Below are 70777 nucleotides of genomic sequence, written 5' to 3'. Positions count from 1 at the left end.
TTTGGAACCATTGCTCCGTGTCCGCTTCTCTGGAGCAGCAGAAAACAACCTTTCTCCCTCCTCTATGTGACATCCTTTTATATATTTGAACATGGCTATCATATCACCCCTTAACCTCCTCTTCTCCAGGCTAAACATGCCCAGCTCCCTTAGCCATTAAAAGAAAACTATATGAAAATGATGTGCTAGTGGTGTTTGATTCCCAATAGGTTAGCAAAAATGTATAATACAGGTACAAATATCCGCTGGAAATTTAAGAAAAAGAAGGCAGCTTTTATCATATGTGGTAGTCTTGTAAGGTAATACAAAAATTCCGGGAAATGATACATAATGTTGGAAAAAAGATGTTTAAATAAACTTATATATATATAAAAACCACCCCAGAGGCTTTTCTGTTAGGAATTGTAGGTCCTGATATTCCAAGAGGGCAGGAAAGACTTTTTATGTATGTGACGACAGCCGCAGGGATGCTATTAGTCCAGAAATAGAAGGAAGATAAAATCTCTACCAGAGAAGAATGGCAAATTAAACTGTTGGACTATGCCGAAATGGCAAAATTGACCAGAAAAGCTCAGGAACCAAGAAGACCAAAATTTCAACAAAGAATGGGGAAAATTTATAATTTATCTTGGAGACCACTGTAAGCAGATGAAAACATCAGCAGGATTGCAATAACACAAGTACTATGGGGACAATGATGTTATATAAAATGTAGATTATTGGGAAAGATGCAGTAGAAAAAGTTTAATAACAGGACCCACAGAGGTGAGGTGGAGGTATCTTTTAATTGCTGATGTGTACGGTTGTATTGTTATAATTCTATATTTGTAAAATCAAATAAAAAAAATTTCTCCCCAAAAAAGGTATTGCCACGGGCCACATTTCCAGACATCTTTGTAGCGCAGTTAAACTGCGGAACTCTCAGCCACAGTAGGCAGCGACTGTTGCCTACTTGAATGGCTCAAACACAGGATTAGACAAATTCATGGAGGTTGAGACTGACAGCGGCTACTGGTATAATGGGTACCTGGTTGGCCACTGTGAAAACAGGATGCTGGTGAAATAAAAAAATTTAAGGTCTTTTTTATATATATAATAAATGTTCATAAATGTACCAACCGAGCGCTTACATGTGTGGACCACATGTCTGGAGCAGCACAGGAGGACCGCCCTGAAACCATTTTTGCTTCCCAAACTGACCGAATGTTTTCACTGCAAGGTCAAAGGAAAATGGAAAAGCCTCCCCATTGTCTTTTCCTTCACAAATCCTATCTTAAGGGTATGTCTGTGTATGAATAGGGTGAGCCTGTGACCTGGCTCAGGAACTAAGTATTTGTCATTACAAAAGACTGGCCAGGCTCCCCAGGGTATCCAATCAAGTGAGCATTAACAGGCCACCTGCCAGACAGGAGGTAAACATGGCACTCAGATTTCTGTTGTAAACCGCCTTTTCTGTGATGTAGGTATGATGTATCTGGGGGTGGTCTTGGACTCCAGGGCGGGCAATTTAAAGTGTCTATATAAGGGCGGACACACCTTTGTTCTGGGTCCTCCTCCTTTCTTGCGTGTGAGGGGAGCACCCTGTTGCAACAGTTGAATAAAGATCAGGCTTACTAGCTGCATTGCTTCTCAATATTCTCTGGTTGGCCTCTGTTCTTTTCTCCGACCAATGGAGAACCTACAAAGGACTCTGCATAGCTGTCAACTTACAGATTTGAAAATAAGGGACCAGCAGCCTTGAAAATAAGGGACCAGCAGCCAAAATAAGGGACCTGCAGCCTTACCTGTTCCAGGCACTCCAGTCTTCTTCCTGTCCTCCTGCAGTCTGGTCAAACTCATGCTGGTAGCTTCGAGAACACTGTCCCACCAACTTTGTAACCAGAGGTTCAACGGAATAGAATCTGAATCACATGCACCACAAGGCCTATGCAGCCTCAACTTAAGATGGCTCCCCGGCCTGGCCTTGCACTGCAAAGTTTGCAGCAGCACATGCAACAAGATGGCGTCCAGCATTCAAAAACCTCCTCAGCTTGCATTAACTAGCCACACACAAGGCATGCAAGCTCCACCCCCCAGTCGTTCTTAGACTCCTTATTGGGTGAGCAACGCAGCCAAGCAACACAGTTGGAGCCTCCCTCCTCCCTGGCCGGCAGGGAGGGAGGGAGGGGGGGGAGAGGAGCTGCTTCCTTTGAAACCCGGGAAATTTAAGGGACATCATCAATAGGGGACAGCAGCGGGACACAGTGCTGGGATAAGGGACTTGCCCGCCAAATAAGGGACAGTTGACAGCTATGGACTCTGTAAGGGCTCTTGTGTCCCCCCAGAAGGGAATAAGGGCAGATTTATGTTTATTACACTGGACCTGATTTGTTCCTGGCCCAATCCTGCAGGCTTTTCTTAGTTTCTTAAGAAAACGATCAGTTCTGCAGTGCAATGTAATGTAATAAGGCTGTGGAATGGGAGTTGATGAAGCAACACGACACACTTTTCAAGAGAATGAAAGAACTTAGAGCAACAATTGAGAGTTGCAGGAACTGGAAGGGCCAGCTCTTTCCAAACCTCACGTGGCCAAGAAAAATCCCCCCCATTTTCTGCTTTTCATTTCTTCCTGGCATTAAGGACACCTTTACCTGTTTGTTCCACTGACTTTCCCCCAAATCTAGGTCAAATCTGAGCTTGAGAAAAACTGGGAAAAGGGACAGAGCAAAGGTCCGGCTTGCAGCCGGCCTCGCCATGTCCAATTTTGGTATGGAAAAAAAAAGGCAGTTTACAAGCCGAGAATCCAAAAGAGCTTCAAGAAACTGATAAATAAAGGAATTATTTTGGTCTCAGACTTGGCTCGGAGAGACTGACTGGAATAACCAGGAGGCCTGGGAACAGAGTGGGTGCATCCGGCGGGGAGGTCAGTTCGCTCTTTGGCGTTTGCTCAGCTGGTTGGGTCTGCCTAGAGGGCACCTCAGAGGTCCTCTAGTCTGACCCCGTGCAATGGCAGGCTGAGGAACGTGTCAGAAGTGCCGCCACCGGGTGAGGCAAAAGCAAATTTGTCTAGTTCGTGGCGGGGGGGGGGAGCGTCAGACCCAGTGGGCAAATGTGGCCCCATGACCCCTCTCTCTGGTCCTTGGAACACTCTCCAGGCCACACCCCTTCCAGAGCCACACCCCTCTCCCCAAGCCACACCCCTTCCAGAGCCACACCCCTCTCCCTAGGCCACACCCCTCTCCCAGGCCACACCCTCCCCAGGCCACACCCCTCTCCCCAGGCCACACCCCTCTCCCCAGGTCACACCCTTCAGCCCCTCTCCTCATTCTCCTTGTATGTTTTGACCCTGCTGGGATGTCTCCTTGAACCCGGATAAATGCCTCTTGCTTAGAAGTCGGATAGAGAGGGAGAGGCAGAAACTAGCCACCAACTCTGCCTAATGATTCTAAGCAGAGATTTCCCCCAGTCTGCATTGGTTTCAGATGTTTGGAGGTGCTCTTATTGCTGCATTGTTTATCCGTTGCCCAGGGATCCTTTGGGAGGTCGGGTGGGATAATAATGCAATAAATAAGAAATGAAAACATGATTATTTTCAGCTGCTTTGTTCCTAGTTCAAGGCTTTATTTCACGAACTTAAGCTGCAGAACAGTTTTAGAACGTCTTGGCATTTTTGAGGTCTCTTTTTGTTTTAGCGGCTCTTTGTTTTTGTTTTTGTGAGGAGCCCAGTTCTGCTACTGATGGATTGATTTTGTGACTGCAGTACATTGTTTATTGCTTTCATTTTATGGATCCATGGTCTCATTACATAATAAAATTCATGTTAAATTGCTGTTTGGGGGTTGTTTTTAAAAGTGTCTAGAACGGATTAATCCATTTTGCATTACTTTCTATGGGAAAGCGCGCCTTGGTTTTGGAACACTTTGGTTTTGGAACGGACTTTCGGAATGGATTAACCATGAGAACAAAGGTAACGTACTTGCTATGAGTTAGCTGTGATTCCTGCATTGCGCGGGGGGGGGGGTTGGACTAGATGATCCTTGGGGTCCCTCCCAGCTCTACATTTCTATGATTCTATGAGCTCTATTGATGGGGCTGCTTTTCCCCCAAAGGCAGCCTCTAAATAAGTTTACAAATAGTCAAACACACAGATAGGCGCTGGAAATGTGGTGTGGACAAAGAAAAATGAGGAGGGCATCTCTGTCATGCTCCCCTCTGAAATTTTGGGGTTCAGATGACGCCGTTTACCTTCGCGTCGGAACAGTATCTATTTGTCTAGTTGCACTTGACGTGCTTTTGAACTGCTAGGTTGGCAGGAGCAGGGACCAACGGGAGCTCACTCCGTCGCAGGGATTCGAACTGCCGACCTTCTGATCGGCAAGTCCTAGGCTCTGAGGTTTAACCTACAGTGCCACATATCTACATTAAAAGTAAAGGGACCCCTGACCATTAGGTCCAGTCGTGGCCGACTCTGGGGTTGCGGCGCTCATCTCAATTTATTGGCCGAGGGAGCCGGCGTACAGCTTCCGGGTCGTGTGGCCAGCATGACTAAGCCGCTTCTGGAGAACCAGAGCAGCGCACGGAAATGCCGTTTACCTTCCCGCCGGAGGGGTACCTATTGATCTACTTGCACTTTGACGTTCTTTCGAACTGCTAGGTTGGCAGAAGCAGGGACTGAGTAACGGGAGCTCACCCGGTCACGGGGATTCAGACTGCTTAGGGCCTCATCAAACCTCACTCTGGCCACAGAGAATCTTCTTCGCATGCAAGAGGTCCAAGCAGTGGCGTAGCGTGGGGGGTGCAGGGGGGGCCCGGCCGCACCGGGCGCAACATCTGGGGGTTAGGGTTAGGGGGCTTAAATCCACGGGTTAGGGGGCGCAAATTACTTGCCTTGCCCCGGGTGCTGACAAGTCCAGGTGGCGTTGACTGTGGAAAAAAGTGATTTCCTTTATTCTGTCGTTTTACGCAGACTCATCATCACTGAACAGTTTGAATTTCAAGTTGGGCTGAATTCAAAGGCTTCTTCATTTTTCGTTCTCTTCCGGTTCTCCCAGGCAGGTAACTTTCTCCTTGACCTAAAACTTTGCCTTTGGACTGATGACAGTGCCTGCAAACATTTAATCTGAAGGACTGGCGTGACCTCTAGCGGGGAGGGAAGAAAATTACATCCGACCCCCATATGGTGTGGGTTTTGAGCAGATGTATAACACAATTAAAGAACCTTTTACTGAGGGTGAAAGAGGAGAGCGCAAAATATGGTCTGAAGCCTAACATCGAAAAAACGAAGATCCTGGCCACTGGGCCCATCACCTCTCGGCAAATAAAAGGGGAAGAAATGGAGGCAGTGAGATATTTTACTTTCTTGGGCTCCATGATCACTGCAGATGGTGACAGCAGTCACGAAATTAAAAAACGCCTGCTTCTTGGGAGAAGAGCAATGACAAACCTAGACAGCATCTTAAAAAGCAGAGACATCACCTTGCCAACAAAGGTCCGTATAGTTAAAGCTATGGTTTTCCCAGTAGTGATGTATGGATTGATGCTTTTGAATTCTGGTGTTGGAGGAGACTCTTGAGAGTCTTGAGAGTCCCATGGACTGCAAGAAGATCCAACCTCTCCATTCTGAAGGAAATCAGCCCTGAGTGCTCACTGGAAGGACAGATCCTGAAGCTGAGGCTCCAAGACTTTGGCCACCTCCTGAGAAGAGAAGACTCCCTGGAAAAGACCCTGATGTTGGGAAAGATGGAGGGCCCAAGGAGAAGGGGACGGCAGAGGACGAGATGGTGAGACAGTGTTCTCAAAGATACCAGCATGAGTTTGACCAAACTGCAGGAGGCAGTGGAAGACAGGAGTGCCTGGCGTGCTCTGGTCCAGGGGGTCACAAAGAGGCGGACACCACTAAACGACTAAATAATAATACAGATTTGCTTTAACGGCGTTTGGCCCTTCTCTCCAAGAAACTGTAACTTTGTGGATGAGGCTAAGGAACTCCCTCAGACATTTCTTTGACCCATGGCCAAACTACAAATCCCCGGATTCTTTGGCGGAAGCCAGGGCACGAAGCCATGGTTTTGGGGGACTGAGCAAAACCAAAGTTTTCTCTGGCTTTGTTGTTGTTGAGTCGTGTCCGACTCTTCATGACCCCATGGACCAGAGCATGCCAGGACAATAATGATTTCAAGACAGATTGGGAACCTTTTATGATGTATATACAGAAACATTGCACTGAAATGGACTCGCAGGATTTGATCAAGACACTTACAATTAACTAACGTAAGCAGAAAATATAAATATGAGGGTAAACGGTTAAGACTATATTAATAAGGTATAATTTCAATTTCAATATATAAGGTATTTAAAATTATAGGCAGAAGAAATGAATATGTGATAAACCAGAAAGGGAAGTCAGGGGAAGTCGAAAGGGGTGGGGATAATAGAAAATGTAAAACGTAATTTGTGGTGTGTGTTTTTTTATTTAGTATTGATTACGTTAAAATTTTGTTGGGAAATCTTAATAAAAATAATTAAAAGAAAAGAGAGAGAGCGGGAGGCTGAACTAGGGCCATGATCCAGCTTGCTCATCTTATGTTCTAATGAAGCAAGCTTTTCTTATTTATTCTAGAATATATTTTAATTAATTGACTGTGTGATTTCATGTATACTGTGCTATTTTTACCTGTTGTTAGCCGCTCTGAGCCCGGCTTTGGCCGGGGAGGGCGGGATACAAATAAAATGTTGTTGTTACTGTTGTTGTTATTATTGTTGTTGTTGTTGTTAGCGCCCTTTTGGGACTTTCCTTCCAGAGATTGCAAAAACTCAGGTTCCCATTAAGTCAGGCAAGGCAAGACTCAGAGCCTCCCTTATCATGTTGCATTTCTCACAATCAGCAAACAGCGTTGCAGGTTTCTACACGATGCGCAGGGAAATAGCATGGATAATCCGATCTGCGTGAAAAACTGGCATTGCTCATCGCTTATTAGGAAATGAAGGCAAACTGCCACATCAGGACCAGCGAGGCAGCAGTTGGCGTAGGAGTTCTAGAAGGAAACCAAGCAGCTAGACCTCATTGTCAGAGAAGGAAATTTGTGCACAAGGGCCATTGTTTCCTGTTTATATGCACAGAGAGTGGAAGATTCACCCTTATTTAATATGGAGGCATGGTTGCTGATATAGCTGGGGGGGAAGCTGGCATGTTGAAAAACTATTGCTGACATTTATCAATATTGTTAAATGGGAGCCCCTTTCATTTTGTTTTGTTTTTGACCAAAGAATTAATCATAATGCAGCAGGAGGAGGCCCCATTAGCTAAAGTGGTGCTTCAGGTTAAGAACAGTTTCAGGTTAAGTACGGACCTCCGGAACGAATTAAGTGCTTAACCCGAGGTACCACTGTACTTGCACTTTGACGTGCTTTCGAACTGCTATAAGACCTTAATTTTTTTCTTTCACTAACATAGGGTTACCAGACGTCCCTGTTTCCCGGGGACAGTCCCCGAATTTGCAAATAAGTCCCGGACAAATTCCATCCCTTGAGTGTCCCCGGATTTCATCTAATGTCCCCGGGAAACGCAGCAGCGGCTATCTCAGCAGCTCGGAGCAGTTGGCTCTGGCTGCCTTCAGGAGCTGCTTGGAAGCCCCATATGATAGTGGCGCAGCTTCTGGCTCTACGACGCAGCTTCTGGGCTGCCTCCACCTTCCCTGAGCCCAGCAACTAAGCTGCGAAGGGAGGCATCGTGCTGCCTATCAGAGCAGCCTCCCAACTCCTACTCGCATGCAAACAGGAGCAGGGCAGGGATCTCTCAGTTAGGCAACGGGAAGCCTTCCTTCCCAGCTGAGGGATCCCCGCTCCCTCCTGCTTGCACACAAGTAGGAATGGGATTGGGGCTGCTCCGATGGGAAGGGAGGCATCGTGCTGCCTGAGCCTCGCCACCACCGCTCTCAGCCCTCCTTCTCCGCCTTCCATGCCTGACCCACAGCTTACCGCTTCCCCATGTTGTAAACAAGATTTGCCCTTCTTCCCTTATGGGGTATCCAAGAGCCCTTATAGAGTCCTTTGTAGGTTCTCTATCGGTCGGAGAAAATAACAGGCCAACCAGAGAATATTGAGAAGCAAAGCGGCTAGTAAACCTGATCTTTATTGATCTGTTGCAACAGGGTGCTCCCCTCACCCGCAGGAAAGGAGGAGGACCCAGAACAATGGCGCGCAAGGCCCTATATAGACTTTTTAAATTCCCTGCCCTGGAGCTCCAGACCACCCCTCCATACATCTTACATACATCACAGAAGGGGGTGTAACCTAAGACCACCCCCCAGATACCTACATCACAGAAAAGGTGGTCTACAGCAGAAATTTGAAGGTTGTTGTTTTTCCTATCTGCCAGGTTATCTGATAATGCCTTATCTGATTGTCTTTCCTGGCCCATTCCTTTGAGATGGTGATTACCCAATTCCTGAGACAATGGGAAGGTTCCCCCACCTCCTCCCTCCTTGCAGAGAAAACATTTGGTCAGTTTGGGAGTCAAAATGGTTTTCAGGGCGGTCTTCCTGTGCTGCTCCAGACATGTGGTCCACGCATCTATGTAGGTGCTTGGTTGGTACATTTATGAACATTTATTATATATATATATATAAGACCTTAAATTTGTTATTATACCCACCACCACCACTGAACAACCAATAACTCAGGGACTGCCCAGGCTCATGGAGAAAGGAGATAGAAGTTTCAGAGGAAGGGGAAATGTGGTGGTTGAGGTCAAGGCAGTGGTTGCCCTTCTGCCACCGCCATTGCTGCAGCATCAACGTCCCGAATGTGTAGTAAGTGTTTGTTTGTTTGTTTGTTTGTTTGTTTGAAGTGTCCCCAGATTCACTGTGAAAAATCTGGTAACCTTATGCTAACACAGCGCTTTAACGTCACCCCCGGAGGCACACTCCATTGTCTCTCGAGACAGACGTATGCCAGCCACAGCTATTCTTGTTTTGTAAACCACTTTGAGTTGTTTCCTAGTTTACAGTGGTCCCTTGGTTCTCAAACGCCTTGGTGCTCAAACAACATGGAACCCAAACACTGCAAATCCGGAAGTAAGTGTTCCGGTTTGCGAACTTTTTTCGGAAGCCGAACGTGCTCTGTCTTGAGTGTTACGCTTCCGATTTGAGTGTAATGCTGAGGTCTGTCTGTTTTTGCTCTTCATTTTGCGTTTTTTGGTTTTGTGACTCTGTGGAACCCGGTTCAGCTACCGATTGATTGATTGATTGATTGTGTGACTGCAGTACATTGTTTATTGCTTTCATTTTATGGATCCATGGTCTCGTTAGATAGCAAAATCCATGTTAAATTGCTCTTTTAGAGGTTGCTTTTAAAAGCCTGGAACGGATTAACCTGCTTTGCATTACTTCCTATGGGAAAGCACGCCTTGGTTTTGGAACGCTTTGGTTTTGGAACGGACTTCTGGAATGGATTAAGTTTGTGAACCAAGGGACCACTGCATTTTACAATCAAGCGGAGCTGCAAAAGTCGCCGAGTTTTAAAAATGAAATAAAGGGTATTAGGCAATAACTTGTTTGTCACCCTGTGATCTTGAGAAAGCTGAGCCCATGTTCTCTTGAAAGGGTTTCTCAAGCCTTTTCCATCTCATGAGGAGGGTGGGGATCATACTTCAGTCTGGCCTATTCGCAAGCAAACACTTTCGCCCCTCTCCGTCCAAACTTGACGCTCCTTGAAGGTTCAGACCAGAACATTTCCCTGTCGGCAGTACCTTGAATAAATGTCACCTGCAAGGAGGCTCTTCACTCAGCCTCGAGAGGCATCACCAGACCTAAAGGAAGAAGTGAGGGGGAGGGAATCTTCAAAGAGGCGGTGTGACATAGTGGTTAGGGTGTTCGACTAGGACAGGCATGTCCAAAGTCCCTTTCCGGGGCCTAATCCAGCCCTCTGGTTGGTTTAATCTGGCCCCTGTAGCAGTTTACTTCCTAGGGTATAGTCCTAAAAAAACCTCGACAACCTTAATCCTAAAAAAATCTCAACAGCTTCAACCCTAAAAAAAACTCAACAACAACTTTGGGGTAAAATCATAAAAGAAAAACTCAACCACTTCAACCGTAGAAAAGGTCTCGTAAAGTCAACAACTTTGTTCAGCCCTCACAGCCCTTAACTTCATCAAATCTGGCCCTCTTTGAAAAAGGTTTGGACACCACTGGAATAGGACCTTGGAGAGATCAGATTTCAAATCCATCCCACCTCACCCTCCCGGACCGGATTTAGGTTTGATGAGGCCCTAATCTACTGAAGGCAATGGGGCCCTTTCTATGTCCAGCTGTCCTTTGTCGACAACAAATTGTCGCTGTTTTTTGTGTTGAATATATGCTATATGGTCATTTATGGAACTCACAGGTACATAGCTGTCAACTGTCCCTTATTTGGCGGGAAAGTCCCTTATCCCAGCGCTGTGTCCCGCTGCTGTCCCTTATTGATGATGTCCCTTAAATTTCCCGGGTTTCTAAGGAAGCAGCTCCTCTCCCTCCCTCCCTCCCTCCCTGCCGGCCAGGGAGGAGGGAGGCTCCAACTGTGTTGCTTGGCTGCGTTGCTCACCCAATAAGGAGTCTCAGAACGACTGGTGGGTGGAGCTTGCATGCCTTGTGCCAATCAAATCAGCCGCCTTGCCTGGGGACTCACCTTTGCTCAGCGCTTCCCAGCGGAGAGGTGACAGTGGTTTTCCTTGCTGCGTCCCCTTTGCCGGGTTGCTGCGCTGTGGGAACCACCGCTTGAGGCTTCGTTTGGCTGCTGGCCGGGCTTTCTGCCTTTGGCTCAGAGGGGCTCAGAAGTTGATCATACCTGTGCTGGGAAGATCCCTTATTTTGGCTGCTGATCCCTTATTTTCGAGGCTGCTGGTCCCTTGTTTTCAAATCTGTAAATTGACAGCTATACACAGGTATCTCAAGCCATTTGCATATGTTTGCATGCAACCAGTCCTTGCAGAATGTCGGCACCCTATATATAGAAAGGAGCAAACCAGGGATATTTTAGGGAGCAGCCAAACACAAAATGTGTCAGGATTAGAGGAACAAGAGCAAAACAAAAATAATACGCTCCTCAAAAAAACCCACACATTTAAAAGGACATAATTGTGAATAGGCCACAGCTAATTAAGACGTTAAAAACCCATCTCTATGCAAACAAAAGTCAAGCGCACCAGGTTTGAGAAGCCTTGATCAAACAATTTATTAGCACAGGTGAGTTGTGCAACTTCCAAATACAACATTGCAGGGATTATACTAATCTGTATTGCAGAGATTAGGATTCCGCCCTGTCCTCGTTGCTTAATTTTGGAGGGAAAGATCAAAGAAGCAGGGAAAATTTTCCCCTTATATCTGTGGACTTAATCAAGGCACAACCAAGCGTTCTTGTTGGAACCCTGTTTCATCAGATAATTTTTAAAGAAATCCCAGTTCGCAGACATAAGGGAAAGTTCATTTATCATAACCATTGAATGCAGACTACTAAAAAGCAAGAGAAATATAGATACCGCAAAGAGGTAGATGGAAGTCAAAAGGAAATAAGTGAGGGACACAAACCGGTATAGAGGATTGGAAAGAATGAGGAAAGTAGTTTAAAGACGGAGGTCAATTCTTTCTAGGAATTTTGCATACAGATTATTTAAAATATGGTTTGTACTCCTGAAATGATTCTGTGTATTGGAAAAATGTGCGTTTTTGTGTTTCTTCTTTTTCAGTTTTCTGTTTTGTCTTTTTTTGGGGGGGGGGTCTTTTAAAATCTTTATTTTTCACGATTTCGATTTGTTTTAATAATGCACAGCCATTAAAGAATTTTGGAATAACATCTATAATGAATTTTTTTAAAAAATTTCAGTTTTCATTTAAGAAAAAACCTGAAACCTTCCTGCTGGGAATAATGTCACCAGAAATAAGAAATGAGACCACTTTTTATGTACACAGCACTAGCAGCCAGGATCTTAACTGCAAGAAACTGGAAAAGTGACAAAACACCTGTGATAAATGAGTGGCAGGTCCAAATGATAGAATATTTACAGGTGGCCATGATGACAGGGAGAATTAGAGGTTATCCCAAACAGAAAGTACAGAAAGAATAGAAAATCTTTAAAGAGTATCTGGGCAAACATTACAATAACAAATATATCCTGGCAGAAATAGAATGATCCTTGTAAAACAACAAATATAATGTATTTTGACATCTGACGAAAACAAAGAAAGCAATACAATAATTTGGAACTGTGTGTGAAAAAATAGTAGAAATAATAACAGAATGAGTCTAATTGGAAGTCAAATGTGTTTTTTTTGTTTTGTTTTGTTTCTATTTTTCTTTTCCTTTTTTTTCCTTTCTCTCTTATTCTTCCTCTTCTTTTTTCTTTTTTGTGCCTCCTTTCTTGGTCTTCCTCTCTTTGAGAAACAGAGAGAGAGATAAAAGTGTAATACGAAAACTTCAGTAACTTAAAAGTGATGCTGTGTAATTTTTCGATTACTATTTATATATTGTTAAAAGTGGTTAATTGGAATGAATTGATGTAGCAATTACTGTGGTTTTTTTTCCTTTGTTATTGTTGAATTCTAAATAAAGTTTATAATAAATAATAATAATAATAATAATAAAGGAGATGCCTGCATTGCATGGGGTCAGACTGGATGACCTTTGGGGTTCCCTTTGGGCGAAAGCTCCCCATTGGCGCGCAGCCCGCGCCCTCACCTGCCACTCCAAAGGTGGTGCCGGGCCAGGTACGGCGACGCGGGCGCGCCATGACGTCACGAGAGGGGCGCGGACCGCCCCTTAAAGGGCCCGCAGCGCGGCAGGTGAGAGGAGCTTCGCGAACAGCTGGGAGACGGAGGGGTGGCGGAGCCGGATCCCTGGAGCGCAGCCTGACACACCTGGGCTCAGGTGAGCAGCAGCAGCTGCAGCATCTGCGGGAGGTGTGTGTGCGCGCGGGGGGGCCAAATGGGCGGCAGACACGTGTGTGCCTGAGCTCGTGCGAATGCGAAGTTGCGTGTAGCGGGGAAAAGATGAGACCTGCAGCCGGGGGGGGGGAAGGGTATTTCCCGAAGGAAGGAAGGTGTGTGTGGTTTTTTTCTCACGGGAAGCAGGTTAGGGAAGGCAGGCAAGGCAGGGAAGCAGGTTAGGATAACAGAGCGAGCGTGCAAAAAATAAGAAAAAGAAGAAATTTAATGCAAATCCGCCCTCTTTGCACACCGGGCACAGAGGGCAGCAGCGGCTCCCTCCGAAAGCGAGGGGCAAGGGTTACTTTTTCTGTAGGAAGCAAGGAGCAAAAAGGCAGCTCTTGAGCGTGCAAAGGGAAGGCAGTGTGGTGTGGCGGTTAGAGAGCTGGCGTAAGACCTGGGAGGCTTAACGCGGGGGCGGACGACCTCATCTTACTCAGAGTAGACCCATAGGAATCAATGGTGTGGTGTAGCTGTTAGACCGAGACCTGGGAGAGAGCAGGTTTCAAATCCCACCAGGAAGCTCCTCTCAACCCGGGGTTGGGCTAGATGACCCTTGGAACCCCTTCTCACCCTGCAATTCAATTATTCTTTAAGAGAGGGAGAAGAACTTTTCCCTACCCGATTTCTCAATGCCGTGCATTCTTTTTAAAATTCATAACCTGTCGCCTCTTGCTTGTCTTAAGTCCCAAACGCTGCACTCTTTCTTCACAATCGATTCGCTCCGCCCCTCGATCATTTTAGTCGCCCTTTCCTGACCCCTTTCCAACTCTGCAATCTCCTTTCTGAGGTGAATTTCGTGTGTGCACTCGCACATTCACAAACAATTCCTCAACATAAGATCTCTGTGATCCCAGTTGATTAAAACAGCATCTTGCATGTTTTATAAGAACAAATGTAATTCCGAATCCGCCCTCTTTGCTAATCTTCTGCCCTCCAGATATTTTGGGCTGCAGCTGGAGCAAACCGTTTAGTTGCTTCCCGCCTCGGTTTTCCTCCTCTGTAAAATGGGGGCAAAAGTTCTGATCTGTTTTCTGGAGCCGTGTGGGTGGATAAATGCCAGGGCAGGCTGCTGTTCTAGCATTGATGCTTAAATAACATATTGCGTGTTCATTTAATTGAACTGGAGCCTTGAGCCAAAAACTTTATTTGGAAAGAGCAAACATTTCTTAGTGGTGGGATGCGAGCTTTGGAGCACATTTCTGAATGAGAAAGGATTATTATTGATTGATTTTTTAAATTTTTATTCTGCCCTTCATCCGAGGATCAAAGGACAGTTCACAACGTAAAAGTTCAAATTGGAAACACAAAATGCATAGTAAAGGAAAAGCAAAACAAATCCAATAACCCGCTTCCAATGATTTATTTCCATTTATTATTTGGTTATTACCTTATTTGTCTAGTTAAGGCAGCCTTTACTAACCTGATGCTCTCCAGATGTTTTCGATTAAGACTCCCATCAGCCCAGCTCCGAACATCTGGAGGGCAACAGTTTGACGAAGGCTGATTCAAGGCGTTTTTTTCCGTGCTCTTCACCCAAAAAGGTTTGCAACATGACTTTCCTGCGGGCAATCAAAAGAACACAGGCTCACATTCTGAAAGCTGCAGTCTGAAAGGAAACTGGGATGGGGAGGGAAGAGGAAAACCAGGAAACCTGGGCATCAATTTGCAAACTTACAAAGTAGCAACCAGTGGGAATGAAAACATTTCAGAGAGAGGATGTTTTGAATGGAGCTGGTCTCTCAAGCACTGAGCCACTGAAGTCGTCTTGCTTGCCTTCTTTCATTAAAGGTAAAGGTAAAGGGACCCCTGACCATTAGGTCCAGTCGTGGCTGACTCTGGGGTTGCGGCGCTCATCTCGCTTTACTGGCCAAGGGAGCCGGCATTTGTCCGCAGATGGCTTCCGGGTTGTGGGACGCGTTTGGCGCTGTGGGTTAAACCACAGAGCCTAGGACTAGCGATCAGAAGGTCGGCGGTTCGAATCCCCATGACGGGGTGAGCTCCTGTTGCTCAGTCCCTGCTCCTGCCAACCTAGCAGTTCGAAAGCACGTCAAAGTGCAAGTAGATCAATAGGTACCACTCTGGCGGGAAGGTAAACGGCGTTTCTGTGCGCTGCTCTGGTTCACCCGAAGCAGCTTAGTCCTGCTGGCCACATGACCTGGAAGCTAGTAAAAGGTAAAGGGACCCCTGACCATTAGGTCCAGTCATGGCCGACTCTGGGCTTGCGGCGCTCATCTCGCTTTGCTGGCCGAGGGAGCCGGCGTACAGCTTCCGAGTCATGTGGCCAGCAGGACTAAGCCGCTTCTGGCGAACCAGAGCAGTGCACGGAAACACCGTTTACCTTCCCGCCGGAGTGGTACCTATTTATCTACTTGCACTTTGACGTGCTTTTGAGCTGCTCAGTTGGCAGGAGCAGGGACTGAGCAATGGGAGCTCACCCCGTCGCGGGGATTCGAACCACCGACCTTCTGATCGGCAAGTCCTAAGCCCCATGTAGAGTGAGTTACAGTAATCAAGTCTGGAGGTGACCATCGCATGGATCACTGTGGCTAGGTCAGAGCGAGAAAGGTAAGCTAGCCTTTCCCACCTGGGAATCCCAGGTTGAAAGGTGCAGATCCGCGACCTGTGCTGTCCTCGGTCCTTGTCAGTCGCTGCTCCACCCTTCTTGGCAAATGTCCTTGGCCGCCCCATGGTCCTGTTGAGCAAGGAGCTGTGACGGCTCCTTGCAGGCTCCTCCTCTGTTGCAAGCCCAAAACTGCTCTCTCTTCACCTGAACAAAGTTGACAAACATCTCCTTTCTCCGGGACGAGTGGATCGGCCCACACACTTGACAATCAAGTCTTGCGTCCAAGCAGGAAAAAGGAGCACTGTTCACAGGCAAGCCTCCCGGCTCTCGTCGTCGTGTCTCCTGGGCCGGACACTTCCTGGCAGAGTTTCTGCAAAAACACACACACTCCGACCCCACAGTGAATGCCAAGACTCACTGTGGGCACCAGGTAAGTTGTATCAAGCACAATTTTTTTGGGTGAGCTGGGAAGCTGCCTGTGTTTTGGGGTAGGACTATCCCAGGACAGGTGAGTGGAAACGGCTGGAATGGCAGCCGTCGGTCGATTTGTCTTTGCCTGTGAGAAGCGCCTTGAATTTCAAGTTTCTGCATTTAGGCAGGAAGAACCAGGTGCCCAAATATGAGATGGGGGACAACTGGCTTGCCAGTAGCGCATGCGAAAAGGATTTGTTGGTCTTTGTGGACCACAAGTTGAACAGGTGTCAACAGTGTGATGTAGCAGCAAAAAAGAGCAATGCTATTCTAGGCTGGGGGGATGCGGATAACGCTGTGGGTTAAACCACAGAGCCTAGGACTTGCCGATCAGAAGGTCGGCGGTTCGAATCCCCGCGACGGGGTGAGCTCCCGTTGCTCGGTCCCTGCTCCTGCCCACCTAGCAGTTCAAAAGCACGTCAAAGTGCAAGTAGATAAATAGGTAACACTCTGGCAGGAAGGTAAACGGCGTTTCCGTGCACTGCTCTGGTTCGCCAGAAGCGGCTTAGTCCTGCTGGCCACATGATCCGGAAGCTGTATGCCGGCTCCCTCGGCCAATAAAACGAGATGAGCGCCGCAACCCCAGAGTCGGCCACGACTGGACCTAATGGTCAGGGGTCCCTTTACCTTTACCTTTTTATTCTAGGCTGCTTCAGAAGTATTATTATTATTATTAATTGGATTTATATACAGTGGTACCTCTGCTTAAGAACTTAATTCGTTCTGGAGGTCCGTTCTTAACCTGAAACTCTTCTTAACCTGAAGCACCACTTTAGCTAATGGGGCCTCCTGCTGCCGCTGCACGATTTCTGTTCTCATCCTGAAGCAAAGTTCTTAACCCGAGGTACTATTTCTGGGTTAGCAGAGTCTGTAACCTGAAGCGTCTGTAACCCGAGGTACCACTGTATTGCCCTATACCCGGATATCTCTGGGTGGTTCACAGGATAAGAAGTCATAGTCGTACTCTCTTCTAACTTGGTCAGACCACACTTGGGAGTCCCGTGTCCGGTTCTGGGCTCCCTGATTTAAAAAGGAAATTGACAAATTGGAATGTGTGCAGAGGAAGGCAACCAAGATGATCAAGGACAGGGGTCAGCAAACTTTTCCAGCCCTGGGCCGGTCCACCGTCCCTCAGACCTTGTGGGGGAGCTGAACTATATTTTGAAGGAAAAAATGAACAAATTATTGTGCCCCACAAATAACCCAGAGATGCATTTTAAATAAAAGGACACATTCTACTCATGTAAATGAGTAGAATCCATGGGCTGGATTGAGAAGGTGATTGGGCCGCATCCAGCCCACGGGCCTTAGGTTGCCTACCATTGATCAAGGTTCTGGAAACCAAGCCTTATAAGGAACAGTTGAGGGAGCTGGGTATGTTTATCCTGGAGAATCGGAGAGGGGAGATGATAGCCATCTTCAAATACTTTAAGGGCCGTCACATGGAAGGTGGAGCAAAGCTTGTTTTCTCCTGCTCCAGAGGGTAGGACTTGAACCCGTGGTTTCAAGTTACAGGGAAGGAGATTCTGACTCAACATCAGGAAGAACTTTCGGACAGCAAGAGCTGTTTGACAGAGTCTCCTTCGGGAGATGGTGGACTCTCCTTTTTAAAAAAATAATAATATTTATTAAGAGTTTAAAAAATACAAAAAGAAAAAAATGAGAATTAAACATAACAATATAATAAAATACAAAAACAAAAACACTACATGACACATTAAATTAATAAAGCAAAACAAAAACAATTAAAAACACTTCCAATGTTTTCAATCTTAACTTTCATTCACTTGTTTCATTGACTTCCTCACGCCTCCCTTTTTGTATTCCACTTCAATTAACTGTTTCGGCAATTCCTTTCCATCTTCATCTATTTTCTGTCCTATAATTAATCTTAACATATTCTAACCTGATTTTTCCCTTTAATACATTAACAATCTATCTGTACCTAGTTCCTTATAACATTTCTGCCAAAGCCATATTACTTCATTCCACCATTTTTCTTAAGCTCATTAATTTTACAATGTTTCTGTAAATAATCTTAAAATTTTTTCCAATCTTCTTCCACCGACTCTTCTCCCTGGTCTCGGATTCTGCCAGTCATTTCCGCCATTTCCATATAGTTCATCAACTTCATCTGCCATTCTTGGTGGACTCTCCTTCCTTGGTTTTTGAGCAGAGGCTGGATGTCCATCTGTCCTGGATTCTTTAGTTGAGATTCTCACATTGCAGGGGGTTGGACTAGATGACCCTCGGGGTCCCTTCCCACTCGAGAATTCTACGATTCTATGATCCACTGTCATAGATAAGCCTCCGCCGATCAATTAGCCATGTGGATCTACGGCCACGCTCTTCAGACCAACACCTGGAATTTTGCCTGGTCCTTGACCTCTAATAATGCCTCTTGCTGGTCTGGAACAGGTCTGGATTTAGGTTTAAGCTCCTGAAGGTAATGGGGCCCCCAATATGTCCAGCTGTCCTTTGCCAACAACAAATTGTCGCTGTTTTTTGTGTTGAATAGATGCTATATGGTAATTGATGGACCTCATAGGTATCTGACGCGGGTGGCACTGTGGGTTAAACCACAGAGCCTAGGACTTACCGATCAGAAGGTTGGCGGTTCGAATTCCCACGACGGGGTGAGCTCCCGTTGCTCGGTCCCTGCTCCTGCCAACCTAGCAGTTCAAATGCACGTCAAAGTGCAAGTAGATAAATAGGTACCGCTCCGGCGGGAATGTAAACGGCGTTTCCGTGTGCTGCTCTGGTTCGCCAGAAGCGGCTTAGTCATGCTGGCCACATGACCCGGAAGCTGTACGCCGGCTCCCTCGGCCAATAAAGCAAGATGAGCGCCGCAACCCCAGAGTTGTCCCTGACTGGACCTAATGGTCAGGGGTCCCTTTACCTTAATAGGTATCTAAAACCATTTGCCATGCAACCAGTCCATGCAGAATGCAGGTACCCTATATATAGAAAGGAGCAAACCCGTGATATTTGAGGGAGCAGGTGGGGCCCAGGACTTACATCATAGGAGCCTACACAACACCAAACACGGTTGCTGTATATAGGTTTTATTTTATTTGTTTTTACCTTATATTTTGGAAATGTACATCCAGTTTTTCCCCTTTACATTTTTTGGGGCCCCCAAGAGAGTGGGGCCCTAAGCTATAGCTTGTTTAGCTTAAACATAAATCCTGCACTGGTCTGGGAGGAGGGTGCAGATGTTTGTGTGAATGTGCCTCTGAATCCCAGTGCCTGGGAATCACCCGTGGGCAGAGTGATTCCTTCAGTCATCTGGCCTCCCATTGTGAGAGGGCCTGTCTAGGATTTGGCCTGAGGAATGGGTTTTTTTTGGGGGGGGGGAGCAGAGACAGAGGTAGTCAATCCGCTTAGCTGTCTGACTTCTAAGCAGTGGAGTCCTATCTGTGAGGGCGAAATGGGCAGCTGCAGCCCTCCGCCAGTCTCCACCTGCTTACTTACAACCAGTAGTGGTCTATTATTGCCATTGCCTCTAGCGCCCTCTACTGTTGGCCTCCCTGCCTTTCATCCTATCAGTCCCCTTCTCCCTTGCTTCTAAGGTGGCTTTCAGGTGGGCTGTGTATTCACACACAGAAATGGCTGTTGCCTTCACTTTCCTGGGCAATTATACCATCACTTTTCTAACTCCACGGTTTCCGGGCATTTATGCATGGAATGAAGGTCAACGGAGACTGTGTTGTCTTTGGGATGTATGATTTCATTTGCACATACAGTCATACCTCGGGTTACAGACCCGCCAAAACCCGGAAGTACCGGAACGGGTTACTTCCAGGTTTCAGGGGTCGTGCATGCGCAGAAGCACTGAATCGCAACTCGCGCGTGCACAGATGCGCCTCTGCGGATTGTGAATGTGCTTCCCGCATGGATCACGTTCGCAAACTGAGCATCCACTGTACAGTGGTACCTTGGTTCTCAAACTTAATGCGTTCCGGAAGTCCGTTCCAAAACCAAGGCGCGCTTTCCCCTAGAAAGCAATGCAAAACAGATCAATCCGTTCCAGACTTTTAAAAACAACCCCTAAAGCAGCAATTTAACATGCATTTTGCTATCCAACGAGACCACTGGAACACAAAATGAAAGCAATAAACGATGAACTGCAGTCACACAATCAATCAATTGGTAGCTGAACCGGGTTCCAGACAGTCACAAAAACAAAACAAAAAAGAGCCGCGTAAACAAAAACGCAAAATAAGTAGCAAAAACAGTGTAACACTCAAATTGGAAGCGTAACACTCAAAACGGAGCACATTCGGCTTCCAAAAAAAGTTTGCAAACCGGAACACTTACTTCCAGGTTTGAGGTGTTTGGGTTCCAAGTTGTTTGAGTACCAAGGCATTTGAGAACCAACGAACGACGGTACAGTCCTACCTCAGGTTACAGACACTTCAGTTTGCGTTTTTTCGGGTTACGGACCCGCCGAAACCCGGAAGTACTGGAACGGGTTACTTCCGGGTTTCGGCGGTCACGCATGCGCAAAAGTGCTAAATTGCGCTTTGCACATGCGCAGAAGACCAAATCGCAACCCGTGCGTGTGCAGACGCGCCGCTGCGGGTTGCGAACGCTGCAGGTTGCGAATGTGCATCCTGCACAGATCACGTTCGCAACGTGAGCATCCACTGTATATATATATAACCTGCACATAGTATGGAGGGCCTCACGGTATCGGATCCCAGAAGAACTTGCTTCTCCATTCAGATCCAACACAGAGCAAGGAGGTCTCTGTGTCTCCAGCTTCCAGCCAGCTCAGTACACAGACAACACTCTGACTGTTGTTCTCCTGCCTAGCAGATAGGTCAGGGGGTGGAAGGAAGGCCCACGCATCATTCTTGCAGCTTTTGCAAGAAGGGGATGCTGATGAAGACATTGAAATGGCCAACTTAGGTCAGTGTCTTGCAAAGAAACTTGTCTGGCCAGTTAGACAACTCCGTCTGTTAGACTCTAGCCCTTCCCGGGGGTACAGGACCTCAAGATTTGAATGGTGCTCTGGGAATCATCCAGCCTGGCCCTCCCCAAACCCACAATGATTTTTTAAAAAAAGAGGAATGCTTCAAAAGCACCGAATGGATAGAATATTTGAATATTTCCAGATTCCGTTTCCCATGGCTGCAATCTCTCCTGCGCAAAAGGGTTCAAGGGGAGGATAGCAACCACCGAACTAAATAGTTTTCCTCCTACCTGTTGGAACAGACCCAGCCGGTTTGCAACACTGAGCCAGAGCCCAAGGGGTGAAGCAACCTCCTTGCAAAGTTAAGAGAGCAGTCAAACTAAACTTGGCACAAAAGCACATGACAAATTTACTTTGTTTTCTTTTTAAAAGAAAAATGTAAAGCGGCCTTAGGCAGAGAATCCAGAGGGGCGGAGGAGGCGCTTAAGATCTTTCCGAACGGGTCCCCCCCCCACTAAAAATAACATACACACTTTATTTTTCCCATCGCCCGACACACACATTTTTATGGTGCTGGCTCCCGGTTTTGGTGAGCCTGTGGGCAAGACACCTTGACCGACTCGCTGAATTTCTATCCCTCCTTTCTCTCTTACGCTCAAGCTGGCGTAAATGGTTCTTCTTCCGCTTCTTATTTAATCCCTACAACAGTACTGCGAGGTAGGTTAGGCTGAGAGGCAGTGGCTTCTCGCCCTCAAGGTCACCCCAGGGAGTTTTGTGGGCATTTAGCAACACCCTAGAGGTCCCAGCCCTAAGGAAGTCAGATTAGCCTCAACCAGAGCCAGGGCCTTTTCAGTGATGGCTCCAGCCTGGTGGACCGCTCTGTCTCATGAGACCAGGGCCCTGCGGGATCTGATTTCTTTCCGCAGGGCCTGTAAGACAAGAGTTGTTCTGCCTGGCCTTTGGCTTGGAATAAACTTGATCCCCTTCCCCTCTTTCCTTTTTCCTTTCTCCTTCTGTGATGGAACTCCTATTTGAGGAATTCCCTGGCTTTTTTCTGGCCCACTTAGGACCAGTCTGGATAGTTGGCCTTGGTGAAGGTTTGACTTTTTCATCCCCAAAAAGTTTTTGATTGTAGTTTCTACTGAAATGAGGCTGCATTTTAATGTCGTATTTTAATCTTGTTTTTAAAGTTGTATTTCAACCAAATGTTTTTATACCTGGTGTTAGCCACCCTGAGCCTGGTCTTGGCTGGGGAGGGCAGGGTATAAATAAAATTTATTATATTCTTATTATTATTAGAACCCTGGTCTCCAAGGTCCTAGTCTAGCGCTCTAACCACTGAACCACACTGTTTCCTTGAGAAGGTAAAGATCAGGCCAGAGGGGGCCCATCTAGTCCAGCCTCCTGTTCTCACAGTGGCCGCCTAGATGCTTCAAAGGGAAACCGACAAGCAGAATTCGAACACAAGACCAACTCTCCCCTCCCACGTTTTCCAGCAGCTGGGATTCAGAACCACTGCTGCCTCCGACTGTGGAGGCAGAACAGATAAGTCCTGGCTGGTAGCCACCGGCAGCCCTCTCCTCCTCCACAAATTTCTCCAATCCTGTTTTAAAACCGTCCAAGTTGGCGGCCATCCATGTCTCTTGTGGGAGGGAGTTCCATAGTCTAACCCTGTGCTGCGTGAAAAAAGGCTTCCTTTTCTCTGTCCTGATAGGGCAGTGGGTAGTCCAGTTGGTTAGAGCATGGTGCTGAGAACGCCAAGGTTGCAGTTTCGATCCCGTATGGGACAGCTGCGTATTCTTGAATCGCAGCGGGGTTGGACTAGATGATGCCCAGGGGTCCTTTTCTGACTCTACAAAGTCTATGAAACTTCCAACACTCAGTGTCGCTGAATGCCCACCGCTTTCTCACTATGAATTTATAAAGTCCCAAACTCTGCAAACTACAGTGGTACCTCTGGATCTGTTCTGGAGGCCTGTTTGCAACATGAAAAGAATGCAACCCGCAGCGGCGCATCTGCGCACACGCGGATTGCGATTCGCCACTTCCGCGCATGCGCACGACGCCGTTTTGCGCATTTGCGCATGTGCAAGCGGCGAAACCCAGAAGTAACCCTTTCTGGTACTTCCGGGTCGCCGCGGGACAAAACCTGAAAGAACGTAATATGAAGCAGACGTAACGTGAGGTATGACTGTACTTGCTCATAAGGGAGTCACTCCATCCTAAGAATAACAATAACAATGACAATTTTATTATTTCTACCCTGCCCATCTGGCTAGGTTTCCCCAGCCACTCTGGGCGGCTCCCAACAGAATATTAAAAACACGAGAAAACATCAAACATTAAAAACTTCCCTAAACAGGGCTGCCTTCAGATGTCTTCTAAAAGTCAGATAGTTGTTTATTTGTACAGTATATTGATCACGTGGGCTGCCTGTTACGGAATCCTCTGTGGGCTTCACTAGGTCGCTGAACCTGCCCTTATCGCCAATGGCGTCTGCGACTTCGGTTCCTTATCATTCGCTACCACCTGCCTGTTTGCCAGGGAGAAAACGAAGGAGAAAACAGGCTTCGTTCCTTCTACCCCCCCCCCCCCGTTATTTTCATGAATAAAGCAACTGATAAATATATTAAGAACAATACCCCCAAAGTAATTTGCCCATCCCTATCCCGGATGATCAGGGACGCAGGTGGCGCTGTGGGTTAAACCACAGAGCCTAGGACTTGCTGATTAGAAGGTCGGCGGTTCAAATCCCCGTGACAGGGTGAGCTCCCGTTGCTCGGTCCCTGCTCCTGCCAACCTAGCAGTTCGAAAGCACCTCAAAGTGCAAGTAGATAAATAGGCACCGCTCCGGCAGGAAGGTAAACGGCATTTCTGTGCGCTGCTCTGGTTCGCCAGAAGCGGCTTAGTCCTGCTGGCCACATGACCCGGAAGCTGTACTTCGGCTCCCTCGGCCAGTAAAGCGAGATGAGCACCACAACCCCAGACTCATCCGCAACTGGACCTAATGGTCAGGGGTCCCTTTACCTTTACCTTTACCCCGGATGATCAGACGGGCAGCTGAATCTGACCTAAACCCTCATGATGGCGCAACAGCCCCCACTAAAACAGGGATAGCTCAGTCGGCAGAGACTCTTAAAATCAGGGTTGTGGGTTCAAGCCCCAGGTTGGGCAAAAGGGGGTTGGGATAGATGACCTTGGGGTCCCTTCCAGTTCTGGGATTCTGAGTTCCTACTCCTGAGGGCAGCTGCTAGGTCAGTTGAAACCAGCCCTGAAGGTATACATGCATCCTTGAGAAAGAGGTATTCACTAAGCTTTCTTCTTCTTCCTCTTCCTCCTCCTCCTCCTCCTCCTCCTCCTCCTCTTCTTCTTCTTCTTCTTCTTCTTCGTCTTCGTCTTCGTCTTCGTCTTCTTCTTCTTTGGCGATCCCTCATAGCTGAGTAAGATTGTCTTCCATAAACACGGTTTTAACAGTGAGTCCGTAAGTGACTGTGGAGGCCAATTCTGGATCCCCACGTCCTTCCACAGTGGGGACATTGGTTCCCAGGCGGGAGTTGATCACGGTGTCGGTTTGCCAAGTGTGCCTTCCTCTTAGCACGTTTCAAGCGTAATGCTGGTGGTCAACAAAAGAGGTTTAAAGACTGTCTCAAGGCAAATCTAAAGAAAAATGTAGTAAAAGCACCGACAACTGGGAAACACTGGCCTGCGAGCGCTCCAGTTGGAGAACAGCCTTAACCAAAGCTATCATGGGCTTTGAAGACACTCAAACTCAGGACGCAAGGAAGAAACGGTAGTGGCGCCCTCCCTGTGGAACACCCTCCCATCAGATGTCAAAGAGATGAACAACTACCTGACATTTAGAAGACATCTGAAGGCAGCCCTGTTCAGGGAAGTTTTTAATGTGTGACACTTTAATGTGTTTTTAATCTTTGTTGGAAGCCGCCCAGAGTGGCTGGGGAAACCCAGCCAGATGGGCGGGGTACAAATAATAAATTATTATTATTATTATTATTAAGAGGAAGGCACGCTTGGCAAATCCACACCGTGATCAACTCCTGCCTGGAAACCAGTGTCCCCACTGTGGAAGGATGTGTGGATCCAGAATTGGCCTCCACAGTCACTTACGGACTCATTGTTAAAACCGTGTTTATGGAAGACAATCTTACTCGGCTACGAGGGATCGCAGAAGCAGCAGCAGCACGTTTCTCCCTTGCGTCCTGAGTTCGAGCGTCTTCAAAGCCCATGGCACCTTTGGTCAAGGCTGTTCTCCAACTGGAGCGCTCGCAGGCCAGGGTTTCCCAATTGTTGGTGTTTATACTACATTTTTAAAGATTTGCCTTGAGACAGTCTTTGAACCTCTTTTGTTGACCACCAGCATTACGCTTTCCATTCTTAAGTATGGAATAAAGTAGTTGCTTTGGAAGACAATCATCAGGCATCCGCACAACATGTCTTCCCAAGTGATGTGTAAATTTTTCCAGAGACACCATTGATGGAATCTTTCAAGGAGTTGCAGATGGCGTTTATAAGTGGTCCATATTTCAGCATTTATAAGTGGTCCATATTTCACAAGCATACAGTAAGATTGGTAGTACAGTAGCTTTGTACACAAACATTTTGGTTTCCCTGCAAATGTCCCGATCCTCAAACACTCTGCATTTCAATCGGGAGAAAGCCGCACTCGCAGTACAACAGCCCTGTAGGGTAGTCCAGTATGGCAAGGTGGGTCGATCGACCCTGGTCACACCCCACACACCCAACCCTGATGCATCTTGGGCTGCCTGCACAAACGCGACGAGAATTGCCACATCGCTATGGCTATGTCAAAAAGCAGAAGGAAAATGAGCTTTGTCTACTGAATTGCAGCCGGCAACATTTCCTGGGGGGGGGGGGGAGGGCTGGGCGGCCCGTGCGAGGCAGCCTTGACTGGCATCTTGGGTAAAGAGTCACATGATATTTGGGTTGCTCCTGATGGCAGTTCCCCCCTCTGTGTCCATTCCCACTCCCTCCCCTAATTCCCTGCCTCTCGTTCCCCCCCTACTGATTTTTGGAAGGGGGCCGCAAGAGGACTTAGGGTGCTACCTGTGGAATGAGGAACAGCTGCCTGGACCAGTGGCTTAAATTCTTTATATATATATATATATATATATATATATATATAAATTTTTATTAGTTTTTTCACATATCATTTTCAACAGTAATTAAACATACTTTTACATCTTATTCGTTTTTTTTGACTTCTATCAGTCCAGTCTGAAAATTTCCCAATCTAATCTCTTAGTATGCATTTCTTAACCTCCCCTATCACATATCAATCTCATAACCAATATCTCTACCTTTTCCTACTTTGTAACACTTCGTATATTTCTCCTTACAAAATTTCTTGTAGTCCTACTAGAGTAATTTGTTGATTGCAGTTGCTCTTCAAATAATTCATATACTTCTTTCAATCTTCTGCATAGTGGGTCACACCATATTCACACCATACATTTAAAGCGCAATCAGGGCCGGATTGAGGTTTGATGAGGCCCTCAGCTACTGAAGGTAACGGAACCCTTTATATGTCCAGCTGTCCTTTGTCAACAACAAATTGTTGCTGCTTTTTTTGTTGAATATATGCTATATGGAAATTTATGGACACTCATAGGTGTCATGCCAGCGCAGAAGCAATTTTCAGCGTCTGGGCATGCGCAGAAGTGATTTCCGCACCGCGGACAAGCGCAGACGTGATTTCGGACGCCTGCGCATGCGCAGAAGCGATTTCCAGAGCTGTTGAAGAGAGTCGCCGTGCCGCACTGCACCGGTTTAGCGCAGCGCACCAGGATTCGCTGAGCGGGCGGCTCGGTTCTGGAGCGGCTTGTGGGCCAGTTAAATGGCCTCTGGGTCACTTCCAGCCCATGGGCTGCATGTTGCCGACCCCTGAGCCAAATCCATGAAGTTTGCTGTAGAATCGCAGAGTTGGAAGGGAGCAGGAGACTCATCCAGCCCAACTCCCTGAAGTGCAGTGAACGTTTGCGCAGCACAGGACTTGAATCCACGCCCTTGAGATTAAGAGTCTCATGCTGCACCAGCTGAGCTGTCGTGAATGGTTTTAGTTTATTGGTATTTTTTTTTTTTTAAAAAAATCACAATTAAACTTACCATAAAACATAAAGCCATCTAGCCATCTCAGCTTCCTGTGGAAGGGAGTTCCATAAATTAACATAAGAACATTAGAAGAGACTTTGGCATCAGCCCATGGTTTCCAGCAACTTTGTGGAGGTAGAGAACATACCCTCCAACATTTATTTGATGAAAACAGGGACGTCCTAAGGAAAAGCAGGAAATTCCGGAATCCAATCAGAAACCAGGACGGCTTCTTTAAATCCGGGACTGTCCCTGGAAAACAGGGACACTTGGAGGGGTGTGAGGGCATAGCCATTGCTGTACTCCATGCCATATATCCTTAAATATGCCACCTTAATTCCCTTCCCGTGGAATCTCTCACTGCCCTGAGATTGGGGTGCTGTGTAGCAATATCTATACAGCGGTACCTTGGTTCTCAAACTTAATCCGTTCTGGAAGTCCGTTCCAAAACCAAAGCATTCCAAAACCAAGGTGCGCTGCTTTCCCATGGAAAGCAGTGCAAAACGGATCGATCCGTTCCCGGCTTTTAAAAGCAACCCCTAAAAGAGCAATTGAACGTGGATTTTGCTATCTAATGAGACCATCGACCCATAAAATGAAAGCAATAATGTATTGCGGTCACACAATCAATCAATCATTAGCTGAACCGGGTTTCACACAGTCACATAGCTGTCAATGTTTCCCTTTTTTAAAGGGAAATCACCTTATTCCGAATAGGACTCCTCGCAAGAAAAGGGAAAAGTTGACAGCTATGTACAGTCACAAAAACAAAAAGAGATGCAAAAACAAAAACGCAAAATAAATAGCAAAAACAAACAGACCTCAGTGTAACACTCAAAACAGAGCATGCTTGGCTTCCGAAAAAAGTTCGCAAAATGGAACACGTACTTCCAGGTTTGCAATGTCCGAGTACCAAGGCGTTTGAGAACCAAGGTGCCACTGCATAATTATTTTCTCCTGAATTTCTCGCAAACCATAGCCTTGAAGTGGAGACCCCACCTTTTGTGGCTCCAAGAGCTGAAATTATAATCCTCTGAGACCCGGCGGAGTCTAATTAGCAGGGGAGAATGAGATGTTCTCTAGGAAATCTTCCCCGCTGGCAGAGACGCTGCAGTTTGTTTACCAAGCCTGGCATCGGAGAGACCCAAAAGCAGAGCAAGGTGCCAACCTGGGAGCCCCAGGGAATCTCCAACGGCTGCTGGAAAAACCTACAGAGCAGAAATAAAATGCCAGGTAGTGAATTGCGATTGAAGAAGGCAGGGTGAATTCACACCTACATTGGAAGCACCCACAGGGAGGAGAGAGAAGAGGGGGCGGATCTTGGCCAAATGTGGACCCCAAGGCCTCTCATAAGACGGGAAGAAGGTGCTGGATCAGGCCAATGGCCCATCTAGTTCAGCACCCTGTTCTCACAAGCAGGATCCGAGCACAAGAGTTGGAAGGGGTTCCCAGGGTCATCCAGTCCAACCCGCTTTGCGGCGGCTGCAACGGGCAGTGGTGAAATCATCAAGCCTGATGAAGAACGGTTGAAGGAGCTGAGTAGGTTTAGCCTGGGAAAGAGGAGACCGGGAGGAGATTCATATCTGAACGAGGAGTCTGCTTCTGATATGTGATGGGGTTGCCGCATGGACGAGGGAGCAAGCTTGTTTTCTCCTGCTCTGGAGGGTAGGACTCGAACCCGTGGCTTCAAGTTAGAAGAAAGGAGATTCCAGCTGAACATCAGGAATGACTTTCTGATGGGAAGGGCTGTTTGGCTGTGGGGTGGAAGGTGGTGGGCTCTCCTTCCGGGGGGGGGGGGTTGGACGGCCATCTGTCATGGATGTTTCAGTTGAGATTCCTGCATTGAAGCGGGTTGGTCTAGATGACCCTCAAGGTCCCTTCTAACTCTACTCATGGTTCTAGGATTAAGTGGTCTGCCAAGACCCTCGGGAGCTTTCAAAAGTGGTCTATGGAGGGGGAAGCGTTTGGAAACCACGGATCTGATTTTTGCGTGTCGGAAATGCAGCTTATAGGACATAACTCCCATCCTTTGTTCTGCCCTGCCTGAAAGGCTCTCCTTCAGGGTTCAAAAGGTTGACGCATCCCTAGCTTAGAAGAAGTCACATCCTTTGACCTGGATTTCTTCTTTATTGGGGTGGTGGTTTGTCAAGTGATTAAAAGGCTGCAAGGCAACGGCTCTTCCTGTGATTCTTTTAATTACGCCAGCCTGAAAAGGTAGAATCAGAGGACTTGATTGGGCTTTGGCAAGAGGAAGTGAGTCAACCAGAAAAAGAGCGAGTCGGACTTGTTCTCTGGCACACGACACCAGCCTAATAAAGACTCCTCTCTCCCCAGAGCTAGATTCAGGATTTATTCCACCCTGCTCCAACCACTGGACGACACTGCCTCTTCCAGAGCTGAGAAGAGGTCCAGGGAGTTTGCCTCCATCCGGCCATCTACTTGAGCAAAGCAGAAATCTGCCGCAGCGAATCAGTGGTAAGGACCTCCTTTTGCTCCTGTTTGGATGGGAGAGAGACTAAAAGGACAGGGTTCTAACTAGGACTGGGCGATATTTGGTTTTCAACCAGATCACCAGCTAAACATTGCAATATACAGATATATCACGATATCTGAAAAAAGGATGGAACTATGTACACTGGTACCTTGGTTGTCGAATTGCTTGGGTCCCGAACAAATCGGTTCCCGAATGCCACAAACCCAGAAGTGAGTGTTCCGGTTTGTGAACGTTTTTTTGGAAGCTGAACGTTCGACGCAGCTTCCGATTGAGTACAGGAAGCTCTTGCAGCCAATCGGAAGCTGCGCCTTGGTTTTCGAACTCCCGGAACGGATTACGTTTGACAGCTAAGGTCCCACTGTACTCATTTTTACATCCTTAAGATATCAATGACTTCCCTTCTTCTCTTTCCATGGTTCATTTTACATATCATGTTGTTGTTGTTTAGTCGTTTAGTTGTGTGCGCCTCTTTGTGACCCCCTGGACCAGAGCATGCCAGGCACTCCTGTCTTCCACTGCCTCCCGCAGTTTGGTCAAACTCATGCTTGTAGCTTTGAGAACACTGTCCCACCATCTCGTCCTCCGTCCTCCCCTTCTCCTTGTGCCCTCCATCTTTCCCAACATCAGGGTCTTTTCCAGGGAGTCTTCTCTTCTCATGAGGTGGCCAAAGTCTTGGAGCCTCAGCTTCAGGATCTGTCCTTCCAGTGAGCACTCAGGGCTGATTTCCTTCAGAATGGAGAGGTTGGATCTTCTTGCAGTCCATGGGACTCTCAAGAGTCTCCTCCAGCACCAGAATTCAAAAGCATCCATTCTTTGGCAATCAGCCTTCTTTGTGGTCCAGCTCTCACTTCCATACATCACTACTGGGAAAACCTTGGCTTTAACTATACGGACCTTTGTTGGCAAGGTGATGTCTCTGCTTTTTAAGATGCTGTCTAGGTTTGTCATTGCTTTCCTCCCAAGGAGCAGGCGTCTTTTAATTTCGTGGCTGCTGTCACCATCTGCAGTGATCATGGAGCCCAAGAAAGTAAAATCTCTCACTGCCTCCATTTCTTCCCCTTCTATTTGCCAGGAGGTGATGGGACCAGTGGCCATGATGTTTGTTTTTTTGATGTTGAGCTTCAGACCATATTTTGCGCTCTCCTCTTTCACCCTCATTAAAAGGTTCTTTAACTCCTCCTCACTTTCTGCCATCAAGGTTGTGTCAGCTGCATATCTGAGGTTGTTGATATTTCTTCCGCTAATCTTAATTCCAGCTAGGGATTCATCCAGCCCAGCCTTTCGCATGATGAATTCTGCATATAAGTTAAATAAGCAGGGGGACAATATACAGCCTTGTCGTACTCCTTTCCCAATTCGGAACCAATCAGTTGTTCCAAAGTGCAAATAGATAAATAGGTACCGCTCCGGCGGGAAGGTAAACGGCGTTTCCGTGCGCTGCTCTGGTTCGCCAGAAGCGGCTTAGTCCTGCTGGCCACATGACCCGGAAGCTGTACGCCGGCTACCTCAGCCAATAAAGCGAGATGAGCGCCGCAACCCCAGCGTCGGCCACGACTGGACCTAGCGGTCAGGGGTCCCTTTACCTTTACCTTGAAGCCGCTCAGAGTGGCTGGGGAAACCCAGCCAGATGGGCGGAGTATAAATAACAAAATTATTATTATTATTATTCACAAATGCCCCCCTGTCTCCCATCTGCCCCATGCAGGTCTCCAGCCATGGGGAGCCACGGTGAGCCGCTAAGCCGCTTCTGGCGCTGGTACATCTACGCCATCCACGGCTACTTCTCGGAAGTGATGTTCACGGCCGCCTGGTCCTTTGTGGTGGATCGGGACTGGAAGTTCCAGGGGGTGACCAGCGTGTGGGCCCTCTTCATCTATGGGACCTGCGGCCTGGCCCTCGAGCGCCTCTACGTCCTGCTCAAGGGCCGCAGCTTCCTGCTGACCCGCTGTGCCATCTACACCCTGTGCATCTACCTCTGGGAGTTCTCCACCGGCTATGCGCTGCAATGCTTCAACGCCTGCCCCTGGGACTACAGCCACTACCGGTACAACTTCATGGGCCTCGTGACTCTGGAGTATTGCCTCTTCTGGTTTGTCGGCGCCCTCCTGCTGGAGAAAATCGTCATCCGCAACGCCCTGAGGCTCAGGCTGGATCCGGCCAGTAGCACCCAAGGGCGCCCGTTCCCCAGGTTCGAACTGAAAGACGACTGAGTCCGGGGTAACTCACGGCGGACAGAAAACCAGGGAGATTTAAGATCCCGGACACTCAGACTCCATCCTTTTCTTCCTCTGGACAAATCCGTGGAGGGGACGGCTATCACAATGGCTGCGCTCTTCCTCTACGGTCAGGCGATGCTTCTGAAGGCCCGTTGCTGGAAGCCGCAGGCGGGGAGAGTTGTTCTCGCACTCAGGTCCCACTTCTGGGTTTCCGGCGGCTTGGCCACAGGGTGTTGGGCTGGCTGGGCTCCTGAAATATACTCAGAGTCGAGTGTGGATTTCATGTTCTTTATTCAGCTCAGAGTAGTGAGGAATGGAAGTTCCCCCGAAATGTCTGCTTTATATACATTATTTACACAATGAGCCCCATGTGATTGGCTAATTCTGGGATTCTCCTGTAGGCCAATCAGGTTGCAGATTCACTTCCACCTGTGGCTGGATTGGGTGGCTCCTGCAGACCAATCAGACTGCTGCATTCTGGATCCTATTGTTCTAGGACCAATCAGACTGCTGCGCTCTGAATCCTATTGTTCTAGGACCAATCAGACTGCTGCCTTTTGGATCCTATTCAACTCAGTACATAACAGCCCGGATCCAGCAGGCTTTTTCTTCTTCTTTGCAATATACCCCAAACCTTGCTTTCCCTCCTTGCAAGGCGAGGGAGAAAGAGCACCTGAACTCTTCTGACTTTGAGTTTGAGCCATGGGTTCGAATCTTCCCCTGCCAGCCACTGGGTGACCCTGGACTCTGGTGATGGTCTCCCGCTTTCACCTACCTCACAGGGTTGTTGTGAGAAGAAGGCGGCAAACGCTGCGATCCTGGAGCTGTGGCGGAAAGGGCTCTTGCGGGATCGGAAGGATCGAACCCGGGACCTTCTGCAGGCCAGGAAAATGCTCTAACCACTGAGCCACGGCTGTCCCCCTGGGATCATAGACTTGCAATACAATGAGCTAGTCTCTCAGCGAATAGCAACACTGGGCGCTGGGTCCGTTTAGCTCATATTGTCAACACTGGGCAGCATCGGATCTGCAGGAGTTCAGCGGGAGACTTTTCCAGCCCTGCCTGGGGATTTCTTATTATTTCTATTTATTTATTAAATATGCTGCTGTGGAATGAATTTGGGTCGTGTTCCTGCATGTGGAGCAGTCGTTGCACCCCTGATTCGCAGCTCGCCCCCTAAAAATATACCAAGATGCCAGATTCTGAAAAAGGGATGGTTTAATAGACACACAGGAAGCGACCTTAGAGCAAACCAGTCCATTGATCCATGTACCTCAGTACTGTCCATAGCTGTCAACCGTCCCTTATTTGGCGGGAAAGTCCCTTATCCCAGTGCCGTCCCTTCCTCCCTCCCTGCCAGCCAGGGAGGAGGGAGGCTCCAGCTGTTTTGCTTGGCTGCGTTGCTCACCCAATAAGGAGTCTCAGAACGACTGGGGGTGGTGGAGCTTGCATGCCTTGTGCCAATCAAATTGGCCGTGTTTCCTGGGGACTCGCCTTTGCTCAGCGCTTCCCAGCGGAGAGGGGACGGTGGTTTTCCTTGCTGCATCCCCTTTGCCGGGTTGCTGCGCTGTGGGAACCACCGCTTGAGGCTTCGTTGGGCTGCTGGCAGGGCTTTCTGCCTTTGGCTCGGAGGGGCTCAGAAGTTGAACATACCTGTGCCCCTTGGAAAATCCCTTATTTTGGCTGCTGATCCCTTATTTTCAAAGTTGACAGCTATGGACTGGCAGCAGCTCCCCAGGTTTCCATCCAAAGCGGATGCTCTAACACTAAGCCACGACTTTTGCCCAAAGTGCCTACGCCAGGGTTTCCCAACCTGGCTCACTCTTTTTGGACTACACTTCCCATTCATTCCTGGGCACTGGTCCTGCCAGCAAGGGATGATGGGAGTTGTAGTCCAGAAACAGCTGGAGAACCAAGTTTGGGGAAATCTGGACTGCACAATTGACTCCTGTGGCTTATTTCAAATCAGAACCAATAAAGGTGGTGAAGGTCCTGTGTGAGTGTCTGGAGGCGGTTGGAGGATGGATGGCAGCTAATGAATTGAGGTTGAATCCTGACAAGACAGAAGGACTCTTTTGGGGAGATGAGGCGGGCAGGTGTGGGGGACTCCCTGGTCCTGAATGGGGTAACTGTGCCCCTGAAGGACCAGGTGCGCAGCCTGGGAGTCATTTTGAACTCACAGCTGTCCATGGAGGCGCAGGTCAATTCTGTGTCCAGGGCAGCTGTTTATCATCTCCATCTGGTACACAAGATGAGACCCTCCCTGCCTGCAAACTGTCTCGCCAGAGTGGTGCATGCTCTGGTTATCTCCCGCTTGGACTATGCGCTCTACGTGGGGCTACCTTTGAAGGTGACCCAGAAAATACAACTAATCCAGAATGCGGCAGCTAGACTGGTGACTGGGAGCAGCCTCCAAGACCATATAACACTGGTCTTGAAAGATCTTCATTGGCTCCCAGTACATTTCCAAGCACAATTCAAAGTGTTGGTGCTGACCTTGAAAGCCCTGAATGGCCCAGTAGACCTGAAGGAGCGTCTCTACCCCCATTTTTCAGCCCAGACACTGAGGTCCAGCTCCAAGGGCCTTCTGGCGATTTACTCCCTGCGAGAAGCGAAGTTACAGGGAACAAAGCAGAGGGCCTTCTCAGTGGTGGCACCCGCCCTGTGGAACGCCCTCCCACCAGATGTGAAGGAAATAAGCAGCTATCCTTTCTTTAAAAGACATCTGAAGGCATCCCTGTTCAGGGAATTTTTAATGTGTGACATTTTAATGTGTTTTTAAGCTTTTTTGGAAGCCACCCAGAGTGGCTGGGGAAACCGAGCCAGATGGGTGGGGTAATAATAATAATAATAATAATAATAATAATAATAATAATAATAATAATATATTATTTATACTCCGTACATCTGGCTGAGTTTCCGCAGCCACTCTGGGCGGCTCCCAATCCAATGTTAAAAACAGTACAGCATTAAATATTAAAAACTTCCCTAAACAGGGCTGCCTTCAGATGTCTTCTAAAAGTCTGGTAGTTCTTGTTCTCTTTGACATCTGGTGGGAGGGTGTTCCACAGGGCGGGTGCCACTACCGAGAAGGCCCTCTGCCTGGTTCCCTGTAACTTGGCCTCTCGCAGTGAGGGAACCGCCAGAAGGCCCTCGGTGCTGGGTATAAATAATAAATTATTATTGTTGTTATTATTTGCTCTCCCACCATGGGCAGCCTCCAGTTCCTTCTCGAAGGAGCTCTTGAAGCCACGTTGGAGGAGGGGGGGTTGGAGTGGCTCAGGACCCCCCCCCCCAATCCTGCCTGGGCCCTGGGTCAGTCCAGCCCTCCATCCTCTCAGGTCAACAGTGTCACTGCACAACCAGGTCCAGGGATGAATGTTTGGGCCTTTCTGATTCACACCAGCTGAGAAAATACACAGCGGAACCTTATGGTATTACCCGGAAAAGGGGAGAGAAATGTCCCATAGGTGTTGTTGTTGTTGTTGTTGTTTAGTCGTTTAGTCGTGTCCGCCTCTTCGTGACCCCCTGGACCAGAGCATGCCAGGCACTCCTGTCTTCCACTGCCTCCCGCAGTTTGGTCAAACTCATGCTGGTAGCTTCGAGAACACTGTCCCACCATCTCGTCCTCTGTCGTCCCCTTCTCCTTGTGCCCTCCATCTTTCCCAGCATCAGGGTCTTTTCCAGGGAGTCTTCTCTTCTCATGAGGTGGTCAAAGTATTGGAGCCTCAGCTTCAGGATCCGTCCTTCCAGTGAGCACTCAGGGCTGATTTCCTTCAGAATGGAGAGGTTTGATCTTCTTGCAGTCCATGGGACTCTCAAGAGTTTCCTCCAGCACCAGAATTCAAAAGCATCCATTCTTCAGCGATCAGTCTTCTTGATGGTCCGGCTCTCACTTCCATACATCACTATTGGGAAAACCATGGCTTTAACTATACGAACCTTTGTTGGCAAGGTGATGTCTCTGCTTTTTAAGACGCTGTCTAGGTTTGCCATCGCCTTTCTCCCAAGGAGCAGGCGTCTTTTAATTTCGTGACTGCTGTCACCATCTGCAGTGATCATGGAGCCCGAGAAAGGAAAATCTCTCACTGCCTCCATTTCTTCCCCTTCTATTTGCCAGGAGGTGATGGGCCCAGTGGCCAGGATCTTCCCATAGGTACCAGCTGCAATTGTTTGAAGGGGTAAAGCATAGGCAAACTCGGCCCTCCAGATGTTTTGGGACTACAACTCCCATGATCCCTAGTTTACAGGAGCAGTGGTCAGAGATGATGGGAAATGTAGTCCCAAAACATCTGGAGGGCTGAGTTTGGGGATACCTGGGGTAAGGGGTAGAGGTGGCAATCAAAACACCCAAATAAAACACACCTGACTGAAAATCCGGACTGTTTGCATTAAGGAAAGTGACAGAGGGAAGTGTGAAATAATGCCTGCTTTGATGCAACGTCATCTAACGTATCCCCACAAACAAATCAATGCAAGTGCTCAATGAGCAGGTCATCTGGAAGTGTCCTCACTCGACCCAAGTCCACATTTTAAAATAAAATCAGAAATTCTAAAGGGCTCGAGGATGAGTTGAGTTCGACAAACAGGCTGCCTGTGCTTCACCAGCCATCCAGCAGAGGGAGCTGTTGCTGCACTTTGAGAGCAGGTGAGGTGGTCCAGCCATGATGCATTTTGCAGGACCGGGAAGTTTTGCAAGCGCTGCAAAAAAAGTTGGTTTATTTCATTTGCAGAGTCATGCTCTCTTGGCTTGCAGCTTCCACAGGCAACTTGTGCACACAGGCCAGGAAAAAACAGACATTCCACCCCCCCCCACCTTTTAACCCTGCACGTAGCCAGGACTTTTGCATATCAAATCTGCATTTTCGGTGCAGAAGGCAAAAGAATAGCATTGTGACCCAGAAGCAGGAATTTGGAGTGCCGGCATGCCGCTGGATGAAGCGCTGCAACAGGAGAGACTGCACGCAATTATAATAATTATTGTTGTTGTTTAGTGGTGTCCGCCTCTTCTTGACCCCCTGGACCAGAGCATGCCAGGCACTCCTGTCTTCCACTGCCTCCCGCAGTTTGGTCAAACTCATACTGGTAGCTTCGAGAACACTGTCCCACCATCTCGTCCTCTCCCCTCCCCTTCTCCTTGCGCCCTCCATCTCTCCCAACATCAGGGTCTTTTCCAGGGAGTCTTCTCTTCTCATGAGGTGGCCAAAGTCTTGGAGCCTCAGCTTCAGGATCTGTCCTTCCAGTGAGCACTCAGGGCTGATTTCCTTCAGAATGGAGAGGTTTGATCTTCTTGCAGTCCATGGGACTCTCAAGAGTCTACTCCAACACCAGAACTCAAAAGCATCCATTCTTCTGCGATCAGCCTTCTTGATGGTCCAGCTCTCACTTCCATCCATCACTACTGGGAAAACCAGAGCTTTTACTATACGGACCTTTGTTGGCAAGGTGATATCTCTGCTTTTTAAGATGCTGTCTAGGTTTGTCATTGCTTTTCTCCCAAGAAGCAGGTGTCTTTTAATTTCGTGGCTGCTGTCACCATCTGCAGTGATCATGGAGCCCAAGAAAGTAAAATCTCTCACTGCCTCTATTCCCCCCCCCCCCCATAATAATTATAATTATGATTAATTGGGTTCTGATTATGGGCTTCTCGGAAGAGGCATCCGGTCGGCCGCTGTGAGAAGAGGATACTGGACCATGTGGGCCACAGAGACCTGATGCTGCAAGCCTCTTTCTGTGTTCTTGTGACTTCAGTGTGAGGCACAGCTATGGAAATGTAAATTGCACAAAAACACACAAACCCCAGACTCTCCAAGCGTCCCTATTTTCCAGTGACAGTCCCAGATTTACAGAAGCCGTCCTGGTTTTTGATTTGATCCTGGAATGTCCCACTTCTCATTAGGACGTCCCTATTTTCATCAAATAAATGTTGGAGGATATAGAGTTATGGGACGTCCCAATCCAAGGAGATACCGCATTTTTCGCTCTATAAGACGCACCAGACCACAAGACGCACCTAGTTTTTGGAGGAGGAAAACAAGAAAAAAAAATCTCAGAAGCCAGAACAGCAAGAGGGATCGCTATGCAGCGAAAGCAGCAATCCCTCTTGCTGTTCTGGCTTCTGGGATAGCTGTGCAGCCTGCATTCGCTCCATAAGACGCACACACATTTCCTCTTACTTTTTAGGAGGGAAAAAGTGAGTCTTATAGAGCAAAAAATACGGACCAGCAACCTTTAGAAGTCATCTGAAGGCAGCCCTGTATAGGGAAGTTTTTAAATGTTTGATTTTGTGTTTATATTTGTTGGGAGAGTGGCTGGGGCAAATCAGTGAGGTATTATTATTATTATTATTATTATTATTATTATTATTAAGAGGTAAAGGGAACCCTGACCATTAGGTCCAGTTGTGACCGACTCTGGGGTTGTGGCGCTCATCTTGCTTTATTGGCCGAGGGAGCCAGCGTACAGCTTCCGGGTCATGTGGCCAGCATGACTAAGCTGTTTCTGGTGAACCAGAGCAGCTCATGGAAACGCCGTTTACCTTCCCGCCGGAGTGGTACCTATTTATCTACTTGCACTTTGACGTGCTTTCGAACTGCTAGGTTGGCAGGAGCAGGGACCGAGCAACGGGAGCTCACCCCATCATGGGGATTCGAACCGCCAACCTTCTGATCAGCAAGTCCTAGGCTCTGTGGTTTAACCCACAGCGCCACCCGCGTCCTTTATTATTATATAGGACGTCCCTATTTTTGTCAGAAAAATGTTGGAGGGTGTCAAACCCAGTGAAGTACTGTATACTTTGTCCAAGCCTGAGTGCTGGCTTATTTGAATCTATAGCAGATGTTTCAGGGAGATTTGGAGTGGGGGCAAGTTCCCGTGCATTCATCTTGGAGCTCTTCCCACTTTTTAAAGGAGAACAAAAGGTTTTTCTTAAAAGGGGGAGGGAAATCCCATTGCCTGCCATGTACTGCAAGGCTGCAGGAGATTCTCAAGCCCTCTCCCCAAAGCCTTTCTGCCCTGCTCCACCACCAAGCTCACACAGCCCAACAGGCTGCCTGGGAGAGGAAGGGTTAAATAGAGCAACCCCTCTCACCTGACCCAACTCTATGGATGATGATGATGATGATAATAATAATAATAATAATAATAATAATAATAATAATAATAATAATAATTTTATTATTTATACCCCGTCCATCTGGCTGGGCTTCCCCAGCTACTCTGGGCAGCTTCCAACAAAATATTAAAATACAGTAATGCATCAAATATTAAAAGCTTCCCTAAACAGAGCTGCCTTCAGATGTCTTCTAACAGTCTGGTAGTTGTTGTTCTGGTAGCTGAGGCTCCAAGACTTTGGCCACCTCATGAGAAGAGAAGACTCCCTGGAAAAGACCCTGATGTTGGGAAAGATGGAGGGCCCAAGGAGAAGGGGACGGCAGAGGACGAGATGGTGGGACAGTGTTCTCGAAGCTACCAGCATGAGTTTGACCAAACTGTGGGAGGCAGTGGAAGACAGGAGGGCCTGGCGTGCTCTGGTCCAGGGGGTCACGAAGAGTCGGACACGACTAAACGACTAAACAACAGCAACAAAGTTGTTGTTCTCTTTGACATCTGGTGGGAGGGTGTTCCACAGGGCGGGTGCCACCACCGAGAAGGCCCTCTGCCTGGTTCCCTGTAACTTGGCTTCTCGCAGCGAGGGAATCGCCAGAAGGCCCTCGAAGCTAGACCTCAGTGTCTGGGCAGAACGATGGGGGTGGAAATGCTCCTTCAGGTATACTGGACCGAGGCTGTTTAGGATCCCCTTAAGCAGGGCTGGAAGGCCCTGGACTATCCATGGACAAAGAAAGGGGGCTCTGGAAAGTGGGGGGAGACACTCACACCTACCCAAGAGATCCATTGGTGGAAGGATCGTGTTATAAGAAAAAACTGCTCCATTATCCCTTACGGGGTGTCCAAAAGAGCCCCTATAGAGTCCCTAAGTGGGTGCCCCATCTGTAGGAGAAAACAGCAGAGGCCAACCAGAGAATATTGTTCCCCACATAAGGGAATAAGGGCAGATTTTCGTTTATTACACCCTCCTCGCTGAGCCTTCAATCAGATATCACCCTTCTGAGATACATAATTCCTTGGGATTCCTTCCTCTGTCTAATTTCCAAGCACAGATTAATATTCCAGGTTTAGGCAGCCAATATTCTGGCCATCCAGGAAGTTCTGGAGCTCATTCTGGCTTTCCTCCCCTTAGTTTTAAGTTTGCTAACGTGTTTACGCAGAGGCACCCAAAGGAGTGGAGCAAAAAAATTGCCCCTCCCTGCGAAACACGTCTAATTATCCCCCTAATTATCAGCAGGTGCCTTTGAAATGGTGTGGAAAGCGAAGCCTCCGTGGGAGGAAGTGACACACCCAACAATCGGGGCGTGGAAGGGGAACTTCTCGCCTCACTGCTCCAACCACTAGGCATCATTCCCTTCCGGACCCGGGAAGAGGTCCCTGGAGTCCTCTGCCTCTGAGAAGTCCCTGTTTCCCTTCAAGACCGCTGTGGTCCATTTAGAAATATAGAAATATATGAAAACATAGAAATAGAGGAGGCAAAGGAAGACCAGGGGGGGAAACCAGCGATTTTGGGGTAAGTAGCTCGCTTTTGGACTGTTTGCATGGGAGGCAGCAGAAAGTGCGGCAGGCAGCTTGCACAAAATATTGCAGAGATATGCTGTCACAGATAAAAATGTAACGTTCGTGCAAAGTTAATAATAATAATAATATATAAATCAATATCCATTCATTTCCCCCTGTATAGGGAAGCTTTTAATGTTTAATAATAGTGTATTTTAGTGTTCTGTTGGAAGCCGCCCAAAGTGGCTGGGGGGACCCAGCCAGATGGGCAGGGTATAAATAATAAATTATTATTATTATTATTATTATTATTATTATTATTATTATTATTATTTTCTTTCTGACCCAACCTCCCTCTCAGCCTCCAGATTCTCTCTCATCATCATCATCATCATCATCATAGTCTCTAAACGTTGTTCCTGCTGGCTGGTGGGGCTGATGGGACCAAACCCTGACCTCATAGAATCATAGAATTGTCACAAGGGACCCTCAGGGATCATCCAGCCCAACCCACAGGAGTGCGGGGCAAAAGAATCCCCAAGAGATGGCCAGCCAGCGTCTGCTTAAAAACCTCAACATGCCTTTGTGTGCATATTGTTCAAGATGAATAGGAAGAGGGGTATTTTATTTTATTTTTAAGTGTGATTGTATATATATATATATCCTTCGATGGCTAGTGAACAGATAGGGCAGAGTGGAGCCTCCATGCTCAGAGGGAGTCTATCTGTGAATGCCCATTCCTGGCAGCTGGGAATGGAAGCTTATGGGCTCTCCTTAAACCACTGAGCCTCTTGGGCTTGCCGATTGGAAGGTCAGCGGTTCGAATCCCCGCGACGGGGTGAGCTCCCGTTGCTCGGTCCCTGCTCCTGCCAACCTAGCAGTTTGAAAGCACACCAGTGTAAGTAGATAAATAGGTACCACTCCGGCGGGAAGGAAAACAGCATTTCCATGATCTCTGGTTTCCATCACAGTGTCCCTTGCACCAGAAGCGATTTTGTCATGCTGGCCACATGACCCAGAAAGCTGTCCGTTCCCTCGGCCTGAAAGCGAGATGAGCACCGCAACCCCAGAGTCGCCTTGGACTGGACTTAACCGTCCAGTTGTCCCTTTACTTTTTTTTGTGTAGCCACAGCTGGAAACAGAGTCCTGGGCTGTGATTTGAGCGAGCTCCCTACACGTTCTTCTGAATTGCAGCTGGTGGGAAATCTTGGGGAACCTGTCTGAGGCAGCACCACCTAGACTGGATTAGGCAACAGAGTTGTTAAAGCAGTCTAATGGGTGAGGCAACTGTGCAAGCTGGGCTGGATCCAGGAGGAACCCACAGCTTTCGTGTTTCATTAATGGCAAAACAGCATGCTTCTAGCCCTCAAGGTTGCAACAATCACGTTGCAAAACACGGCAATGTGCAGACCCAATAATGTTTTAATTATTATTATAATTATTATAATTATTAATACCTTTAATTATTAATTATTATTATATATATATAATTTTTTAGGTAAAGGTAAAGGGACCCCTGACCGTTAGGTCCAGTTGTGACCAACTCTGGGGTTGCGGCGCTCATCTCTCTTTACTGGCTGAGGGAGCCGGCGTACAGCTTCCGGGTCATGTGGCCAACATGACTAAGCCGCTTCTGGTGAACCAGAGCAGCGCACGGAAACGCCGTTTACCTTCCTGCCGGAGTGGTACCTATTTATCTACTTGCACTTTGACATGCTTTTGAACTGCTAGGTTGGCAGGAGCAGGGACCGAGCAACGGGAGCTCACCCCGTTGTGGGGATTCGAACCACCGACCTTCTGATCGGCAAGTCCTAGGCTCTGTGGTTTAACCCACAGCGCCACCTGTGTCCCTATATTATTTTTTACCAACCACCAAAACACAAACAGTGAAACCCACCAGGCGGCTGATACATTGGGTATACAATATTCAATAATATACATATTCAATTATAACGTATTCAAATTAACCATATGTACACTTCTATATACCCTAACACTCCTCCCTCCCCAAGGTTTATTTAACTTTTAACATTTTAATTGCCCCAAATTGTTCAAACCTACTCACATAATTCAATATCTTCTCAAACCAATCCTCCTCCTTCTCACAGACCTTAAACCCTTTCATTCTATGTATCTTCACAGTTAGGTATTCTAAAATTATAATATTATTCAGTTTTTTCCTCCATTGGTTCACCCCTAGCTCTTCTGCATTTTTCCAATAACTCACTATAACATATCTGGCTGCAATTACCATCAATTTTACCCATTTGCATTCCTCTTTTGTTTCTAGCTTGGTGCTACTCAGAGTAATAAGAACCATTAATTTAGTTATTTCCACGTTCCTTCTCAGTATTCCCGATATGTGAGCGGGGCTTTATATGCCGCACCGTACCTCTTCTCCAACTTTCCAGATGTTCTGGACTACAACTCCCATGAGCCCGAGCCAGCAGGGGCTGATGGGAGTTGTAGTCCTCATATCCCGCTCACTGGTTTTCTAGCCAGGCATCTGGCCAGCCACTGTGCGAACTAGTTCGGCCTGATCCAGCAAATTCCTATGTTTTATGGAACCTCCAGGTTCATAGGCAGTCTATCTAGACCCCCAGGTTCTTTGGGGTATTCAGCCACTGTCAGAATTGAGCCATTGGCCACATCCTGCAGGACTGCTCTTATGTTCTTAGATCTGTGCATTCTGTTGGCTCATATATTGCAAATTTTATGAGTGCTTGTATATCCACCAGCCTGCTTTTTTTTATATACAGTGGTACTTTTGTTCTCAAACTGACCGTATTTTTCCATGTATAAGACTAGGTTTCCCCCCCCCAAAAAAAATAATGTCAAAAATTAGGGGGTGCCTTATACACGAATATATCTCCCCCCATTTTCTTAAATAGGGGACATCTTATGCATGGGGGGAACCCATGTATAAAAATATGGTAATCTGTTCCGCAAGTCCGTTCCAAAATCAAAGCGTTCCAAAACCAAGGCGCGCTTTCCCATAGAAAGTAATGCAAAATGGATTAATGCGTTCCAGACTTTTAAAAACAACCCCTAAAACAGCAATGTAACATGAATGTTACTATCTAACGAGACCACTGATCCATAAAATGACAGCAATAAACAATGTACTGTACTATAAAATAAGACAGTATTGTAGATGATAAAAATAAAAATAAAATTTTTTCTTACCCACACTGATAGTAGTCATTGTTTGGATGGGGGGCTTTTATCCATTTCCGCAGTCACACAATCAATCAATCAATCAGTAGCTGAACTGGGTTCCACACAGTCACAAAAACAAATTAACCGAAAAAGCCTCAAAAATAAAAACACAAAATAAAAAGCAAAAAGAAAAGCCCCAAACTTAATCCGTTCCAGAAGTCCGTTTGACTTCTGAAATGTTCGAAAACCAAGGCGCGGCTTCTGATTTGTGCAAATGCCCCACAAACATTCTGAAAAACGTTTGAAAACCGGAACACTTACTTCCGGGTTTTCGGAGTTTGAGAACCAAGGCATTTGAGAACCAAGGCACCACTGTACTGCATTATACTGATGGCTGTATCGTATTTCCTTAAATAATTTTTCTAAGACCCCTGGCACCTTAGCAAGCACTGCCAGAACGTCTGAGGGCTTAACTCCGGCTCAGACGACCATCACTCGAAGATACAGTCATACCTCAGGATGAATACGCTTCAGCTTAAATATTTTCAGGTTGCGCACATGCGCAGATGCTCAAAATGATGTCACACGCATGCGCGGAAGCAGCGAAACGCGACCCGCGCACGCCGAGACGAGCAGTCTCGTCTTACGTTTGCTTCAGGATGCGAACGGGGCTCCGGGACGGATCCCGTTCACATCCAGAGGGTACCACTGTATTTTAAAGTGCAGGGGATCTACTAGGAAGCCAATCCTGACTAAATTTCAGGAGGAACTTCCTGATGGAAACAATAGTTATTTGGCGAGGAACAGACTCCGTCGGAAAGCAGTGGACCCTCCTTCATTGGAGGTTGTTGGCTGGTTACCTGTCTGCGCTTCTTCTGCATTGATCCCCATGTTGCAGGTTGGGGTTGGTCTAGTTGGCCCCTGGAGGTCCCCTCCCAATTCTTCATTTCCTTTTTATTATTATTATTCAAAGTTATAACAAGACATATAACAAAATAAAAATAAAAATGAGAGGCACAAATACAAGATGGGTGACACCTGGCTTGAGAGCAGTACATGTAAAAAGGATCTAGGAGTCTTGGTTGACCACAAACTTGACATGAGCCAACAGTGTGACGCGGCAGCTAAAAAAGCCAATGCAATTCTGGGCTGCATCAATAGGAGTATAGCATCTAGATCAAGGGAAGTAATAGTGCCACTGTATTCTGCTCTGGTCAGACCTCACCTGGAGTACTGTGTCCAGTTCTGGGCACCACAGTTCAAGAAGGACACTGACAAACTGGAACGTGTCCAGAGGAGGGCAACCAAAATGGTCCAAGGCCTGGAAACGATGCCTTATGAGGAACGGCTAAGGGAGCTGGGCAGGTTTAGCCTGGAGAAGAGGAGGTTAAGGGGTGATATGATAGCCATGTTCAAATATATAAAAGGATGTCACATAGAGGAGGGAGAAAGGTTGTTTTCTGCTGCTCCAGAGAAGCGGACACGGAGCAATGGCTCCAAACTACAAGAAAAAAGATTCCACCTAAACATTAGGAAGAACTTCCTGACAGTAAGAGCTGTTTGACAGTGGAATTTGCTGCCAAGGAGTGTGGTGGAGTCTCCTTCTTTGGAGGTCTTTAAGCAGAGGCTTGACAACCATATGTCAGGAGTGCTCTGATGGTGTTTCCTGCTTGGCAGGGGGTTGGACTCGATGGCCCTTGTGGTCTCTTCCAACTCTAGGATTCTTTGATTCTACATATTATCCAAAAACATATCATCCCCCATTTTTCCTACCTCCCCCCCCCAAAAAAACCCCACCCACCCCCCGACTTCCCTCAGTTCCAGTCTTTGGTTTCTCCAATAATGCTGTTTTCTGCATGTTACAAAGTTGTATGGATCCTCAAACTGTTTAGCTGATTATTATCAGCAAAAAAATTGTGAATGTTTATTCAAAACCTGCCAAGGAGTCCTGTTCGCTTTGTTGCGTCTTCAAATACCTTGTTAAAGGTTCCCATTCATCCTTAAAGTCACAGTTATCCTTGTCCTGTAGCTTATGTGTCAGTTTTGCCAGCTCTGCATAATCCATCAATTTTTCTTGCCATGATTCTTTAGTTGGGGTTTCTTCAGTCTTCCATCCTTGTGCTACCAGAACTCTCGCGGCTGTTGTCGCATGCATGAAGATGTTTTTCTCTTTTTTCTTTTCTTTTTTTTTAAATAATATTTATTGAGGTTTTGAAAGATTACAAAAATAAAGAAAAAAAGAAGAAAAAAAACAGAAGAAAAAAAACAATTAAAAAAAGACATATCAATCCTTCCATAACTTATCTTTCATTTGCTTGTTTCCTTGACCTCCTCACACCTCCCTTTTTTGTTTTCTAGTTCAATTAACTATTTCAGCAAATCCTTTCCATCTTTGTTTCTATCCTAATAATTTATCTTAATATAATGTGACTTTACATTCTCACCACTTAACAATCTATTTTTACTTAATCCTTTATAACATTTCTGCTAAAACCACGTAACTTCATTCCAACATCCTTCTAACATTCCTCAATTTTGCAATGTTTCTGTAAATAAACTTTAAATTTCTTCCAATCTTCTTCCACCGACTCTTCTCCCTGGTCTCGGATTCTGCCAGTCATTTCCGCCAGTTCCATGTAGTCCATCACCTTCATCTGCCATTCTTCCCGGGTGGGACATGAAGATGTTTTTCAACTTTTTTGGCAATTCTTCATTTCCACCACCCTCTGCCTGACGAGCCCCATCTCTTCCTGCGCTTCCAGGTCGCGGCCAGCCATGGGGACGGCCCCCGAGCCCCTGAACCCGTTGTGCCGAGCATACCTCTATGCCTTCCACGGCTACCTCTTGGAAATCCTGTTCACAGCCGTCATCTCGGGCGAGGACTGGGCCTTCGGCGGGGCCACCACCTTGCTGTCTTTCTTCGTCTACGGGACCTGCGGCCTGGCCTTGGAGCGCATCTACCTCTGGCTGCGCAACGACTGCTGCCTCCTGACTCGCTGCCTCCTCTACAGCCTCTGCATCTACCTGTGGCAGTTCTCGACGGGCTACGCCCTCCGCTCTTTCGGCGCCTGCCCCTGGGACTTCAGCGAGTTCCGCTACAGCTTCCTGGGGATCGTAGCCCTAGAGCACAGCCTCATCTGGTTCGTGGGATCCCTCCTGCTGGAGAAGTGGGTCCTTGCCAACGTGTTGAGGCTCCGGTTGGTCGAGGCCTGGAAAGCCAAACCTCGTCCCATGCCCAAATTTGCGCTGAAGGACGACTGACCTCCGGCTGGTTTTAAGGAGGAGTAGAAAAGAGCGAGGGTCTGGGTGCTGGGACTCCATTCTCCTCCTCCTCTTCCACTTGGACCTATAATCCTCTTTTAAAGCCATCTAACAGATGGAGGTTGAATCCTGACAAGACAGAAGGACTGTTTTGCGGGGACAGGAGGCGGGCGGGTGTGGAGGACTCCCTGGTCTTGAATGGGGCGACTGTGTCTCTGAAGGACCAGGTGCGCAGCCTGGGAGTCATTCTGGAATCACAGCTGTCCATGGAGGCGCAGGTCCATTCTGTGTGCAGGGCATCTGTCTACCAGCTCCATCTAGACTGGTGACTGGGAGCAGCCGCCGAGACCACATAAAACTGGTCTTGAAAGATCTTCATTGGCTCCCAGGACGTTTCCAAGCACAATTCAAAGTGTTGGTGTTGACCTTGAAAGCCTTAAACGGCCTCAAAGGCCCAGTATACCTGAAAGAGCGTCTCCACCCCCATTGTTCTGCCCAGACACTGAGGTCCAGCTCCAAGGACCTTCTGGCGGTTCCCTCCCTGCGAGAAGCCAAGTTACAGGGAACCAGGCAGAGGGCCTTCTCAGTGGTGGCATCTGCCCTGTGGAACGCCCTCTCACCAGATGTCAAAGAGAAGAACAACTACCAGACTTTTAGAAGACATCTGAAGGCAGCCCTGTTTAGGGAAGCTTTTGATGTTTGATGCATTACTGTATTTTAATATTTTGTTGGAAGCCGCCCAGAGTGGCTGAGGAAGCCCAGCCAGATGGGCGGAGTATAAATAATAAATTATTATTATATTATTATCTAGGTTGGTGGCCATCGCTGTTTCCTGTGGCAGTGAGTTCCACCGGAACTACGCGCTGCATCTGGTTGGCCGCTGTGAGGATGCTGGACTAGATGGGCCAATCCAGGAGCCTCTTCTTAGAACCGTAGAGTTGGATGGGACCATGAGGGTCATCTAGACCAACCCCTGGCAAGCCAGCAGTCTTTCACCCAATGTGGTGCTTGAACCCACAACTCTGGGAATAAATGTCTCATGGGCAACTGACCAAGTTCTTATGCTCTTAACTCTCACTGAGGGAGCAATGAAAAGGGTTCACAGGGCGATCCGAACCATGTCTACTCAGAAGCCAGCCCTGCCGATTTCACTCACAGGTAAGTAGGTTCAGGATTGCAGATGATGTGTGAAAGGAACGTTTTTTTAATGTGCTGGGAAACTTCACTGAACTCCTTGCGAGTAAGAAGAAGGATCCGGGCCATGGGAAAGAACTTTGCTGGATTATATAGCAGCGTATCAAATGTGGACACACTGTTTAAATTCCATTTACAACTAACTAACTAACTAACTAACTGCATCCATTCTTCGGCGATCAGCCTTCTTTATGGTCCAGCTCTCACTTCCATACATCACTACTGGGAAAACCATAGCTTCTTCTTGGGAGAAAAGCGATAACAAACCTAGACAGCATCTTCAAAAGCAGAGACGTCACCTTGCCAACAAAGGTCCGTATAGTTCAAGGTATGGTTTTCCCAATCAATTAGTCGTGTCTGACTCTTCATGACCCCACGGACCAGAGCACGCCAGGCACTCCTGTCTTCCACTGCCTCACGCAGTTTGGTCAAACTCATGTTCATAGCTTCGAGAACACTGTCCCACCATCTCGTCCTCTGCTGTCCCCTTCTCCTTGTGCCCTCCATCTTTCCCAGCATCAGGGTCTTTTCCAGGGAGTCTTCTCTTCTCATGAGGTGGCCAAAGTCTTGGAGCCTCAGCTTCAGGATCTGTCCTTCCAGTGAGCACTCAGGGCTGATTTCCTTCAGAATGGAGAGGTCGGATCTTCTTGCAGTCCATGGGACTCTCAAGAGTCTCCTCCAGCACCAGAATTCAAAAGCATCCATTCTTCGGCGATCAGCCTTCTATATGGTCCAGCTCTCACTTCCATACATCACTACTGGGAAAACCAGAGCATGAACTATACGGACCTTTGTTGGCAAGGTGATGTCTCTGCTTTTTAAGATGCTGTCTAGGTTTGTCGTTGCTTTTCTCCCAAGAAGCAGGCGTCTTTTAATTTCATGGCTGCTGTCACCATCTGCAGTGATCATGGAGCCCAAGAAAGTAATATCTCTCACTGTCTCCATTTCTTCCCCTTCTATTTGCCAGGAGGTGATGGGACCAGTGGCCAGGATCTTCGTTTTTTTGATGCTGAGCTTCAGAAGCGTGTAGTCTTGCAAATTAAAAGAGAGAAAAAACTTTTGTGCACACAGCTTGACAATTGCACGCCAATGGCCAGGGTGAGGCCAGGATTTGCTATTCTGCACAAGAAAATTATGGATGTACACTAGCCCCAAAAGCTATGCTGTGGCTCCTCCTTTGGAGACAGCAGTGCATCTGAAAACCAGTTGCTGGGGACCACAGCAAGCCTTGCGTTCGAATCTCGCTTGCAGGATTCCCATTGGCAGCTGTGAGAACAGGATGCTGGTCTGATCCAGCACTTTCTTCTTACAGTCTGGCTACCAGGGCTGTCCTACCCTTTACCCCACCAGCCTCAGCGGTCCCCGGTTGCCCCTGACAACGCTGCAAGACAAAGCTCCTTTTCCAGGATGGTTGAAGCCCTGCACCCCCACTTAGCACTGCAACTACTCAAGCCTGAGTTCAAGGCCTGCAGCTCAAAAGCCCTGCCCGCTTTTGGCGTTTAATGAAGCCCAAGGACAAGCTGTCATCAGAGTCACGGCCCTTTAAAGCAGCCCTAAAGCCCATTTCTCCCTTCAAAGAATTCTGGGCACTGTAGGGTGTTTCTAAAAAGGGTTTCTGGGAATTGTAGTTCTGTGAGGGGTGAACTACAGAGCCCATAGTTCTGTGATGGGGAGAAGGCGCTCCGAATGTCGTTTAATAATAATTAATAATAATTAAATAATAATAATAATAATAATAATAATAATAATAATAATAATAATTAATTTTTATTATACCCCAGTTAAAAAACTGGGCTCAGGGTGGCTAACAACAAATTTAAAACTCTTAATTGTAAAAACAGCATAAAATGCAGTAGAAAAACATGAATAACAATAAAATTCAAGATTCAGAAATCAATTTGGGGAAATAAGCATTAGATAATCCCCAGGGCTAGCTGGCTGAATTGGTCCTACTTGGGCCAGCGAGGAGACCAGGGAAGAATTAGCTGTGGGGTCTCAGAGCGGGTGATCTTCATAAAAGGTGAGGGAAGGAAGGGGAATAGAAGATCAGGCTAAGTTCAAGTTGAAAGCCAGGCAGAATAGCTCTGTCTTACAGGCCCGACGAAAGGAGGTTAAATCCTGCAGGGCCCTAGTCTCATGGGAAAGAGCATTCCACCAGGTCGGAGCCATCACTGAAAAGGCCCTGGCCCTGGTGGAGGATAGTATTGACTACCTTGGGGCCCAGGACCTGTGGTTATTCATGGACCTTAAGGTCCTCTGCGGGGCAGACCAGTTTAAAGGTTTAGGCGTGTGTACCCAGCTCCAGTCAACTTTCCGGTGACCCAGTTAAGAAAGAAGATCAAGGAAAGGGTGTGGATGCTTTGGTTTTGCAAACAGGATCTGCAACAGCTTGGAAAGACATGGGCGGTGCGTGCAATTGTTGCAACTTGCCTATTTTGGGAGAGGGAAAAGTCTATATTAGGATGAGGAGTGGGCTATTGACGGAGAGACGTCCTAGCTAGCAGCCATCGATGGCCCTCTCCTCCAAAAATTTGTCCTTTTAAAGCCCTCCAAGTTCATGGCCATCAACAAAAGATCAACATTTTTGCGATAATAATAATAATTTAACAATAATTTATTATTTATACCCTGCCCATCTGGCTGGGTTTCCCCAGCCATTCTGGGCAGCTTCCCACAAAATATTAAAAATACAAGAAGGGAAATGATAGGAAATGCCATTTTAACCTTCCCGCCAACAACTCAGAATGAATGCTCAACTCTGGAAAAGCAGAGACATGTACTACTGTAGGCTAATCTTTTAGCAGTTAAGGTGCAAGTTTCCCATGACATTCGGGGTCCAGATGGATGATCTTGAGGGGTCCCTACTGTTTGTTAACAGTCTCAGGGACAAATTTAGGTTTGATTAGGCCCTAACCTACTGAAGGGACGCGGGTGGCACTGTGGGTTAAACCACAGAGCCCAGGACTTGCTGATCAGAAGGTCGCCGGTTCGAATCTCCACGGCGGGGTGAGCTCCCGTTGCTCGGTCTCTGCTCCTGCCCACCTAGCAGTTCAAAAGCACGTCAAAGGGCAAGTAGATAAATAGGTACCACTCTGGCGGGAAGGTAAACGGCGTTTTCGTGCGCTGCTCTGGTTCGCCAGAAGCGGCTTAGTCCTGCTAGCCACATGACCCGGAAGCTGTACGCCGGCTCCCTCGGCCAATAAAGCGAGATGAGCGCTGCAACCCCAGAGTCGGCCACGACTGGACCTAATGGTCAGGGGTCTCTTTACCTTTACCTTTAACCTACTGAAGATAATGGGGCCCCTATATGTCCAGCTGTCCTTTGACAACAACAAATTACCGCAGTTTTTTGTGTTGAATATATGCTAGATGGTAACTTATGGACCTAATAGTTATCTTGAGCCATTTGCACATTCAGAATGTGGGCACCCTATATATAGAAAGGAACAAACCAGTGATATTTTAGGGAGCAGGCGGGGCCCATGACTTACATCACAGGAGCCTACACCACACAAAACACGGTTGCTGTAGGTAGGTTTTATTTTATTTGTTTTTTATCTTATATTTTGTACACCCAGGTTTTTTTTCCTTTAATTTTTTGGGGGGCCCCCAAGAGAGTGGGGCCCTGAGAGCTTGTTTAGCTTATATGTACTACCGGCACGCAAACAGTCCTCACGCAAACAGATCTCTTAGAAATAATAAATAAAAATAAAAATAATTTATTATTTATACCCCGCCCATCTGTCCGGGCTTCCCCAGCCACTCTGGGCAGCTTCCAACAAAATATTAAAATACAGTAATGCATCAAACATTAAACGCTTCCCTAAAGTAGTAGCGTTTTATTTTTCATTTCTGGGATAGCAGTGTGATCAGTAGTCTAGGGTGAGGGGACGACGACTTCTTTTTTTCCTTTAAAATATAAGGGGGAATTTTGCAGGTTCGGATTATTTGAACCCCTCCTCTCCTGTGGGGCTTTTGTGATCTGGGGCCATTTCCGTAAGGCTGTGCACTTTTGTGGGGGCAGAAAGGCGAGCCGGGGTGTGTGTGGGGGGGTGGTTTTGAGAATCTCTGGGCATCCCGACATCATAGGGGACAGCGATTCTTCCTTTAAAAATAAAATAAAATAAGCACGCCTTTTGTTCTCGCAAGAAAGGGGGAGGCAGGGCAGGAAGATGGATCGCTGGGGAAACGCGCTGCAAAGCCCCGAACATCTGTTATGGATTCAAAGAAGCAGCTGGCGAGGCCTGGAGAAAATGCACAAAAAGATTTTGCAGTGTGGCTGGAGGCGAAAAAAAGAGAGGGTTATTTTTGGGGAGGGTTGCACAAATTCAACGCAGGTGAGATCTTGCCTTGCACAAGACCCGACCCTCGCAGGCTTGGATTTGATCGAAGAATGTTGATGCTTCTTAATTCACTATCATTTACATTTCTATCCTGCCTTTAAGTTTAGCCCAGACTCAAGGCGGCTTTGCAAATAAAGACCGTAAAATGCAGCTTAAAAAAGAAGAAAAGCTAAAAACGTAGAAAATATTTTATCCATGTACGTGGAGCTCAGAGTTCACCCACATTTACCTTCAAGTCTGCCTGAGCACCCTAGTAGGTTCCAGCAGGTTCAGAGTGAGTTTTTTATTTTTTAAAAAAATCAAGACGAGAGAGTTTAAATTTAGACAGACTTTATTATGACAGGATCAAACCGGAAATGCAGACACATCCATTTTAAAAGTCGTTCTGATTAACACAGAAACCCGTTAACGAAAGGGGAAGACAACTCTATAAATAAAAAGACACAAACAAGCAATAAGTTAATACTGAATATTCCCCCGGCACACACCAAATTAAGGCAGACGTTGGCTTTTTCAATTTTTAAAGTTAGCAGATAAACTAAGAACTTTTTATGCACTTCTATAAAAAGGAGAAAAAAATAATATTTGGTTCCAAATATCAGAAATAATGTTCATATATATTTTTTAAAAAGGATGCAATAAATAGCTTACAATATATTAAGGATTCAGGGTGGAGTTTTGCGAATTCCGAGGTTCCCACTCCCTGGAGACAGTTTATCTCCTGATATGCTTTCTCCATACACAGAACTTGTGTAGGTAGGAATCGCCCGCAATCTCAGGCAACACAATGTGTTCCTGTGCTCCACACATCAAACATTCCTTGGAAGAATGAGATGCAAAACCAGCACGAGATTAAGGATTGTTTTCCGGTGCACAAAAATATTAGCTCGGTTATGAGAGGTGCAATTCGCCCACCAAGCTCCTGAAAAAAATTATGAGAACCCTCACTCGTGTACAAATGGAGATTGAAAGGGAATTCGAGAACGGAAACCCTTCCTTTCCTCCTGTTCCATGCAACATAATCCAAACCTGCAAAATTCCCCCTTATATTTTAAAGGAAAAAAAGAAGTCGTCGTCGTCCCTGTGGGGGAAATACCGCACTTTCTTCAAAAAAACTGAAGAGAATATCTTTTTTTAAAACACACACACACAAACTTGGGGGCTAATCCTGTCCCCACTACAGAAGCATTATTGTGAAGGGCACAAGTGGTCTGGCTCTGTAAGAAGACCGGCTGTGCAATAAGGGGATGAGAGAATTAATGCAGGAGACAGACAACGACCCCCCTCCCCGTCTCTCCCCCCCCCCCTCAATCTTGGAGACTTGAAGGCGGTTTCAAAAGACAGATTTTAGCAGTTTTTTGCATCAGGGGCGATGGCGTAACGGGGAACCCTCTCAACCCATTTTTGAGTCTGCAGACACTGTTTTCTAGATCTTTTTTATCAGGTAACGCGCCAGAGACCCGGGCATGAGCCCAAAAAACCAGTGTTGTGTTGACATACTAGTGCGACTGAGAGTTTCCAAACAAGCCACACGCTTGCCCTGGAAAGAAGAAGGCGAAGGGCTGCTGTTTCCGTTGCAAAAACCGGAGGGCCAGCCCAAGACGCAATCTGGGGTCTCTCCAGATGTTTGGGACAGCATCTCCCATCAGACCCTGCAAGGGCTGATGGGAAAATCCCAGTTGCAGTTGGCCTCCATCCTTGGACCCAACTCATCTTCTTCCCAACCTGCTCTGCAAAAATGAATAAATTAAGAAGCACTTGGGTGTTTGGCCTGAGAAAATGCGAAACCCGCCGTTAATCTCTTCTCCCCACCCACCGGGCCTTCTCCCTCACCCAGCCATTCAGAAACATCCAACATTCTTTCCTCTAAGCGCCCAAATTTGTGGGAAGAGTTCTGATTCCAATGCGTCGCCGCTCCCTTAAAAATTAAAAATGCTTTTGGCCTCTGGTCAGTTTTTGAGGTCTTCTCCCCCATTTCTCCCACCCCCTCAGACAGAGAGAGAGAGAGAGAGAGAGAGAGAGAGAGAGAGAGAGAGATATCTTGGCAGGCGAGTATTTGTCAGTTTAAGTTTTTCGTTCTGTCAGTTTCGTCCTCCAGCTTTTCTGCCCGCCCGTAGTCAGAAAGTTCTTGGCTTTCCGTTTTTGCATGCTGCCAGATTTTCAGCTGAAACAACACAGTAAAGGAAAGCCCTTGCTTAAGGCTTTTTAGGGGGGTGGGGGGTGGAGCAACCACCAAAATTACGGTTTTCCATATTGCAACAACAAAAAGACAAAAAGCACGGGTAGCTGCAAATTCGTCGGTTTCTTCTCGCATGGAAACAGGAGCCAACATTCAGGGTCGTATCCAATGCTAGCGCTACACAGAGTAGACCAACTGGAGATAAGGAACACGGCCGACTTAGGTCCCTGAATGCTAGTGGGTCTACTCTGTGTAGGATTTGGTTGAGTACATCCCAATGGTATCGAAATAAAGTCCTGCAAATCTTTTGAAGTCAGAGACAACCCAATAAGTCACGGGTCACAATACTTTTTTTTTGCCAAGGCCCTAAGCCAGATTTCCCCAACTTGGTGCCCACGCCAGAGCTTTTGGACTACAACTCCCAGCCAGGTGCAAGGATGACTACGGATAATGGGAGTTGTAGTCTAAAATATGAGCACCAAGTTGACCCTGAGAAAATGTGAGTAGCCCGGCGGAAAAAACATCCTCCTGGATGCCACAAAAAATCTCGCCAAGTTCCACGGAGTCGGCTTTGCTCCAGACTTCCCACATATCCCTGGCTACTCTCTGTGAAACTATCGCAGCAAGCAGAACATTGTCTGTTCTTGTGGTTCCAAGTCCTTCTCACTCTGCATATAATTTCCTCAATCCCTCCCTCGAGCAGAGAAAACCAGCAATATAGCGCAGAAGTTGTTCATCTCAGTCCATTGCTTGAGAAACGTCAGGTTTTTTATATTTAAAAAAATCAAATCATCGACAGCATAAAAAAAGAGTCTTCCCAAACAACTCGGGATATCTAGAGAAACCAGACCATTTTTAAGAGCGCTGGAAGTGGTCTGAGAAGGACACACCTCTTGCCCCCCCAACAGCATAGAAAAAGACACACTGTTGCCTCTGGATAAACAGGTTGATGAGGTTTTTGAATCGGTGTGCAAGCATACAAAAACACACACTGTTGCCTCTGGATAAACAGGTTGATGAGGTTTTTGAATCGGTGTGGGAACCTAGCAAACCTGTTTAAGCAGAGGCAAAAAGTCAGGTGGGCGTCCACACACAAAGAGCAGGGGTTCCTAGTTGCCTCCAGCTCTCTCTGGGTGCGGACAAGGGAAATCTCGCATCTTTCTCTCCATGCCTCAGTTTCTCCTCCCAACCTCGAAACGCCCCTTCAGTCGTCGGAGACGGAGATTTGGCTGAAGATGGGCAGCCGGCGGCCCAGCGGGCCCAACCCTGGGGATTCTGACCCACTGCTGCCCCCCGAACTCCCCGAGTCTTCCTGGTCAGAGAGGGAGTCGGCAGAAAGGCTTTTCTGCAGCGTCAGTAGGGCCGGGAAGGCAAAGGGGCACGGCAGGGACCCCCGAGCGGCCCCGGCAGTGGGGAGGGGACAGGAGAGAGTCGGCTGGCTCAGGGCATCGTGAGGGAAGGAGGTCTCCGGAAGGCGGGGGTCGGCAGTGGGGCAGTGGCGGGTTGGCAAGGGTGCCCGCGGGGGCGGCACGCGGCGCTCCTCTGCGTTGTGGATGAAGTGGCAGCGTGCTCCGTAAGGGCAGATGCCCGAGGTGTGGAACGTGCGGCAAGGCTCCGTCTTGTACTTGGGGTGGCGGCTGAGCCCCCGCAGCTCGGCCGCGCCGTGGGCAAACTGGCACTTGGCCCCATACTTGCAGACGCCGCTCTCCTCAAAGGTGCGGCACAGCTCCGTCTTGTAGCGGGACGAGGGTGGCTTGGCATCGCCGCGGCAGCAGCCCTCGATCAGGCTGGTCGAGCGGTCCGCTCGGAAGGGGATGCGCTGGAGGGAGTTGGGCGGCAGCTCAGAGTCCCGGCCCCACGGCTGCTGGTGGGGCCACGCTGGGTCGCTCGGACCAGCCGTGGCCGCGTGGGGAGCGACGGTGTCGGCTGGGTGCACCACACAGCCGGTTCCTTCAAAGCTGGAAGCCGAGAGGGCGACAGGGCAGGCGGAGAAGGTGCGCTGGAAGCGGAGGAAACATCTGGCATCTGGACTGTTGTCGTCCTCGTTCAGGTTCAGGCTCAGGAACGTCTACGAAGGAGGGAATTGGGGGAATATTATGAGAATTGAATTTATCAGTCGCTGGTTTTTTTGGCCACAGGCAACTCAAAGCGATGTACAGAAAAATGGAAAACCCAAACATAACTTACCGCATTTTTCGCTCCATAAGACACACTTTTTTCTTCCTAAAAGTAAGGGGAAATGTCTGTGCATCTTATGGAGCGAATGCGTGGTCCCCGGAGCCGAATTGCCCAGGGGCAAAAAGCAGATCATGCTCTTTTTTTTTAAAGAGGGAAGTGGGTGTTGGAACGAAGCCACCGATCATTTGCCGATTGGGGAGAGAGATAAGGGACGCTAGCGATAAAGGAGGCTGCCTGGGAGGGGGGAGGTAAAGACAGCAAAACAGGAAACAGGAAGACTAAAGCAATAAGGAGAGAAATTAGAAGAAAAGGAGGAGCAAAAAACTGCTCCAGCTAAGGAAAAGACACTGAGGCAAACAAGAGGGAAGGGGGTGTTGAAAGGAAGCAGCTGATCGGTAAGCGATCGGGAGGGAGATAAGGGACACTAGAGATAAAGGAGGCTGCCTGGGAGGGGGGCGGTAAAAGCCCATAGATCCTCAGGATTTTTGCATTGGGTCAACCCAAATTCACCATCAGATCACATAGCATGTCCAGGGCTACAGCCTGCACCCAAAAATCCATGCACCCACTGTTGCGTGGGGCTGCAATGGTGCAAAAAACGTGGTTACAAAGCACGGATCCACATGGATCCTCAGGATTTTTGCATTGGGCTAGCCCAAACTCACCGTCAAATCACATGTCTGTGGCCACAGCATGAACCACAAAAATCATACACCCACTGTTTCGTTCAGAATATTTTCTTTCTTGTTTTCCTCCTCTAAAAGCTAGGTGCGTCTTATGGTCAGGTGCGTCTTATGGAGCGAAAAATATGGTACATTAAAGCCAGGGGGGTGGGAGACAGAATTGTAATAGAATAGAATTGTAGAGTTGGGAGGGACCTCAACGGTCATCTAGTCGAACCCCCTGCAATGCAGGAATCAAGACACCCCACTCACTCTAAAAGGCCATAGATGGTAAAAGCCACAGACCTGGTGAAAAAGGAAGGTTTTCACCTGGGAGCTGAAGATAAGTAATGAAGGCATCAGGCTAGACTCCCTGGGGAGAGCTAAACCCAAGTCAACAGAGTAATGCAGCAGCAAAAAAGGCGAATGCTATTCTGGGCTGCATCAACAGAAGTCCAGATCGAGGGACGTAATAATCCCACTCTTTTCTGCCTTGGTCAGAACACACCTGGAGTCCTGTGTCCAGTTCTGGGTGCCACAATTTAAGAAGGATGTTGACAAGCTGGAAGGCGGGCAGAGGAGAGCAACAAAGATGACCAGAGGTCTGTAAACCAAGCCTTATGAAGAATGGTTGAAGGAGTTGGGTATGATAACAAATAATAATAATAATAATAATAATAATAATAATAATAATAATAATGTATTATTTATACCCCACCCATCTGGCTGGGTTTCCCAAGCCATTCTGGGCAGCTCCCAACCGAATATTAAAAACACAATACATGGCAGGACCTGCCAAGGAAAAGGAAAAATTTATTTATGTATGCTGCAACAGCAGCAAGTATCTTGGTAGCACAAGGATGGAAGAATGAGGAAATCCCGACGAAGGAACAGTGGCAAGAGAAATTGATGAATTATGCAGAACTGGCCCAACTGACTTACAAATTGTGAGATGAGGACAACTGTGACTTTAAAGAAGAATGGGAACTTTTTACAAACTATCTGAAAAGACAACAAAATGAACTGGACTCCTTGGCAAGTTTTGAATAAACACACACAAATTTATTGGTTGATAACGTGATAACAATTTTATAATATGCAGGGGAAATATGTGAAGAGAAATCAGGGAGAGGCACTGAGGGAAGTCCTTGTGGGATGGGAAGGGGGGGAAATAATGTATGTGATGATATGGTTTGATAATTTGTTGTGTGGAAACTGATCAATAAAAATATTAAAAATTTAAAAAAAACACAATACAGCATTAAACATTAAAAACTTCCCTAAACAGGGCTGCCTTCAGGTGTCTTTTAAAAATAAGACAGCTGCTTATTTCCTTCACATCTGGTGGGAGCGCATTCCACAGGGCGGGCGCCACCACCGAGAAGGCCCTCTGCCTGGTTCCCTGTAACTTGGCTTCTCGCAGGGAGGGAACCGCCAGAAGGCCCTCGGAGCTGGACCTCAGTGTTATTGGCAGAATGATGGAGGTGGAGACACTCCTTGAGGTATACTGGACCGAGGCCATTTAGGGCTTTAAAGGTCAGCACCAACACTTTGAACTGTGCTCGCAAACATACTGATTACCCTGGGAAAGAGGAGACTGAGAGGAGTTATGATGGCCATCTTCAAACATCTCAAGGGCCATGACATGAAAGAGGGAACAAGCTTGTTTTCTCCTGCTCTGGAGGGCAGGACTCGAACCCATGGCTTCAAGTTACAAGAAAGGAGATTCCGACTAAACACTCGGAAAAACTTTCTGAGCTGTGGAACAGTCTCCCTCGTGAGATTGGACTCTCCTTCGTTGGAGGTTTTTAAGCAGAGGTTGGGTGGCCATCTGTCATGGATGCTTGAGCTGAGATTCCTGCATTGCAGCGGGTTGGACTAGATGTCCCTCGGGGTCTCTTCCAACCCCACATTTCTACGATTCTATAATTCCATGCAAGTCCCTGATGCAACTACGGCTTCCACACTTCTCCGCAGGCAAAGAATTCTCCTGTTCTCAACGCTTGACCTCCAGGGACCAGGGCTACTCTCTTGCGCCAAGTGACGCCGAGGAGGAAGCAATTTGCCGGCCGACCCGCCCTCCCCGTGGGCTAATTGTTTTGAGCTGTGCAATCCGGCGACGTCTAAGCCCAGGCCAGCCGCTCTGAGCCCTCCCTGGGTTTCCTCCGCAAGGGGCGAGCTGGTAGCCGCATTCTCCCTCTGCAAATCCCTTGGACGGAGGCAGCTCGCCCCAGAGGATGCTATTAACTAAATGGATCTCCATCTGGTCGCTGGGCGGATGACACCTGCCTGGCCCAGCACTTGAGAAATCAAGGAGAAGGAATGCGAGACTCTCCAAATATTGACGGACTTGAGCTCCCATCGTTCTCAGCAACCAGTGTGGCCAAGGGGCAGCAGAGGCATCTTAATGTTTTGCTCCCTGGCAGTGTTTGAAATACCCCAGGTAGAGGTCTAATAATAATAATAATAATAATAATAATAATAATAATAATAATAATTTATTTACACCCCACCCATCTGGCTGGGTTTCCCCAGCCACTATGGGCAGCCGCCAACTGAATATTAAAAACAGTCCAGCACCAGACATTAAAAACTTCCCTAAACAGGGCTGCCTTCAGTTGTCTTTTAAAAGTAAAATAGTTGTTTATTGGCTTGACATCTGGTGGGAGGGCGTTCCACAGGGCGGGCGCCACCACCAAGAAGGCCCCCTGGAACTACTGGTCTTCTGGCAGTTCCCTCACTGTGAGAAGCAAAGATACAGGGAGCCAGACAGAGGGCCTTCTCGGTAGTGGCACCCTCACTTCAGAAGTCAAGGAGATAAAGAACTACACAACTTTTAGAAGGCATCTGAAGGCAGTCCTGTATCGGGAGGTTTTTAACGCTTGGTGTTTTTTTAGAAATGCTGTAATCAAGCCCAGAGTGGCTGGGTTAACCCAACCAGATGGACAGGGTATAAATAATAAACTTATTATTATTAATTATTATTATTATTATTATTGGTAAAGGGACATCTGACCATTAGGTCCAGTCATGACCAACTCTGGGGTTGCGGCGCTCATCTCGCTTTATTGGCCAAGGGAGCCGGCGTACAGCTTCCGGGTCATGTGGCCAGCATGACTGAGCCGCTTCTGGTGAATCAGAGCAGCGCACGGAAACGCCGTTTACCTTCCCGCCAGAACGGTACCTATTTATCTACTTGCACTTTGATGTGCTTTTGAACTGCTAGGTTGGCAGGAGCAGGGACCAAGCAATGGGAGCTCACCCCGTCGCGGGGATTCGAACCGCCGACCTTCTGATTGGCAAGTCCTAGGCTCTGTGGTTTAACCCACAGCACCACCCACACCCCCTAGCTGAGTCAAGAAGGATTTCCATTTATCTGTCCCGAATCGTCCAACGTTCTAGCCTTGTAATAGAGGCAGAGGAATGTCATTTCGGGGATGACCAAAACCTCCCAATGCAGTAAGCAAGCAAATTGTTTATCTGGAGGGTTGCTTTGGGTGAGGGGTGGGCTGGGCTGGTACACCAACACACACACATACACACACACCAGACACAACCTGCACAGTGCACCCAGCAATTCTGCTTCCGTTCACACCAATCTCTAGGTCAGCGGTTCGAATCCCCACGACGGGGTGAGCTCCCGTTTTTCGGTCCCTGCTCCTGCCAACCTAGTAGTTCGAAAGCACTTCAGAGTGCAAGTAGATAAATAGGTACCACTCCAGCGGGAAGGTAAACAGCGTTTCCGTGCGCTGCTCTGGTTCGCCAGAAGCTGTCTGCGAACAAACGCTGGCTCCCTCGGCCTATAGAGCGAGATGAGCACCACAACCCCAGAGTTGGTCAGGGGTCCCTTTACCTTCTTGACTCAGCACATGGTTAAACTATGGAACTCCCTGCCACAGGGGAACTGGATTGTCACCAAATTGGATGGCTCTAGAAGAGGATTAGAGGAGGAGAGGGCTGTTGATGGCAGCTAGCCATAATGACTATGCGCTGTGTCCGCATTTGAAGGCAGTAATGCATCTGGGTACCAGCTGCTGAAAGCCCCAGGAGGGGAGACCTGCTCTCGCACTCAGGTCCTGCTTGCGGGTTCCCACAGTGGGCATCTGGTTGGCCACTGTGAGAACAGGAGGCTAGACTAGACGGGCCATTGGCTCGATCTGTCAGCCCAGCTCTTCCGATGTTCTTATGGAACCTCCAGGTGCAGAGGCAGTCTATCCAGATTCCTATAGTTCCCCTAGGAAACTGAGAACAGGGTGCTGGACTAGACTCCCTGTTTCTGAATGGGGCAACTGTGCCCCTGAAGGACCAGGTGTGCAGCCTGGGAGTCATTTTGGACTCACAGCTGTCCATGGAGGCGCAGGTCAGTTCTGTGTCCAGGGCAGCTGTCTCCCAGCTCCATCTGGTACGCAGGATGAGACCTTATCTGCCCACAGACTGTCTTGCCAGAGTGGTACATGCTCTGGTTATCTCCCACTTGGACTACTGCAATGCGCTCTACATGGGGCTACCTTTGAAGGTGACCCGGAAACTACAACTAATCCAGAATGTGGCAGCTAAACTGGTGACTGGGAGCGGCCGCCGAGACCACATAACACCAGTTCTGTAAGACCTATGTTGGCTCCCAGGACGTTTCTGAGCACAATTCAAAGTGTTGGTGCTGACCTTTAAAGCCCTAAACGGCCTCAAAGGCCCAGTATACCTGAAGGAGCATCTCCACCCCCATTGTTGTGCCCGGACACTGAGGTCCAGCGCCGAGGGCCTTCTGGCAGTTCCCTCCCTGCGAGAAGCCAAGTTACAGGGAACCAGGCAGAGGGCCTTCTCAGATGTCAAAGATAAAAACAACTACCAGATCTGAAGGCAGCCCTGTTTAGGGACGCTTTTAATGTTTGATGCATTACTGTATTTTAATATTGTGTTGGAAGCCACCCAGAGTAGCTGGGGAAGCCCAGCCAGATGGGCGGGGTATAAATAATAAAATATTATTAATTATTATTAGTAGTAGTAGTAGTAGTAGCGGTATGGGCTGTTGCCATGATCCAGCAGAGTTCTCCTTTGGGATCTCTCTCTCTGCATGGACGAAACTCAGCTCCTTACTCTTTTTGCACCTTATTGTGGGCGAGCGCCCACGCGGCGTGTGAAATGCTTCGCCTGTGATGCAGACATCGCCCTGCTCTGCCCAGCAGGTACCAGCCACCACCGCTAGTATCTCCAGATGCCCCTAAGATGCAAATCTTGCTCTGAATAGTGGCTTTTATCCCACAACGGAGGACCATATGCTACAGGTCAATACTTGGGTTGCCAGGGAAACAGACAGGGCATTGGGAACAAAAGTCTCACCACAATGGCTCCCTAGAGTCACCGCCAATTGTGATGGAAATTTCCACACTCTGAATACCATCACATGCAAACACCTCCAGCCCAACCTGCGCCCCAACCCTCGAGGCCAAACCACAAACCCTTCCTTCCTATGCTGCTAATATTTCCTGTACGTTAAGAACTCTCGATTAGGCACAAGATAAATGGTGTGTTTGGGGTTGTTGTTTTTTACTTCGCTTCTCTTTCTCTCTCATTGCAACACGGACATTGTTTTGTATACAACATTAGCAGCAATGCCCTGACCGACTGAAGCATAGCTGTCAACTTTCCCCCTTATTTTTAATGTGAAATTCCATCATTCCGAATAGGATTCCTCGTGAGAAAAGGGAAAAGTTGATAGCTTTGAACCAAACACTTCCAAACTTGCAGCCAGGAGTTCTAACCCGGCAGACCCCAACATTTTACAGTTGCAGGGCCCACCTTTAATGCGTATTTTGGGGCCAATTTCTCAGTCATTTACCATATATTTGCACGGTTGTAGGGCTGCTGGAGAATTGCACCTTGGATCAGGCCATGACCCAGGAAGGGGTCCCAACCCACCAGTCGCAGACCATTGTCCAATACTTGCATGCATCCATAACCTCTTTATTTCTGCAAGCAGATCAAGGACTAAGTGGGGCACTGATGTCCCAAAGGGTCTCCAATTCTGGCAGGCTAGGAGAGGCTCTTACACCTTTACTTAGAAGCTGCCCTTCAGGGAAACTGTTAACTAACTTGGAAAGCTGCTAGGTCCTTATTTTTTCCCAAACACACAAAATTATACATGCAGCTGTGTTCAATGTTTGCTTCTAAGCAGGAAACACAATTGATGTTGAACTCCTGAGGGTTCCCCATCTCTACCTTACAAACAACCCTGTAAGGTAGGCCAGCACGATTACCCGATGGGCAAGAACCAGGAGGGGGAATCTCTGTGCCGAAGGCCTTCCAGCATGTTCACAGCAGATGCTATAGGCAAACAGGGAACCTCTCTGGATATCTAACTGTGCACCCTGACCTGGGACTCAGCACCACACAACACAGCAGGATGCTGCCCCAGTTCACATGCGGTCAGGCACCACAGCCAACATGGCACCCTCCAGTAGCAAGGGCTTCTGGGATATGAAGTCCAGGCACAGCGTGACGTCCACAACACCCCCTGGTGCATCTCCATTTTGCAGGCAATGTGCAGAATCTCTCCCTCCCTTTCGCGGGGCAAAGTCTCCTTCACCTTTGCAGGAAGGAAGCATCATCTAAAAGCAGACCTCGATTCGAATTCAGGGCCCCAACGGAACAGAGACATACCGCCTGGGGCTCAGCCAAGGCTCAAATTATGGGGAGGTAGGGAGCCCTTACCAAAACTCAAAAACTCCCCATTTAACACCCAGACACTGCTTTATACACACCCCATAATTTCTTAAAAGCAAGGCCCCTCTGCCACCCTCCCTCCGTGGTGGAAATCCCAGGGATCAGGTCCCAGGTTCATCGACTATCGGACTTTAAAATGCTGGAACCAGGCTCGCCCAAACAAAAACGTTTTTAGTAGACACCCCCCCCACACACACAAAATAGAGGACAGCGAAGGGGCCTGCTTGATTATCAAGAGGCAGGGAGTTCCAAAGGGAACCTTGCAAATGGGATGCTGAAAGAGGAGAGAGAGAGAGAGAATGTGAGGTAGGAGGAGGAGAGGGTTTGATGAAGAACAACAGGTGGACTGAAAAGAAGTGCTGCAAAAAAATCGCCTCAGGATAAAGGCCCAAAGCGAGGGGTCAGTTTTTTCAGTGGTGCCTGCCCCCTGCAAGAAGGAAGTCTCTCCAGAGGAGAGCGGATTCCTTCCACGCACATAACAGATCGTGATGGGATCCAGTGATCCAGAAAAGTCGCTCCATGCACCAAGCAAGTCAGGAAAAAGCAAAAGACTTTTGGGGTATCCTTGCATTCTTAGACAACGCTGAGTGATGTCTGGACCTGTTGATCTGGCCCAGTAATCGGAAGTTTTATTTTATTTTATTTTTTGCAAGCGAAGTTACAGCTGGGGAGGGAAAGAGCTTGCTGCAATTTCCTTAAAACACTTTGAGAGCTTCCATAAAAATAGGGGCAGAGTCCTTCAGCAAACAAAACAAAACAAAACAAAACAAAACAAAACAAAACAAAACAAAACAAAACACAAAACAAAACACTGTTTTAAATGAGTTTTCAGAGTACTCTCTGCCTTCTCCTGCCCCCCTATTTTTAACTACCAAGGTTTCTGGTAGCTAAAAAAAGGGGCAGTGAGTTTGCAGAGGCTTAAGCAACACGAGGAAGGCTAAAAATAAACCGTCAGAAAAGCGCTTTTCTTGAACTTCTGGGAAAGTCCAGCAGTTAAGACCAACTCCAGCATCCTACAAAAACACACCTTACCTTGCAGAGAGCATCATCCAGCTCGTGGAAAGGACTCGGGAAATACGAGGGCATCTTCTCCTCCTCCAGGAAGCGTCTTGGCTCTTAAAAAAATCGCCCACCCTCCTCCCCGCCAGGGAGAACCGATTAAAACCCAGAAAGCCCTGAAGCGGCTCTTTTAAAAGCCTCCCATCTCAGATTTGGGGGGGGGGGGGGGAGCCACGCCTCCTGGTCCAGAGTGGGCGGGGCATAAGCGGGGAGGGCGGGGCGGGAGAAGTCCCGGGCAAGGAGGGGGCTAACAATCTGGTGGGATGGAGGGATGGAAGGGGGGGGGGGGCGAGAAAAGGAACAGGATGGAGAGGGAGGAATGAATACCTGTGGAAGGTCTTTTTGCCCAAGAGCAGCAAAGCACCTGGGCTCCTTAACTGGAGCTGTGCTTTTCAATGAAAGGAAGAAGTGCAGGCTTCTGAGCTATGCAGAACTCTTGGTGCTGCAGAAATGAGTCTTCTTCGTCTTCTTCTTTGGTGATCTCTCGTAGCCAAGTAAGATTGTCTTCCATAAACACGGTTTTAAAAGTGAGTCCGTAAGTGACTGTGGAGGCCAATTCTGGATCCCCACGTCCTTCCACAGTGGGGACATTGGTTTCCGGGCAGCAGTTGATCCCAGTGTGGGTTTGCCAAGCGTGTCTTCCTCTTAGCACATTTCTCCCTTGTGTCCTGAGTTCGAGTGTCTTCAAAGCCCAGGACACCTTTGGTCAAGGCTGTTCTCCAACTGGTGCGCTCACAGGCCAGTGTTTCCCAATTGTTGGTGTTTATACTACATGTTTTAAAACATTTGCCTTGAGACAGTCTTTCAACCTCTTTAAACCAGCATTAGGCTTCCATTTTTAAGTTCAGAATAGAGTACAGTGGTACCTCAGGTTACATACGCTTCAGGTTACATACGCTTCAGGTTACAGACTCCGCTAACCCAGAAATAGTACCTCGGGTTAATAACTTTGCTTCAGGATGAGAACAGAAATCGTGCTCCAGCAGCGTGGCAGCAGCAGGAAGCCCGATTAGCTAAAGTGGTGCTTCAGGTTAAGAACAGTTTCAGGTTAAGAACGGACCTTCGGAACAAATTAAGTTCTTTTTTTTTATAAAAAAATTTATTGCATTTTCAATTTACAAAATCAGAAATATAGAGACTTAAAAAAGAAAAGAAAGAAAAAGAACAAACGGGGGGAAAAAGCAAAGAAAGAAGTAATCAAACTTTCAAATACGTTTTTACATTACTAACTGGACTTCCCCACATCTCCCTCACCCTGCGTTCTTTACAATAAAACATATCAGCAAATTATTACCTTGTTTCGTACCTTATTTATATCTTTCAAAATATTATACTTAAATTTCAGCTTTTTCTTACTTATAACTTAGTCTTCTGTTTTCTCAGTCTAGTTGCAGGAGCTAGAGTTTCCAAATCATGCAGATTCTTAACATTCATACAACTTATAATGTTTTTGTAAATAGTCCTTAAATTTTTTCCAGTCCTCTTCCATTGTTTCTTCTCCCAAATCTCGGATTCTGCCCGTCATTTCAGCCAGTTCCATATAGTCCATCAATTGCGTCTGCCACTCTTCCAGCGTGGGAAGATCTTGTATCTTCCAGTATTTTGCTAAAAGTATTCTTGCTGCTGTAGTTGCATAGGAACGAATTAAGTTCTTAACCCGAGGTACCACTGTAGTTGCTTTGGAAGACGATCATCAGGCATCCGCACAACATCACCAGTCTAACGAAGTTGATGTTGAAGAATCATTGCTTCAACACAAGTGATCTTTGCTTCTTCCAGTACACTGGCATTAGTTCGCCTGTCTTCCCAAGTGATGTGTAAAATTTTCCAGAGACCCCATTGATGGAATCTTTTGAGGAGTTGGAGATGGCGTTTATAAGTGGTCCATATTCCACAAGCTTGCAGTAAGGTTGGTAGTTCAATAGCTTTGTAAAGAAGCATTTTGGTTTCCCTGCAAATGTCCCGGTCCTCAAACACTCTGCACTTCAATCGGGAGAAAGCTGCACTCGCTGAGTTCAGGCGATGCTGCATTTCGGCATCAATGTTGGCCCTGGAACCCTTGTGAGTGAAGCAGAAATGGGTAGCTCACCAGCAGCTGAGCAGAGAGTAGGGTGGGCAGCAGCTAACCTAACCAAGTAACGAGTTTTTTTTCCTATTCTTTATGTGTTTTATCAAGGGACGCAGGTGGTGCTGTGGGTTAAACCACAGAGCCTAGGGCTTGCCGATCAGAAGGTCAGCGGTTCGAATCCCTGCGACGGGGTGAGCTCCCGTTGCTCGGTCCCTGCTCCTGCCAACCTAGCAGTTCGAAAGCACCTCAAAGTGCAAGTAGATAAATAGGTACCACTCCGGCGGGAAGATAAACGGCGTTTCCGTGCGCTGCTCTGGTTCGCCAGAAGTGGCTTAGTCCTGCTGGCCACATGACCCGGGAAGTTGTACGCCGGGTCCCTCGGCCAGTAAAGCGAGATGAGCGCCGCAACCCCAGAGTCGGCCACGACTGGACCTAACGGTCAGGAGCCCCTTTACCTATGTGTTTTATCATTTTTCATAGCCGGTCTGGTGCAGCAGTTAGAGCGTCGGACTTAACCCTGGGTTCGAATCCCCTGTACTCAGCCATGAAGCTCATCACTGGGTGAGACTTTGGGCCAGTTGTGGCCTCTCAGCTTAACCTACCTCACAGGGCTGTTGTTTTGGCAATTACGTGAGGCAGGGGAGAATGATGCCCGTCACATTGCGCTCCTTGGAGAAGAAGTATACCGGAAGGAGCGTCTTCACCCCCATTATTCAGCCCAGTTACTGAGGTCCAGCTCTGAGAGCCTTCTGGAGGTTCCCTGATTGCAAGAAGTGAGGTTACAGGGAACCAGGCACAGGGCCTTCTTGATGGTGGCACCTGCCCTGTGGAACGCCCTCCCACCAAATGTCAAGGAAAGAAACAATTATCTGACTTTTGGAAGACATCTGAAGCCCTGTTTAGGGAAGTTTTTATTTTATCGTGTTTTTAATATTCTGTTGGGAGCCGCCCAGAGTAGCTGGGGAAACCCAGTCAGATGGGTGGGGTATAAATATATTATTATTATTATTATTATTATTATTATTATTATTATTAGATGTAAATGCAATCAGTGCAATCAATCGATAACCAATGAATAAATCTTGAGGACAAACAGATTGCTGAAATCACCTACAGTCGAAAGAACTCTGGTTGCTGGTTTTACCCTAGCTCTGTACAGTGGTACCTCGGGAGGCGAACGGGATCTGTTCCGAAGCCCCATTCACATCCCGAAGCGAACATAACCTGTGTCCGCGCATCTGCGCGTCCGTGGGTCACGTTTCGGCGCTTCTGTGCATGTGCGTGATGTCATTTTGACGGTCTGTGCATGCACACGTGGTGAAACCCGGAAGTAACGGAGCGCAACCCAAATTTGCCTAACGTATTCATCCCGAGGTAGGACTGTACACTGGATTCATACTGGCCAATGGCCCACCTAGTCCAGCATCCTGTTTTTATGGGGGCCGACCAGGTGCCCCAAAGGGAAATTTGCAAGCAAGACTCTCCCCATAAGAGCCCTCGCTCCTCCTGCAGATTCCAGCAACTGGAATTCAAAAGCATCACTGCTTCTGATCGCAGCCCTGGTATCCATCCATAGCCCTCTCCTCCTCCATGAATTTGGCCAACCCTCTTTTAAAGCCGTCCCAGTCAGCAGCCATCCCTGGCTCTTGTGGCAGTGAGTTCCACAGGTCAACTATGTCCTGCATGCAGGATTTTCTGTTACCTGTCCTGAATCTTCCCACTTTTGCCTTCATTGGATGTCTAAGAGTTCTAGCATTGCAAGAAAGGGAGGAGAACCCTTTTCTCTGCCTGCTTTCTCGACGCCGTACAAAATTTTCTGTACTTCGGCCGCGTCACCCCTGGCTCACTTTCCTCCAAACTAAAAACCTCTGCTGGCGGGAGAGTCTCTCTGGAGGGGCATTCCTGTAGCACTACAAAAGTGGGGAATATGGGGTGTAAAGTTGGAAGTCGAACGCTTTGGGTGTAACCTTCGGCGACTCCCTTTCCACGGAGCTGCAGGTTGCAGGCACAGCAAAGGTGGCATTTTTCCATCTCCGCCGTATCAAGCAGTTGGTCCCTTACCTTTCTCGCCCCGACCTGGCCACAGTGATCCATGCGACGGTCACCTCCAGGCTTGATTATTGTAACTCGCTCTACGTGGGGCTGCCCTTGAGACTGACCCAGAAACTCCAGCAGGTGCAGAATGTCGCAGCGAGGCTCCTTACGGGGTCCTTGCCGTGGGATCACATTCATCCAGTGCTTTACCAGCTGCACTGGCTCCCGGTGGAGTACAGGGTCAGGTTGAAGGTGCTGGTTTTGACCTTTAAAGCCCTAGGACCCTCGTACCTACGGGACTGCCTCTCCTGGTATGCCCCACGGAGGACCTTAAGGTCCACAAATGACAACATTTTGGAGGTCCCGAGCCTCAAGGTGGTTAGATTGGTCTCAACTAGGGCCAGGGCCTTTTCACTACTGGCCCCGACTTGGTGGAACACTCTGTCACAAGAGACTAAGGCACTGCGGGATTTGACATTTTTCCGCAGGGCCTGCGAGACAGAGCTGTTCCGCCTGGCCTTTGGTTTGGACTCAGTCTGACCCTTATGTTTCCCTCCCCTTAGGGTTTTGATCTATGGGCTACTTTTAAAATGAGGTTGCATTTTAAATTGCATTTTAACCTGTATTTTCAATAGGGTCCCCCCCGCCCTATTATGTTTTACTGTAATTTTACTGGTGTTAGCTGCCCTGAGCCTGGCTCTGGCCAGGGAGGGTGGGGTATAAATAAAATTTATTATTTATTATTAAGTCAAACGTTTTGACTCTTGAATGCCGCAAACCCGGAAGTGAGTGTTCTTTATTTGCGAATGTTCTTTGGAACCCGAACGTCCGACGTGGGTTCCTTAGCTTCTGATTGGCTGCAGGAAGCCCCTGCAATCAGACGCCGCACCTTGATTTCCGATCGTTTTGGAAGTCAAATGGACTTCTGGAACGGATTCCGCTTGACTTTCAAGGTACAACTGTAGCTACTCGTTGCATTTCTGTCCCCCCACTTTGTGCAGGGGCTGAGAGTTGTGCAGGGATCGGGACCCTTGGGGGCAGGCAGGCAGCATTGAGAACACCTGCTGCCCCGGCTGCTAGGAAGCCGGTCTGCCAACATGGAGAGGCGAAAAACAGGACTCGATCTTCTGGGGCTGCACTCCCACGGAAGTTCTGCGACTCGCACGGGATCACAACCCCCAAATACACTTCTTTGGGGGGTGCCGCTCCAAAACATGTGTTTTGGGGTGCTGTGCAAGATTGCACCCAGGGCCAGATTTAAGTTTGATGAGGCCCTCAGCTCCTGAAGGTAATGGGGCCCTTTCTGTGTCCAGCTGTCCTTTGTCAACAACAAATTGCTGCTGTTTTTTGTGTTGAATACTGTATCTGCTAGAATGGTAATTTATGGACCTCATAGGTATCTCAAGCCATTTGCACATCACAAAATGTGTATTTTCTCAAAGGAATTGTTGAACTGAAATACAATGAAGAAGAAGTCTATTAATAGTGAAATACAATTAAGAAGAAGTATATTAATAGCGAAATAATTATTAAGCTCTAACTTAAAATGAGGGACACGGGTGGTGCTGAGGTTAAACTACAGGGCCT

At 47.7% G+C, this 70777-nt stretch overlaps 2 protein-coding genes and 1 pseudogene across 6 annotated transcripts; 2 read left to right on the top strand and 1 right to left on the bottom strand.

Moving 5' to 3' along the window:
* The first annotated feature begins 12763 nt into the window (after positions 1-12763).
* Positions 12764-32843, top strand: LOC309346125 (transmembrane protein 229B pseudogene; annotated as a pseudogene). Of its 2 annotated transcripts, XR_014161724.1 has the most exons (3): positions 12764-12879; positions 29351-29491; positions 31216-32843. The product of XR_014161724.1 is annotated as a transmembrane protein 229B pseudogene (transcript). The 2 variants fall into 2 exon arrangements; XR_014161725.1 differs by lacking the exon at positions 29351-29491 and having other exon boundaries at positions 12800-12879.
* LOC309346116 (transmembrane protein 229b-like) lies at positions 15405-46960 on the top strand. Of its 3 annotated transcripts, none has more exons than XM_081869816.1 (2): positions 15405-15931; positions 46255-46960. In XM_081869816.1, the coding sequence occupies exons 1-2, from the start codon at positions 15906-15908 to the stop codon at positions 46751-46753; spliced, it is 525 nt and encodes a 174-aa protein (XP_081725942.1). In that variant the 5' UTR covers positions 15405-15905; the 3' UTR covers positions 46754-46960. The 3 variants fall into 3 exon arrangements, with proteins under 3 accessions (XP_081725942.1, XP_081725944.1, XP_081725943.1); XM_081869818.1 differs by having other exon boundaries at positions 15482-15503; positions 46255-46959; XM_081869817.1 differs by lacking the exon at positions 15405-15931 and adding an exon at positions 39449-40346 and having other exon boundaries at positions 46255-46958.
* An 8712-nt stretch (positions 46961-55672) lies between these two features.
* Positions 55673-65173, bottom strand: LOC309345951 (mRNA decay activator protein ZFP36L2-B-like). Its single transcript, XM_081869469.1, has 2 exons — positions 65062-65173; positions 55673-56537 (listed from the first exon to the last, which is right to left on the bottom strand). Exons 1-2 carry the CDS (start codon positions 65113-65115, stop codon positions 55674-55676), a joined length of 918 nt encoding a protein of 305 aa, XP_081725595.1. The 5' UTR covers positions 65116-65173; the 3' UTR covers position 55673.
* Positions 65174-70777: the final 5604 nt, after the last annotated feature.

Source organism: Podarcis erhardii (genome assembly GCF_964252035.2).
Source record: "Podarcis erhardii genome assembly, chromosome: 7".
Lineage (NCBI taxonomy): Eukaryota > Metazoa > Chordata > Lepidosauria > Squamata > Lacertidae > Podarcis > Podarcis erhardii.
The sequence above is the reverse complement of the archived record's forward strand: the minus strand, read 5'-3'. Positions and strand labels throughout refer to the sequence as shown.

Coding starts and splice junctions, on each gene's coding strand:
- LOC309346116 (XM_081869816.1), top strand. CDS start 15,906: ATGCCAAGACTCACTGTGGGCACCAG. Junction 15,932..46,254: donor AGACTCACTGTGGGCACCAG/GTAAGTTGTATC, acceptor CTGCGCTTCCAG/GTCGCGGCCAGCCATGGGGA.
- LOC309345951 (XM_081869469.1), bottom strand. CDS start 65,115: ATGCCCTCGTATTTCCCGAGTCCTTTCCACGAGCTGGATGATGCTCTC. Junction 56,538..65,061: donor TGGATGATGCTCTCTGCAAG/GTAAGGTGTGTT, acceptor CCTCCTTCGTAG/ACGTTCCTGAGCCTGAACCT.